General features: G+C 40.2%; 1 protein-coding gene and 1 long non-coding RNA gene across 2 annotated transcripts; one reads left to right on the top strand and one right to left on the bottom strand.

Annotated features, from left to right (window-relative positions):
• Positions 1-49,047: 49,047 nt before the first annotated feature.
• Positions 49,048-49,849, bottom strand: bhlha9 (basic helix-loop-helix family, member a9). Its single transcript, XM_077505966.1, is given in 2 exon segments — positions 49,048-49,080; positions 49,082-49,849. Coding segments are annotated over 2 exon segments (801 nt in total).
• Positions 49,850-64,256: 14,407 nt separating this feature from the next.
• LOC144006491 (uncharacterized) lies at positions 64,257-66,288 on the top strand. The gene is made up of 3 exons (XR_013279842.1): positions 64,257-64,383; positions 64,728-64,892; positions 65,960-66,288. It is a non-coding gene; the product is annotated as an uncharacterized LOC144006491 (long non-coding RNA).
• Positions 66,289-72,089: the final 5,801 nt, after the last annotated feature.

The raw sequence follows: 72,089 nt of genomic DNA, 5'->3' as shown, positions 1-72,089 counted from the left end.
CCAGTGCCGCTGTTTGAACAGCATTGAAATAAAATATTCTGGCTTAATGTTCCATTAATATAACATTCTTCCATGCTTGAAGTGTGAACCCTAACCCTAAGTAAGATGTTTTGTTGAATATTTCCATCAAAAATGGATGTTTAAACATCGATTCGGCCCATATTGAATCGATACGAGAATTGTGCATTGTAATATTGCGATATATTGCCGAATCGATTTTATTTAACATCCAAATAGCACTGGTGCTACCAACTTTTTCAGTTGGTTGCACTGCACAGGATTTGGTCTGACCCTTTTAGGGGAGGGACAGCATGTCCATATTTGCTGATGTAATAGTTGTCTCAATTTGCGTATCGTAGTTTCATATCACTAAGAATTGACAGTGACTCAAGATATATTTGCAAAATATTTTAATGTAACAAGAACTGTCTGCAACAAGCAGCAGCTGGCAAAACAGCTCAATTATTTTATGTAACTTTAGAAGAGGACATTGAACAAAAAGGATTTTCTTTTATGAGATTACTATTTTGTTCAACACAGAGGGTCCAGCTCTTATAGTGTGGCCTCCAAACCCTCTTCCCCTTTGGAAAAGCAAAGCTTCACAGCCTGTCTAGCATCATAACCAATGAAATCAGGAAAAAGGTTGGTTGAAATCCTGACACAGAGTTACAAATTCTGACATTTTTTGTTGTGCGTCAGTAGTTGTATCACATCGTATGCTGTTAATCAGACCAGCTTTATGTCCTCACTTAATTTCACCAACCTCGAACCTCCACGCAGCGTCCGCATTGCCGACAACGCCCACCCTGAGAGCGGGCTACCAGTGGGCGGGGGCTCCCCCGGGGGTTCGCTGTGGCAAGCCCGAATAGGCGCTTCTGTTCCTGGCCGGTGCACGCCTCTCTGAGTCTGGCGGTTCTTCCCCGCTCCTAGGTGGCTTGTTCTAAAAATATTAGTTTGGGCGTAATTGTGAACAGCCCTATTACTGAAACAGTTGGTCTTGTAAATTAGCTTGATTGTATAGCTATTAAATGAAGGTGAAAGACATGATCGGGTATTTTGTACACGGTAGCTCAAAGAGCTGTGTGTTACTTGAGATTTTGGTATCGATCGATACAAAGTAACTTCTATATACGATGGCCGGCGCAGCATGGTGGCTGACTGATTAGTACGTCCGCCTCCCAGTGCAGAAGTTGTGAATTTGAATCCACGCTCCGGCCTCATTGCAAGTAATGGGACAGATGCCACAAGTTCCAACTTCCGGTTTTCCACACATCAGCGCCGTTTCCGGCCACTGCTGGCCGCGTTCCAACACTTGCACCCACACCCCTGCGCGCCCCAAACTCGTGCCCCCGCCGATGGGCGGGGCACGCGGAAGTCGGAAGTCCGTGCCTCCTTTGCGGTATATACCCTATAGCAAGGTTGTCCAAACTTTTTAATCTGAGGGCCACATACAGAAAATCAGAAGGACGCAAGGGCCACATGAAGAGAAATTGTGTTTAGTCCTAAAAATAGTACACATAATTTATTTGTGCTTTTGCATATTTAGAAAATTCTACAGTATATAAACCAATTTATTTGTAATATGGAGGTAGGGTTATTATAGTTTTGGAATTTTTCATTTTAGTTTTTATTAAAACACCATGGGTGCAACGTCATCTTTTGGTGCTTTTCTATTGGCTGCTGCTAGATGACGTCACTTCTGTGTGACATACTTTCAAGCGTCATTATTCCGCTTTATATCAAAATAAATCTACTAAAAATCACATTTAAAATCATCCCCAAAGGCTCATGCATTAAATTAATTACCAAAGACTGAAACAAAGGACATGTTTGCTATAATTATAGTTAGTTTCAGTTAGTTTTGTAAACATAAAATGTGGTTTCAGTTAGTTTTTGTTTTTTAAAAAGCATTCTCGTTTCTATTTTAGGTCGGTAACGATATTAGTTTTTTTCATTAGTTTTAGTTAACTAAAATAACCTTTAATGGCACCAGTTTTTCGATAGACTCCCTTCTTACTTTGACCATCTCCAAACATTTTTCGTTTGTTTATTTTGTTTATTTTATTTAAACTGAGTCAAATGCCATTTTTAGCATATGTCGCGGGCCACTGAAAAATGGACGGCGGGCCGCAAATAGCCCCCGGGCCGTAGTTTGGACACCCCTGCCCTATAGGCTTTACTGCTAGAGGGGGGCGTGTTGGGGGAATAGTCACGTCACATCCAGATCTCTATCGACTAATGCACTGGCGGCTGCTCAATAGGCCTGAAAATTTCCTTCCAAACCTCTCAGTTTTTTTTTGTTTTGTTTTTTGTAGCACTCTATTTTTGTTGTTGTTGTGATTGTTTAAATTGTAAAGTTCACCTCGCTATTTCATTGCCTTATGGAGAAGAGTTGATGCTGAACGATACAGTACTAATTTCCCATTTGAGCGGGACGCCTCAGTGACGTGTTTTTCTTTCCTGTGTGCATTCATTCGAGCTATATCGATGATCAGCCAATCAGATGACTGTTGGGGTGGAACCTAAAAGAACGAGAGGGAAAGGAAAGTACGAGGGACGAAAATGAGAATTGCGAGAGTGACACGGAGAAAGGACGAGAGATAGAGTTTGCACTTACAGTTAAGTGTTACTGGTTCAACGAAGGTAATTGTCGTGCTTTTGACCATTGATTTTACTTATCAAGAGACTCTGTTGTGTGAAAGTAATGTCCGGTAATTGTGCTGCGTCATTAGCTCAAACGAAGTTCCGCTATTAGCAGTTAGCTGCTCCTTAGCTCAACGTGGGAACAAGATGAAGTGCGTGTGCGGGAAAGAGTGTTTTCCAACAAGCTTCTGAGTGAGTATAAAACCAGGAGAAGTGAATTCATGGACGTTTGAAAGACAGTGACTTTATGACGGCTTGTGAATCTTGTTGATAGTGTGCTTCGGGATAAAGTGCCTTGTGACGCTGCTAGAAGTGCTCAGGACTTGTCGTGACCGGGAGGTCTACTTTTCCGCTTGTGGACCACTCAAAGATTTCCGTGGCTAAGCTAACACGCTGCTCTGCAGAGGGTTTGAATATCGTTGCTTGGATCTGAAGGAATCTGTGAGTACTAGTGCTTTTTCCTCTTGGATTACAAATGAGCTCCAATAAGCGCACCTACGAAGGGTACTCAACGAACTGAACTATTAAACCGGGTCTTTGTTTTTTTTTTCTTCCTTTTCCCTTTTCCTCTCATATTTTGTGTGTGCTCTGTAAATAAATGTTCTATAATTTCATAAGAGACTGTGTTTTTGCCATGTTTCATGCCGCTGTGATCCAAATTATTTAACATGTCATATGTCAAGCTAGGGTGCTAGAAATGTTGCATGAAAATGATTGCATGGAAGTTTAAGCTCACAGCGCATAGTCATACAGCTACCTTGGCCTTTCTGTAACCTAGGCAGTCATATACCCTAGTTGGAAAGTATTTTAGTAGCCATCACCAGTTCGTCTCCCATGCAAATTTGTCCAACAAGTTGTAAAGGTGAGTGTCACAGCAACTTGTACAGAACCGAATTGAGTGAGGGGCTACATTTCTTTAGTAGTTCGGCTAGGCCATTGGAATATGACTTCCGGACGGCATTGAGGAAATTCTAGCCTATCATCTGGCTTCTCAGTTTGAGGGAAGCAGTGCACCTTTGACACTATATAGTGGAGATGAGGCACTGCTGTCCTTGACTCAAGACGTTATGAGTCAGTGGGGAGAATCTCAGAGTCTGGGAACTCTGAGGTGGGCTCACCAATCTCTGGGTTTGCTGGTGGTTAAAAGGCTCCTTGGTGGCTAAGTCCCAGGGGGTGGCTGAAATCCGCCCAGAGTTCCTTAAGGCTCTGGATGACGTTGTGGGGCTGTTCTGGTTGATATGCCTTGAAATGATATGGGATATGATAGGTTGATATGTTGCATGGACATTGGGGACAGTGTCTCTGGATTGGCAGACCAGGATGGTGGTTCCCCTGTTTAAGAAAGGGGACCGGCAATGACAGAGGAATCACACACCTCAGCCTCCATGGTAAGGTCTATTCAGAGTTGCTGGAGAGGAGGGTCCGTCAGCAGATTGAATCTCAGATTCAGAAAGGTGCAGTGTGGTTTTTGTCCCGACGCCCAGCCGGAGAACAGTGGACCAGCTCCACACCCTTGGCAGGCCAATCAGTCTGCATATGTTTTCTGCACTTGAAGGTGTTCAACCGTGTTTCTTGTGTGTGAGTCATAAAGGGGTGTGCTTCGAGAGTACGGTGTACTGAAAAAAAAAATGCATGGATGGTAAGGGACAGTTCCAGAAAGTCCTACAGGTTCATAATGACATTGCTGGCTGGCCTTAAAGTCAGGCCATCATGATACCATCTAAAATGGCAGTGACACACTGTTGGCTAGAAGAGTTAAATGTAATTCATTTGTGATCATTTTGGTTGGCTCTTGAGCAAAAGAAAAAGCCCGAACAGCTGGGGATTACAGTGTTTTACTCAGCTTGTACAATCTCTTATGCAGCAATGCAGGCCCATGACCAGAGTACTTAAACATCTAGGATAAGTGCAAGGGCCGGTGTGCCTTAAAAGATGAATAGAATATCCTGAAGGCTGTCATAAATAGAGGGTGCTCCAAGCGCGATTATTTCTACTTAACATGCAGTCAGAAAAGCTGTAGTTCACACAAGGGTAATGAGGCACATGGTAATGGCCAGGAAGAGCACAGAAGTCTTTCGGTTAATGGGGCACTCAAGGGGAGGATCAGAAGCCACTATGGTCCTTATTGTAGAATAACTGCCTCTTTTTTTTAAGCTGCTCCTTTTAAAAAGTCTGCTAGAATTTTAAAGCTGAGGGACACTGGGCTCCATTGTCCTCTTCAGAATACAAATGTTATTCACCCAGTGCGCAAATAAATAATGGAACTAAAGTAACCCTTTACGAGGCAAGGAACCATATTTGTGAGAATTAACCCAGCACACCTGATTAGAAAATAAGTTAACCTTTATTAGTCTCACAATTGAGAGCTTTGCAATCACCACAACGGCATATGAATTAAATGAAACATAAAACATTGCAAACTCATATCAGTAAATTCATCAAAAAGTAAAAGGTATCAAAAAACAAAACAATCCATCCATCCATCCATCCATCCATCCATCCATCCATCCATCCATCCATCCATCCATCCATCCTCACAAGGGCATGCAAGGTACACCCTGCACTGGTTACCATCCAATTGCAGGGCACACGTAGATGAACACGCATTCACACACACAATCACACCTAGTGAGTGGTCAGTTGGCCTACCATGCATGTTTTTGGAATGTGGGAGGAAACCGGAAAACTTGGAGTAAACCCACACAGAACATACAAACTCCACACACGGAGGCCGGAGCCGGAATCGAATCCTGCACCTCAGAACAGTGTGGCGGACGTGCTTACGTGCTTCACCGTGCCGCCACAATGTATACAATTCAATTAACAAAAAAAAAATACAACAATAGTTTGTCTTTTTAGGAATTGCCCTTTTCAGACATAGTGCTGTAGTCAAGACCACACCAACTGAGATCAATACATTATCGAGACTAGAGTGGATCCAAACCGAGAAACCGTAGCCAGAGAGTATCAGTGAATTCTGGGTGGGATGTTTATAGAAGATGCCACCGATTCACGTGAAATCGAATTGTGCTACTTTTCGGCTCCGAAGCGCGTCATTCTAAGTTGTGACTGTAAATGTGTTTGCTATTTTCCATGACACACTTGAACGCAGCAGTTGACGCACATCCGCGTACTGGTCTCACCCATTCAAGAGGGTCAGGGTTATTTATTTATTTTTTTAAACAAATAACTATTTTGCAATTACATTTTCATTTTAATATGTATCCATAAATTCAGTTAAATTACTGGAATTTCCGCACTATAAGCTGTGACTTTTGTCACACGCTTTGAACCCTGCGGCTTATACAATGATGCGGCATGCATTTTTTCTAACGGCCGCCAGGGGGCGCTCGGTTTTCAAATACTTGAATTTGAGCCAAAAGTTTTAAAATGCAGGAGGTGTATTTCAAATGGAAAGGTATGTGCCTGTTAATGCCACAGATCTACAAAGATGTTCAATAACAAACAACAGGTGTTGTGAACTGGAAGAAGCTTTCTGTGGAGTACAGAAGGATGTACTTCTTCAGCACCTGTCAACACCTATGCACCAACCTGATCTAGTGGCTTTACTTTACTGTTCAATGTTCAATCAACAGTAATAATTTAGCAGCAATGTACATGACTGTAAAATTAAGTGAACAACACAGACCACATCACTGTACATATTCAGACTTCAAAATTTACGTAGCGTTTTTGTAATTTAATATTGCTATCACTACAGAAATTTCAGATTTCACTCAGAAATATTAAAATTTTGCACAAAAACAGCATGTGCGATATAGCTTACTACCTGGCTTATATTTCTTTACAATTAAGTAAGATTTTATGTTTGGGAAAAAAAATGTAGAATAATTGTAAATAATAAGTTATCATACATTTGCTGCAATGAATAACTGTTTATGCTTGCAATGAAGAATGCTTTGCTTTGCTTTGCACTCACATTCACATAGCCTAGCCATATTTGTTATCTTATCATACATTTGCTGCAATGAAGAACTGCTTCTGCTTGCAATGAAGAATTGCTTTGCTCAAGAAGCTGAAGAACCAAAACATCCAATGCAGCAAAATGGGTCGAGCCAGTCTGCTGAGGTCACCTGCTGAGGTTTTCTGTGAAGAAATGATTGCAAGCTTGAACACACATGTACTCAGCAATCTTCCACTCACATGCATAGACAAACAAGTACACTGTGTTCCAACTATGCCTTGCATTTGCATTTTAGCATTGGAACAACCTTGGAAAACCAAATAAATAGAGAGGGTGAGGAGAGGAATCTTTAGAGAGTGCAGGAGTGAATTGTGTCAGTCAGTTCCTCTCCTCGCAAGCCCTGAACTGAGTGTCTCCTTTCCTCTTTTGTCGTGTTTAATAGATGTCAAACTGGTAACCCTGACAAAAATGGACTAAAAAAAAAAAATCTACATTTCAACTTAATATTGACATCTTCTTAAAATAATAGTCTTTTTCCACCAGATTTTTCAGGAAACAAAATATTGAACCTTTGCATTATAAGGAGATGATTTAGGCAATTATTTTAAAAGGGTAACGATATGTATTATTTTGACTATTATTGAGCCATTTCATACAAGTTTGAAAGCACAAGATTAACACTCAAACCTAGAAGAAAGCACTACACAGAATTCCAAAAAGATATGGAAAAACCCTTCCCCCTTCGATCCAATTAAAGAAGTCTGCCAACTGGCAAAATTTTGCCACCTCAACAAGTATACTTCAGGCTCCAGGTTAATTTGAGTTGGAAAATGAATATTTCTATTTGACAGTGATGGAACACTGACCATTTGTTCTTTGGTGTTCAATAATAATAAAAAGGTAATTGATCGTATTACCGGTCCTATTGTTAGTAAAGCTTGTAACAAAATAACTGTGTGGCATGAGTGTGAAAGGAGCCCTTATGAGTACAATCAGGAACACCACAATCAGCCCAGTGGGCCACAGGTGGGTTTTAGCTATAGAGCCCATATGCCTGACCCCATCTGCAATTTGGTTAAAAGTAGAGGATGATTCACAAAAATACACCAAAATCATAACGCGATATTTCAAAAATGAAAAACAGTAGAAAACGTATACACACGTGTTGTACATTCGGTACCTTCAAGTTTTTATTTCATGTTTTACAAGTGCTCAATGTGGCCACCACCAACATCACAGACATCAAGCCGATGTGAGAATTCCTCCCAAACCTCAGGATGTCGCTGTCGACCGTGTTTTTGATTGCAGCTGTTATGTGATCTTTCATGCCATCGATATTTGCTGGAAGTGTTGGAACATCAACCCTTTCAGAAACCTATTTCTTATTTGTCTTATTTGCAACAGAACAATGAATTATGAAATGTTATGTGTTTGCCTTTTTTGAAATCCTGCCTCCTTGAAATGTCATGAAAATGTTCCATTGCAGTGGCAGATTCTCCACTTGGGTGCACGTCTTGATTAGGTAACATTTTGTTTGACGTATTCAACTGTATGTGTTGCATTGATTGAATTTTGACCTTCGAATCTCGGTAAACATGGGATCCAGATTCAATCTGATTATTCTTACCATAATTCACACCAAACTGGTAAGTTTCCATTCTCGCTGTGTAATCCGAGAACGGGCCCCTGCTGTGGAGCTTCCTGCTTGCCTCGCTCTCTTTTGCTGATCTTTTCTCCTTTGGATGCTTTCCTGGCGGTAACCCCTTTTGGCCACTATCTGTCGAGCGCGGCCGCTAGCCGGTGACTGGCACAAGGCTGGCAAACACCAGCACATAAAACCCTCACGGTTCCATCGGTCTGCGACAGGTGTAGTGAAACACACTGCTTGGGTCCCTGCCAAGGCTAAAACCGGATCTCAGCGCTCCCAATGGCGCTCGGAGGCCCCAGCTAAAAGGGTCCTTCTACCCCCACCGTGAAGCTCAGCTGCCAGGTTGGACTCTGACTCTCTCTCGCTCGCTCTCCCTTCATCTCTTTTTCAAAGAACAGGCTTGGTGAATCTCCAATCCAGTGTCCTGCGCTTCTCGGACCAACATAAGGCCATTCTTAAGTGCAATTTTGCATGCATTGTCCAGATTGTACAAATTGGTGCAAGCAATTCTGTTAAATGTGAGTCCCATGTTGGTTTGATTCGGAAATCCATCACCTTGATTACGACCGTATCTCTTTTCTGGTTTTTCTTTGGTTATTTTATCATTTTAGTCCTTGTTTTATTTCCCATCACAGTAGTTAGTTTTGCTTCTTTAAGTTCCAAGTAGATAGGTTAGAAAATAAATGTGCACAAAAGTCAAAACCTGTTTTTTACTGTGTGTGTTTCATCAATTTATAGTAACCTCTAAGCTGAACAAAGAACTCACAAACTTGTAGAAAGGGTAAATCCTTCATTTTAATGACTGATTCAATGAGGTTCTCATTTTGTTATCCTGATAAAATTATCAAATAAAGATGTGGTGCTCTGCAGGCGGGCTCAAAATTAATTTAAATATTAAGTTTGAGTCTCCTTCAATTAATGAGCCAATTGATTATTAATTTAATAATTAGTAATTATTGATTTAATAATTAATTGGACCGATTTCCCTTACATAAAGTTTTCTATTGTTTTTAATTTTTGAAATATTGCGTGATGATTTTGGCATATTCTTTTTTAATCACCCTGTAAGTTAAAATTTCAGGATAAAATTTTTGGGAACATTTTTCAACTCCTGAAGTGTAATTTTAATATTTTCAGAGTTAAATGGTGCCCAAACTAGGTGTCATTTTACTATTTTAGAGACAAGTTGGCGGCATTTTCCTTTTCCTCGCTTGTCACAGGAAACACTGACATTCGAACAAAAGGAATTTGGGTACTGGAAGTAATTTTCACTAACAGCAGAGACTTCCCCAAAAACTGGACTGTTAAAATTGGGATCTTATGTGATAGGCCGATGTCACGTTAAATGTATTGAAAACGTCATTTTTGTCATGTGGCTGTATAGCTCAGTCTGGGTGTCTAACTTTGGTTACATGGTACTCTGGTTCAAATCCCTGTCTTGGCAGTCATTTTTTTTAGGAGTCAACTTTTAACTGGGACTCAGCTGGGCAGCCCAGATAGGGCCCATTCATTAGCTATTCCAAACCCATGTGGGTTTCAGCTAGGGCCAATATGAGGCTCACCTTGAGCCCATCTGGGCTTGCCCACATGGTGGCCACCATGAAATCCCTGGCCAAAATTAACTGGGACCCAGCTGGGCAGCCCAGATGGGATCCATTCGCTGACCCATATCCAACCCACATGGGTGTGTTGACAGGGGCGTTGGATGCAAGACTGTGAAAAGTAACCTGTCTTTTACGGAAACCAATCCCTCAAGAAATGCCAGGTTCCCCCAAACCTGGTTGATTGGCAACTCATTTGATTACCGAGCATCGAGCCGTAACGACGGGTCTCCCTAAACCCCTTCTGGGAGGGGGCTGCTTGATATCACGGATGTGACAGTGGCCCCTGCTACACTACACCCTCCAATCCAAACAACCTCATCCGAACTTCTACCTAAACTGTCAACCTGGAACACTGTCGCTGTCAACCATTTGGGGTCTGTTACTCTGCTTTCACTGTGTTGTGTGCTGAAGGGTTGGATCCCAAAGCGCAGACACAAAAAAGATTTATCTATTTATTCACATTGAGAGGCAGAAACTAAGAGAGCTGTACACAGGAACAGTGAACAATATATAAATCAAAAACATCGCATGAGACAACAACATCACTCAAACATAAAACAAAAACATTGCATGCATGAGACAAAAGCATCACTCAAACATCACTCCTTCATGACTCACGAGACTCACTAGTCATGACACACTGTAACTTTCTCGCCTCAAGATTTCTATTGCTGGCCTGCAGGAGATTCAGATAAGCATTGGCCATGTGTCAATGCATCCCCCCCCCCACCCCCCCCCCCCACCCCCCCACCCCCCCACACACACACACACACACCCCACACAGACAGGAAGGTGAATGAACTGCTGTGTCCACAGTTTGTGCTTTTATTTTCTTTAACTCATTCACTGCCAGCCCAGTTAAAAATTGATCTTTGACGTGTATAGTCGTCAATGGCACTGAATGAGTTAAGGGCACTCAACTTTTTACATATTGTATCTCTGAGTAGAAGCGCGCAGCCAGCCGCTACATAGTAGCATGGCATAGAGTGGTCATTTCTGAGAAGAGCCGCAGTTGGTGTACATATCTGTTAAGTGGTTTTCCCTTCCAAATCAAATACTGGCTCCTAGTCTCTTCCTACCGTCTGTGATGTCCGAGAAGACAAAAACACTGACTGCACTGTAGTGTCTGTTCCCCAAAACAACGCAAGATAAGAAAACAGCATCTTCATCCTTTAAAGGGCTTTGCTGCTTCACACATAACACCTTTTGGCAAGCTATTTTTTTACACTCCCCCAGTTGCTCCTTGTTTAATGTCTTGTTTCATTCCAGCATCAATCACTCAGCTTGCTGCTTTCCTCAGGCACAAGCTTCAGACTGATTACCTTTAAAGAGTTCAATGTAATGACAGGAGGCCAAGCTAATATCTGAAGTGATAAATGTGTGCAAAGTGACGACAACCAATTGGGAGGTCTTGGTGCAATATCTAATAATGTTAGACAATAGAAAAAATGAGTGTCGCTTACATCCCAAAAATAAAGAGAGGAAATCTCTTGGGGTATGACTTTCAAACCTCAATTTGCAATGGCACAGGAGTGAGTACGAATGAACCAGCACGATAGGAAGTATTATTTGAAGCTTCACAAGAGCGTTCCCACAGCTAATTTACTGTGCTTCATCATCACACTGGCCTCACCTCTGCAATGTTTTTTACTCGGCAGTTTATACTCCTTTCATTTCCCTTAAAAAAAATAAAATGAAAAAAATCATTGCAAACAAATCATGAACATTTAACTCCGAAAAACACCTACAGCCTCCTTGAGAGGGTGACAATAGAAACCTGCAAATGCCAGTGCACTTGTGAGTTATATGTACTTTGAATCACATCGTCAACTTGCATGACCCGAGGACAGCTGTGTGACATTTATCAGAAACCATTTTATGATAGCAGAGTCCAGCGATTGGAACCAGTTAGACGTAGGTTTAAATGGAATCATTGAAAATAAATAATTAATCTTTGGTAAAACTTTCATTTTTATAGTAGCTATCCGTCCTAATTAGTCTATCTACTCTTCAGGAAAGTAAATCTAAAGGAGGTTTAGAGGCACCAAACTTTATGTACTATTATATAGCTAATCAACTACAATATCTTGTGCTATGGACACAACCCAACAGAGATACTAACTGTTGGTTGGAATTGGAGCAGAAGGATTGTAATAATCTTAGACTGTTAGATTTACTCTTTATTACAAAATCAATAAAACGACATAATTGTTTTAAAAACCCAATGATAGCCGCCACCCTGACTGCCTGGTGGAAGGCATTAGAAATTACAAACTCCCAATTGGCGCCCTCTGGGCTCTCTCCCATTTGGCATAACCCCGACTTTCAACTTAATAATCAGTCGTTCCATTTAAGCTTATGGGAGCAGAAAGGAATTACACACCTTCATCATCTTTTCTCAGTTAATAAGTTTATATCGTATACAAACTTGGTCCAGAAATATGAAATAAAAAACGGAAATTTCTTACATTATCTGCAAGTTAAAAATATGGTTAAGAAACAAATCCCAACACTTCAGGATACGCTCCAACTGCCTGTCTTAGCTAAAGATATTATAAAGCTTTCTCCAACAACAATAAAGAAAATATAAAAAATATATGTTATTTTTATACACAAATAAAACGTATTTACCGACTTTAAAATTGGAAAAAGACTTGTCTTATAGTTCCGGAACCAGACTTTTGGACCCAAATCTGTGAAAATGTATTTAAAATGACCAAACAGACAAATTTGCAACTTATCCAATATAAGATACTTCATAGAACATATATTACACAATATATGATGAAAAAAATGGGACTCTCTGACTCCGACATTTGTCTCCAGTGCTCACAAAACACTGTGAAAACACACGATAAACACATGATACTTATCTTCATGCTTTATGGTCATGTACTCCAGTGCTGCATTTCTGGACTAAAATCTTGGAAAAGCTCGCTGATATATTAAACTGTAGGCTTCCTTTATCTCCAAGATTGTGTTTACTAGGTGACTTAACAATAACTGAGCTACCATGTAAACAATCTCAATCTATATTTATAGCCCTTACTATTGCTAAAAAAAATAATCCTTGTCAATTGGAAAAATAAACAATCTCTAAATATCGACCACTGGTTAAACTTACTAATAAATTATATCTCAATGGAAAAAATCTCTGCCTTAAATAAAAATCAAGTATCAAGATTTAAACAAATATGGTCTATGTACATAGAATATTTTAATCTTAATTTGGCAACTTAATCCTGCCTAGATTCTGCCTGTTAACGAGAGCCACCACATCGTTACAACTTCTGTTTTCGCTGCTTCTGTATTTGGTATTTTGTATCTGATTGTTTTTATTTTTATATAGTCAGGAACCTAGTTGCTGCTAGTGGGCTCGAGCATACCACACTATACGACACTATACTCACTAACTCCTTAAGATTTATTTCTAGTGGGCACTAAGCATCAACACTTGGTGTTACTGCATGCTAATTAGTCAATTTTCTTGACGCCGTCCCCCGTGGTCGGGCGGGGGTGGCTCTGCCCCCCCGTTGTCTGCTCGGTAGCGGTTGCGTCTTGGCCGCTCCCTGGGCCCCCTGTGGGGTGCGGTGTTGGGGTGCTTTCCCTGGTGCCCGGGGCGGTGCCGTCCCGGCGCGGTCCGCTGCTCCGTGCCCGGCGGCGCGGTTCGGGGCGGGTGGGCCTCTGGTGTGCCCCGTGGTTCCCTCTCCCCTCCCCCTTCCTCCCCCTCGTCGCCTCTCCCTCCTCGCCTCCCCCCGCCCATCCTCCTCTGCCTCCCGGTCCCTTTTCCCTTGTCGCCCCCCCCCCCCCCCCCCCCCCCCCTCCTGCCCTGCAGCCGCCCTTTCGCCTTCTTGTCGTCTCCTCCCCGCTTCCCCCTCCCCCCTTCCCTGTCTGCCCCCCGCCCCCTCCCCCTCCCTCTCCCTGGGCCTGGGGCTCCCTCCCCGGCCTGGGCGTCGGGGGGATCGTGGGGGGATGGGGGCTGGGGACCGGTGGGGCGCTGTGGGGGCCCGCCGGGCCTCATTCTGCGGCCTTGGGCTCGGGGGTGTGGGCCGGGGCTGGGGCGGGAGTGTTCCGGGCGTCTGGGTCGGCTCGCCGACCGGTGTCCGCTCAGGTGGCTTGGGGGTGGCCTTGGTGCTGCCGCGGCCTGGGGATTCCGGGGGGGGCGGTGCTCGCTTTGCTGGACCGCGGTTGACGGCTTCTTTCTTTGGTGGTGGTCCTTATGCATGCCAGATCCATCGCACCAGCATCTACTGAAACTCAAACAGAATTTGCCTCTCCCTCCCACAGCCCCTTGAATCAGTGGGTGCTGGTGTCTGTGGATCTCACTTTGCTTTATCTATCCTTCCCTCCTTCCTCTCTTTTGTTTTTCCTCTGGTCACTTGAGATCTCAATTTATTGGAAGTTTGAGGTTTCTGGGGTTGGCATAAGACTCTGGTTTTGTAACCACGCAGGAGGGGTTTGGTTGGTGCTGGATTTCACTTTGATGGATTGGATGTACTGGCTTCTATGGATCTCATTCTGCCTCATCGATCCTTCCCTCCTTCCTCTCTTTAGTTTTTCCTCTGATCTCTTGAGATCTCGCTAATTTGTTGGAATTTAGAGGCTTCCGGGGTTGGCGTAAGACTTTGATTTTGTAACCATGGGGAAGGCAGGAAGTGTTTGGTCGGTGCTGGATTTCACTTTGATTTATCTTTCTTTTCTCTTTATTTTTTCTGACCTTTTCTCTGGTCTCCTGACCATTTGAACCTCACGACTCTGGCAAGATTCTGAAGTACCTGGTTAAGGCGAAGGGTAATGGGATATTTACAAGGTTTTAGGTGAATTAATGAGTATAAATTTATACATATTTGCACGCACACGCACGCGCACGCAAACGCACACACGCAAACGCACACACACAAAAAAAAAAATAAAAAAAAAAATAAAAAAAATAAATAAATAAATAAATAAAACAAAATAAAAAAGTACACATGTTTGGATCGGTCTGATACCAGTGAACATCTTGAGTAGTGGAAAATAAAAGAATATTCATAAATGATTTAGTAATAATACTGACAATAAGTTCACAAATTTTGTACAAAATACCGTAAGTGTTTTTTTGTTTTTTTATGCCTCAAGGACTAGGTGGCGCTGTATTTATAACAGAATTTTGTCATAGAGATACCTTCAGGCCTTGATTATAAGCATACATGTCAAGTGTGGGATTTTTTTTGGAGCATGTACCGTGGAGTTATTAAGCATATCCTTCATTCACGATACTGCTTTTAACGTCCATAGAGGCTATCAAAAATAAATAAAAATAAAGTGGGGTATTTTTTTTCATGCCTCAAGGGCTTGGTGGCGCTGCATATATAACTGAATGTTGTCAAAGAGATATCTTCAGGCCTTGATGATAAACATACATGTCAAGTTTGGGATTTTTTGGAGCATGTATCGGGGAGTTATTAAGCATATCCTTTTTCAGTGTCAAACACAAATTTTGATGCCCCGCCCTCATTATATAGTATTTCCAAAAGTCAAGATTTTTCCGTCTGTTGCTGGCTCAGGTCTTGGCATGGTCCAGGTCAAGTCTTAAGTCAGTCGGATAAAACGTGTAGGAGAAGTGGGCAAAAGTATGCCCCTTGAAAATGTGCAAAAATCGTCAAAAATGGGACATTCAAAAATTCGTAGCTCACTTCCTGTTCATTTTAGCATATGGGTCCAAGAGACTTTTTTGTAGGTCTTTGGCTCCCTCATACACCTAAAAATCTTCGAAGATCTTGCTTAAACGTACAACCGGGGCTGCTTCGTTAAAAATTTCTAGGGGGCGCTATTGAGTCATTTTTGTAAAAATAGCACAATCAACAATAAAAAAATTGCTCATTTTACCAGGCCAGATGTGTGTGCCAAGTTTCATGAGTTTCTGTGCATGTTTGGACCCTCAAAACTGGCGTTGTTTTCTTGGCGAACAGTGCTTAGCCACGCCCACAGCGATTCACGAAAACTCACAAACTTCGTGTTGTGACATCATGAAGGCGGAAACCCTCATCTGAGCAAATATGAGGTAGGTCCAGTTAACGTGTTTGGAGAAAAACGTAGAAGAAAATTCGTAAGAAACAAATATGCCACGAGGTGGCGCTATCAGTAAGATGAAATATAAGTTCGTAGATGTCTTTAGGGCTGGACTCTCATCAAATGTGTGAAATTTTGAGAAGATAGGATCATCTCGGTCAAGTTAATGCAGCTTTTATTGTCACGAAAAATCTTCAGAATTTGCGTCACCGTAGCGGCCACGCCCTTTGGCGAAAAGTTACAATATTCGGTGTGGGGCATGATCAACATCTTAAGGCTTTTCTGACCAATTTTCAACTGGATCCCTTCAACGAGCTCGGCACAGTAGCTAAAAACGTAAAGTATGACATTTATTGTTACCACTAGGTGGCGCTATATGTATAACTGAATATTATCATATAGATGTTTTCAGGCCGTGACTATTACGTTGCCTGAGAAGTTTGAGATTTTTTGGAGCTTGAACATGGGAGTTATTAAGCATTTGCTCTTTCTGGACAAATGAAATTTTAAAGGCAATATTTGATGCCCCGCCCCCGTCATATAGTATTTCGAAAAGGCAAGACCTTTTGCCCAGTTGTTCTCTCAGGTCTTGAGATGATAAATGCCAAGGTTGAAGTCAATTGGATGAAAAATGTTTGCAAAGGGGGAAAAAGCATGACCACAGTGAATGTGCCAAAATAGGCCAAAATTGGACATAAAAAAATTCATAGCTCACTTCCTGTACATTTTAGCTACATGGTCCCAATAGACTTTTTTGTGCGTCTCGGGGTGCTACACGTGCCTGCCAATTTTCGTTGCTCTAGCTTAAACGTGCCGGGCTTGGTTTTTATTTTTCTACGCTAGGGGGCGCTATAGAGTCGCGTTGTTATGACGATTTCATAATATCAAATTTTTCGCCGGGCCTGAGGAGTGTGCAAAGTTTGGTGAGTTTTCGTGAATGTTTAGGTACCCAAAATCGTGATCGTTTGCGGAGAATAAAGAAGAAGAAGAAGAAGAAGAAGAAGAAGAACTAGAGCTGCGAGCAGCTATAAAGGGCCCTCGCAGCCCGGGCCACGTTGGGGTCCTTGCACGTTGGGGTACTGGCACATTGGGGTACTGGCATATTGGAAGCAAAATTTCTTTGAAAATGGCATAATAAACGTTTACATGTAGAATATTTTTTTGCCAGTGTGTGTGTCAAGCTCAACGGGTTTTGGTGATTGTTAAGACCTGCAAAAATCAGCGTCCTTTTTTATTTTTAGCCAATGAGTTGCCCTGATTGGTATTTTTTTGTAAAAGTGTATATACACATCATCGCTCGTTGTACTCATTGCACAATGTTACTTTTATTGTCCAAAGGGGCAATCAAAAATGAATCAAACAAAATGGAAACGTACATACGTTTGGATCGGTGTGAAGCCAGTGAACAATTTGAGTGGTGGAAACTAAAAGAATATTCATAAATGACTTAGTTATCACACTTAGAATGAGTGTACATTTTTTGTACAAAATACCGTATGTGGGGTATTTTTATTTTTTTTTATATAAGCCTCAAGGGCTAGGTGGCGCTGTATTTATAACTGAATGTTGTCATAGAGATACCTTCAGGCCTTGATTATAAGCATACATGTCAAGTGTGGGATTTTTTTTGGAGCATGTACCGTGGAGTTATTAAGCATATCCTTCATTCACGATATTGCTTTTAATGTCCATAGAGGCTATCAAAAATAAATAAAAATATATATATGTTTGGATAAGTCTGATGCCAGTGAACATTTTGAGTGGTGGAAACTAAAAGAATATTCATAAATGACTTCGTTATCACACTTAGAATAAGTTTACATTTTTTGTACAAAATACCGTATGTGGGGTATTTTTTTATCATGCCTCAAGGGCTAGGTGGCGCTGCATATATAACTGAATGTTGTCATAGAGATAACTTCAGGCCTTGACGATAAACATACATGTCAAGTTTGGGATTTTTTGGAGCATGTCCCGGGGAGTTATCAAGCATATCCTTTTACATTGCGAAACACAAATTTTGATGCCCTGCCCTCATCATATAGTATTTCGAAAAGTCAAAATTTTTCCCCCTGTCGTTGGCTCAGGTCTTGACATGGTCCAGGCCAAGTCTTAACTCAGTCGGATGAAACGTGTAGGAGAAGTGGGCAAAAGTCTGCCCCCTGTGAATGTGCAAAAATCGTCAAAAATGGGACATTCAAAAATTCGTAGCTCACTTCCTGTTCATTTTAGCATATGGGTACAAGAGACTTTTTTGTAGGTCTTGGGCTCCCTCATACACCTAAAAATATTCGGCGTTCTTGCTTAAACGTACAACCGGGGCTGCTTCGTTAAAAATTTCGAGGGGGCGCTATTGAGTCATTTTTGTAAAAATAGCACAATCAACAATAAAATATTGCTCATTTTACCAGGCCAGATGTGTGTGCCAAGTTTCAGGAGTTTTTGTGCCAGTTTAGGCCCTCAAAATTGGTGTTGTTTTCTTGGCGAACAGCGCTTAGCCACGCCCACAGCGATTCGCGAAAACTCACAAACTTCGTATTGTGACATCATGAAGACCGAAACCCTCATCTGAGCAAATATGAGGTAGGCGCAGTTAATGGGGTTGGAGAAAAACATTGAAGAAAAATCGTAAGAAAAAAAATTGCCAGTAGGTGGCGCTATCAGTAAGATGAAATATAAGTTCATAGATGTCTTTAGGGCTGGACTCTCATCAAATGTGTGAAATTTTGAGAAGATAGGATCATCTGGGTCAAGTTAAAGCAGCTTTTATTGCCACGAAAAATTACCAGACTTTGCGGCACCGTAGCGGCCATGCCCTTTGGCGAAAAGTTACAATATTCGGTGTGGGGCATGATCAACATCTTAAGGCTTGTCTGACCAATTTTCAACTGGATCCCTTCAAAGAGCTTGGCACAGTAGCTAAAAACGTAAAGTATGACATTTATTGTCACCACTAGGTGGCGCTATATATATAACAGAATTGTATCATATAGATGTTTTCAGGCCGTGACTATTAAGTTGCATGAGAAGTTTGAGATTTTTTGGAGCTTGTTCATGGGAGTTATTCAGCATTTTGTCTTTCTGGACAAATTAAATTTTAAAGGCAATATTTGATGCCCCGCCCCCGTCATATAGTATTCCAAAAAGTTAAGATATTTTGCCCAGTTGTTGTCTTGGGCCTTGAGATGATACATGGCAAGTTTGAAGTCAACTGGCTGAAAAATATTTACAAAGGCGGAAAAAGTATGACCACATTGAATGTGCCAAAATGGGCCAAAATTGGACATTCAAAAATTCATAGCTCACTTCCTGTACATTTTAGGAAATGGCTTCCAATGACTTTTTTGTGCGTCTCGGGGTGCTATACGTGCCTTGCAATTTTCGTAGCTCTAGGTCAAACGGGCCGGGATTGGTTTTTATTTTTCTACGCTAGGGGGCGCTATAGAGTCGCATTGTTATGGCAACTACATAATATCAAATTTTTCGCCGGGCCCGAAGAGACTGCAAAGTTTGGTGAGTTTTCGTAAATGTTTAGGCCCTCAAAAATGCAATCGTTTACGGAGAAGAAGAAGAAGAAGAAGAAGAAGAAGAACTAGAGCTGCGAGCAGCTATAAAGGGCCCTCGCAGCCCGGGCCACGTTGGGGTACTTGCATGTTGGGGTACTGGCACGTTGGGTTACTGGCATATTGGAAGCAAAATTTCTTTGAAAATGGCATAATAAACGTTTACATGTAGAATATTTTTTTACCAGTGTGTGTGTCAAGCTCAACGGGTTTTGGTGATTGTTAAGACCTGCAAAAATCAGCGTCCTTTTTTATTTTTAGGCAATGAGTTGCCCTGATTGGTATTTTTTGTAAAAGTGTATATATACATCATCGCTCGTTGTACTCATTGCACAATGTTACTTTTATTGTCCAAAGGGGCAATCAAAAATGAATAAAACAAAATGGAAACGTACATACGTTGGATCGGTGTGAAGCCAGTGAACAATTTGAGTGGTGGAAACTAAAAGAATATTCATAAATGACTTAGTTATCACACTTAGAATGAGTGTACATTTTTTGTACAAAATACCGTATGTGGGGTATTTTTTTATATATATATAATATGCCTCAAGGGCTAGGTGGCGCTGTATTTATAACTGAATGTTGTCATAGAGATACCTTCAGGCCTTGATTATAAGCATACATGTCAAGTGTGGGATTTTTTTTGGAGCATGTACCGTGGAGTTATTAAGCATATCCTTCATTCACGATATTGCTTTTAATGTCCTTAGAGGCTATCAAAAATAAATAAATATATATATATGTTTGGATAAGTCTGATGCCAGTGAACATTTTGAGTGGTGGAAACTAAAAGAATATTCCTAAATGACTTAGTTATCACACTTAGAATGAGTTTACATTTTTTGTACAAAATACCGTATGTGGGGTATTTTTTTTTATGCCTCAAGGACTAGGTGGCGCTGCATATATAACTGAATGTTGTCATAGAGATAACTTCAGGCCTTGACGATAAACATACATGTCAAGTTTGGGATTTTTTGGAGTATGTACCGGGGAGTTATCAAGCATATCCTTTTTCATTGCGAAACACAAATTTTGATGCCCCACCCTCATCATATAGTATTTCGAAAAGTCAAAATTTTTCCCCCTGTCGTTGGCTCAGGTCTTGACATGGTCCAGGCCAAGTCTTAACTCAGTCGGATGAAACGTGTAGGAGAAGTGGGAAAAAGTCTGCCCCCTGTGAATGTGCAAAAATCGTCAAAAATCGGACATTCAAAAATTCGTAGCTCACTTCCTGTTCATTTTAGCATATGGGTACAAGAGACTTTTTTGTAGGTCTTGGGCTCCCTCATACACCTAAAAATATTCGTCGTTCTTGCTTAAACGTACAACCGGGGCTGCTTCGTTAAAAATGTCTAGGGGGCGCTATTGAGTCATTTTTGTAAAAATAGCACAATCAATAATAAAATATTGCTCATTTTACCTGGCCAGATGTGTGTGCCAAGTTTCATGAGTTTCTGTGCATGTTTAGACCCTCAAAACGGGCGTTGTTTTCTTGGCGAACAGCGCTTAGCCACGCCCACAGCAATTTGCGAAAACTCACAAACTTCGTGTTGTGACATCATGAAGGCCGAAACCCTCATCTGAGCAAATATGAGGTAGGTCCAGTTAACGTGTTTGGAGAAAAACGTAGAAGAAAATTCGAAAGAAAAAAAATTGCCACTAGGTGGCGCTATCAGTTAGATGAAATGTAAGTTAGTAGATGTCTTTAGAGCTGGACTCTCATCAAATGTGTGAAATTTTGAGAAGATAGGATCATCTCGGTCAAGTTAATGCAGCTTTTATTGTCACGAAAAATCTTCAGACTTTGCGTCACCGTAGCGGCCACGCCCTTTGGCGAAAAGTTACAATATTGGGTGTGCGGCATCATCAATATCTTAAGGCTTTTCTGACCAATTTTCAACTGGATCCCTTCAACGAGCTCAGCACAGTAGCTAAAAACGTAAAGTATGACATTTATTGTCACCACTAGGTGGCGCTATATGTATAACTGAATTTTATCATATAGATGTTTTCAGGCCGTGACTATTACATTGCCTGAGAAGTTTGAGATTTTTTGGAGCTTGTACATGGGAGTTATTCAGCATTTGCTCTTTCTGGACAAATGAAATTTTAAAGGCAATATTTGATGCCCCGCCCCCGTCATATAGTATTTCGAAAAGGCAAGATTTTTTGCCTAGTTGTTCTCTGAGGTCTTGAGATGATAAATGCCAAGTTTAAAGTCAATGGGATGAAAAATGTTTGCATAGGGGGAAAAAGCATGACCACAGTGAATATGCCAAAATAGGCCAAAATTGGACATTAAAAAATTCATAGCTCACTTCCTGTACATTTTAGCTACATGGTCCCAATAGACTTTTTTGTGCGTCTCGGGGTGCTACACGTGCCTGCCAATTTTCGTTGCTCTAGCTCAAACGTGCCGGGCTTGGTTTTTATTTTTCTACGCTAGGTGGCGCTATAGAGTCGCGTTGTTATAACGACTTCATAATATCAAATTTTTCGCCGGACCTGAGGAGTGTGCAAAGTTCGGTGAGTTTTCGTGAATATTTAGGTACCCAAAATCGCGATTGTTTGCGGAGAATAAAGAAGAAGAAGAAGAAGAAGAAGAAGAAGAAGAAGAAGAAGAAGAAGAAGAAGAAGAAGAAGAAGAAGAATTTTTACAAAAACAATAGGGACCTCGCAGCGGTCGCTGCTCGGGCCCTAACTAGAGCTGCGAGCAGCTATAAAGGGCCCTCGCAGCCCGGGCCACGTTGGAGTCCTTGCACGTTGGGGTACTTGCACGTTAGGGTACTGGCACGTTGGGGTACTGGCACGTTGGGGTACTGGCATATTGGAAGCAAAATTTCTTTGAAAATGGCATAATAAACGTTTACATGTAGAATATTTTTTTTGCCAGTGTGTGTCAAGCTCAACGGGTTTTGGTGATTGTTAAGACCTGCAAAAATCAGCGTCCTTTTTTATTTTTAGGCAATGAGTTGCCCTGATTGGTATTTTTTGTAAAAGTGTATATATACATCATCGCTCGTTGTACTCATTGCACAATGTTACTTTTATTGTCCAAAGGGGCAATCAAAAATGAATAAAACAAAATGGAAACGTACATACGTTTGGATCGGTGTGAAGCCAGTGAACAATTTGAGTGGTGGAAACTAAAAGAATATTCATAAATGACTTTGTCATCACACTTAGAATGAGTTTACATTTTTTTGTACAAAATACCGTATGTCGTTTTTTTTTTTTATATAAGCCTCAAGGGCAACGTGGCGCTGTATTTATAACTGAATGTTGTCATCGAGATACCTTCAGGCCTTGATTATAAGCATACATGTCAAGTGTGGGATTTTTTTTGGAGCATGTACCGTGGAGTTATTAAGCATATCCTTCATTCACGATATTGCTTTTAATGTCCACAGAGGCTATCAAAAATAAATAAAAATATATATATGTTTGGATAAGTCTGATGCCAGTGAACATTTTGAGTGGTGGAAACTAAAAGAATATTCATAAATGACTTAGTTATCACACTTAGAATGAGTTTACATTTTTTGTACAAAATACCGTATGTGGGGTATTTTTTTTTATGCCTCAAGGACTAGGTGGCGCTGCATATATAACTGAATGTTGTCATAGAGATAACTTCAGGCCTTGACGATAAACATACATGTCAAGTTTGGGATTTTTTGGAGTATGTACCGGGGAGTTATCAAGCATATCCTTTTTCATTGCGAAACACAAATTTTGATGCCCCACCCTCATCATATAGTATTTCGAAAAGTCAAAATTTTTCCCCCTGTCGTTGGCTCAGGTCTTGACATGGTCCAGGCCAAGTCTTAACTCAGTCGGATGAAACGTGTAGGAGAAGTGGGAAAAAGTCTGCCCCCTGTGAATGTGCAAAAATCGTCAAAAATCGGACATTCAAAAATTCGTAGCTCACTTCCTGTTCATTTTAGCATATGGGTACAAGAGACTTTTTTGTAGGTCTTGGGCTCCCTCATACACCTAAAAATATTCGTCGTTCTTGCTTAAACGTACAACCGGGGCTGCTTCGTTAAAAATGTCTAGGGGGCGCTATTGAGTCATTTTTGTAAAAATAGCACAATCAATAATAAAATATTGCTCATTTTACCTGGCCAGATGTGTGTGCCAAGTTTCATGAGTTTCTGTGCATGTTTAGACCCTCAAAACGGGCGTTGTTTTCTTGGCGAACAGCGCTTAGCCACGCCCACAGCAATTTGCGAAAACTCACAAACTTCGTGTTGTGACATCATGAAGGCCGAAACCCTCATCTGAGCAAATATGAGGTAGGTCCAGTTAACGTGTTTGGAGAAAAACGTAGAAGAAAATTCGAAAGAAAAAAAATTGCCACTAGGTGGCGCTATCAGTTAGATGAAATGTAAGTTAGTAGATGTCTTTAGAGCTGGACTCTCATCAAATGTGTGAAATTTTGAGAAGATAGTATCATCTCGGTCAAGTTAATGCAGCTTTTATTGTCACGAAAAATCTTCAGACTTTGCGTCACCGTAGCGGCCACGCCCTTTGGCGAAAAGTTACAATATTGGGTGTGCGGCATCATCAATATCTTAAGGCTTTTCTGACCAATTTTCAACTGGATCCCTTCAACGAGATCAGCACAGTAGCTAAAAACGTAAAGTATGACATTTATTGTCACCACTAGGTGGCGCTATATGTATAACTGAATTTTATCATATAGATGTTTTCAGGCCGTGACTATTACATTGCCTGAGAAGTTTGAGATTTTTTGGAGCTTGTACATGGGAGTTATTCAGCATTTGCTCTTTCTGGACAAATGAAATTTTAAAGGCAATATTTGATGCCCCGCCCCCGTCATATAGTATTTCGAAAAGGCAAGATTTTTTGCCTAGTTGTTCTCTGAGGTCTTGAGATGATAAATGCCAAGTTTAAAGTCAATGGGATGAAAAATGTTTGCATAGGGGGAAAAAGCATGACCACAGTGAATATGCCAAAATAGGCCAAAATTGGACATTAAAAAATTCATAGCTCACTTCCTGTACATTTTAGCTACATGGTCCCAACAGACTTTTTTGTGCGTCTCGGGGTGCTACACGTGCCTGCCAATTTTCGTTGCTCTAGCTCAAACGTGCCGGGCTTGGTTTTTATTTTTCTACGCTAGGTGGCGCTATAGAGTCGCGTTGTTAAAACGACTTCATAATATCAAATTTTTCGCCGGACCTGAGGAGTGTGCAAAGTTCGGTGAGTTTTCGTGAATATTTAGGTACCCAAAATCGCGATTGTTTGCGGAGAATAAAGAAGAAGAAGAAGAAGAAGAAGAAGAAGAAGAAGAAGAAGAAGAAGAAGAAGAAGAATTTTTACAAAAACAATAGGGACCTCGCAGCGGTCGCTGCTCGGGCCCTAACTAGAGCTGCGAGCAGCTATAAAGGGCCCTCGCAGCCCGGGCCACGTTGGAGTCCTTGCACGTTGGGGTACTTGCACGTTAGGGTACTGGCACGTTGGGGTACTGGCACGTTGGGGTACTGGCATATTGGAAGCAAAATTTCTTTGAAAATGGCATAATAAACGTTTACATGTAGAATATTTTTTTTGCCAGTGTGTGTCAAGCTCAACGGGTTTTGGTGATTGTTAAGACCTGCAAAAATCAGCGTCCTTTTTTATTTTTAGGCAATGAGTTGCCCTGATTGGTATTTTTTGTAAAAGTGTATATATACATCATCGCTCGTTGTACTCATTGCACAATGTTACTTTTATTGTCCAAAGGGGCAATCAAAAATGAATAAAACAAAATGGAAACGTACATACGTTTGGATCGGTGTGAAGCCAGTGAACAATTTGAGTGGTGGAAACTAAAAGAATATTCATAAATGACTTTGTCATCACACTTAGAATGAGTTTACATTTTTTTGTACAAAATACCGTATGACGTTTTTTTTTTTATATAAGCCTCAAGGGCAACGTGGCGCTGTATTTATAACTGAATGTTGTCATCGAGATACCTTCAGGCCTTGATTATAAGCATACATGTCAAGTGTGGGATTTTTTTTGGAGCATGTACCGTGGAGTTATTAAGCATATCCTTCATTCACGATATTGCTTTTAATGTCCACAGAGGCTATCAAAAATAAATAAAAATATATATATGTTTGGATAAGTCTGATGCCAGTGAACATTTTGAGTGGTGGAAACTAAAAGAATATACATAAATGACTTAGTTATCACACTTAGAATGAGTTTACATTTTTTGTACAAAATACCGTATGTGGGGTATTTTTTTTTTATGCCTCAAGGGCTAGGTGGCGCTGCATATATAACTGAATGTTGTCATAGAGATAGCTTCAGGCCTTGACGATAAACATACATGTCAAGTTTGGGATTTTTTGGAGCATGTACCGGGGAGTTATTATGCATATCCTTTTTCAGTGCGAAACACAAATTTTGATGCCCCGCCTTCATCATATAGTATTTCGAAAGGTCAAGATTTTTCCCCCTGTCGTTGGCTCAGGTCTTGACATGGTCCAGGTCAAGTCTTAACTCAGTCAGATGAAACGTGTAGGAGAAGTGGGCAAAAGTCTGCCCCCTGTGAATGTGCAAAAATCGTCAAAAATGGGACATTCAAAAATTCGTAGCTCACTTCCTGTTCATTTTAGCATATGGGTCCAAGAGACTTTTCTGGAGGTCTTGGGCTCCCTCATACACCTAAAAATATTCGTCGTTCTTGCTTAAACGTACAACCGGGGCTGCTTCGTTAAAAATTCTAGGGGGCGCTATTGAGTCATTTTTGTAAAAATAGCACAATCAACAATAAAATATTGCTCATTTTACCAGGCCAGATGTGTGTGCCAAGTTTCATGAGTTTCTGTGCATGTTTAGACCCTCAAAACTGGCGTTGTTTTCTTGGCGAACAGCGCTTAGCCACACCCACAGCAATTCGCGAAAACTCACAAACTTCGTGTTGTGACATCATGAAGGCCGAAACCCTCATCTGAGCAAATATGAGGTAGGTCCAGTTAACGTGTTTGGAGAAAAATGTAGAAGAAAATTCGTAAGAAAAAAAATTGCCACTATGTGGCGCTATCAGTTAGATGAAATATAAGTCAGTAGATGTCTTTAGGGCTGGACTCTCATCAAATGTGTGAAATTTTGAGAAGATAGGATCATCTCGGTCAAGTTAATGCAGCTTTTATTTTCACGAAAAATCTTCAGACTTTGCGTCACCGTAGCGGCCACGCCCTTTGGCGAAAAGTTACAATATTCGATGTGGGGCATGATCAACATCTTAAGGCTTTTCTGACCAATTTTCAAATGGATCCCTTCAACAAGCTCAGCACAGTAGCTAAAAACGTAAAGTATGACATTTATTGTAACCACGAGGTGGCGCTATATGTATAACTGAATTTTATCATATAGATGTTTTCAGGCCGTGACTATTACGTTGCCTGAGAAGTTTGAGATTTTTTGGAGCTTGAACATGGGAGTTATTAAGCATTTCCTCTTTCTGGACAAATGAAATTTTAAAGGCAATATTTGATGCCCCGCCCCCGTCATATAGTATTTCAAAAAGGCAAGATGTTTTGCCCAGTTGTTCTCTCAGGTCTTGAGATGATAAATGCCAAGTTTGAAGTCAATTGGATGAAAAATGTTTGCAAAGGGGGAAAAAGCATGACCACAGTGAATGTTCCAAAATAGGCCAAAATTGGACATAAAAAAATTCATAGCTCACTTCCTGTACATTTTAGCTACATGGTCCCAATAGACTTTTTTGTGCGTCTCGGGGTGCTACACGTGCCTGCCAATTTTTGTTGCTCTAGCTCAAACGTGCCGGGCTTGGTTTTTATTTTTTCTACGCTAGGGGGCGCTATCGAGTCGCATTGTTATGACGACTTAATAATCTAAAATTTTTCGCCGGGCCTGAGGAGTGTGCAAAGTTCGGTGAGTTTTCGTGAATGTTTAGGTACCCAAAATCGCGATCGTTTGCGGAGAATAAAGAAGAAGAAGAAGAAGAAGAAGAAGAAGAAGAAGAAGAAGAAGAAGAAGAACTAGAGCTGCGAGCAGCTATAAAGGGCCCTCGCAGCCCGGGCCACGTTGGGGTCCTTGCACGTTGGGATACTTGCACGTTAGGGTACTGGCACGTTGGGGTACTGGCATATTGGAAGCAAAATTTCTTTGAAAATGGCATAATAAACGTTTACATGTAGAATATTTTTTTTGCCAGTGTGTGTCAAGCTCAACGGGTTTTGGTGATTGTTAAGACCTGCAAAAATCAGCGTCCTTATTTATTTTTAGGCAACGAGTTGCCCTGACTGGTATTTTTTGTAAAAGTGTATATATACATCATCGCTCGTTGTACTCATTGCACAATGTTACTTTTATTGTCCAAAGGGGCAATCAAAAATGAATCAAACAAAATGGAAACGTACATACGTTTGGATCGGTGTGAAGCCAGTGAACAATTTGAGTGGTGGAAACTAAAAGAATATTCATAAATGACTTAGTTATCACACTTAGAATGAGTTTACATTTTTTGTACAAAATACCGTATGTGTTTTTGTTTTTTTTAATTATATTATGCCTCAAGGGCTAGGTGGCGCTGTATTTATAACTGAATGTTGTCATAGAGATACCTTCAGGCCTTGATTATAAGCATACATGTCAAGTGTGGGATTTTTTTTGGAGCATGTACCGTGGAGTTATTATGCATATCCTTCATTCACGATATTGCTTTTAATGTCCACAGAGGCTATCAAAAATAAATAAAAATATATATATGTTTGGATAAGTCTGATGCCAGTGAACATTTTGAGTGGTGGAAACTAAAAGAATATTCATAAATGACTTAGTTATCACACTTAGAATGAGTTTACATTTTTTGTACAAAATACCGTATGTGGGGTATTTTTTTTTTATGCCTCAAGGGCTAGGTGACGCTGCATATATAACTGAATGTTGTCATAGAGATAGCTTCAGGCCTTGACGATAAACATACATGTCAAGTTTGGGATTTTTTGGAGCATGTACCGGGGAGTTATTAAGCATATCCTTTTTCAGTGCGAAACACAAATTTTGATGCCCCGCCTTCATCATATAGTATTTCAAGATAGATAGATAGATAGATAGATAGATAGATAGATAGATAGTAGTCAAGATTTTTCCCCCTGTCGTTGGCTCAGGTCTTGACATGGTCCAGGTCAAGTCTTAACTCAGTCAGATGAAACGTGTAGGAGAAGTGGGCAAAAGTCTGCCTCCTGTGAATGTGCAAAAATCGTCAAAAATGGGACATTCAAAAATTCGTAGCTCACTTCCTGTTCATTTTAGCATATGGGTCCAAGAGACTTTTTTGTAGGTCTTGGGCTCCCTCATACACCTAAAACTTTTCGTAGATCTTGCTTAAACGTACAACCGGGGCTGCTTCATTAAAAATTCCTAGGGGGCGCTATTGAGTCATTTTTGTAAAAATAGCACAATCAATAATAAAATATTGTTCATTTTACCAGGCCAGATGTGTGTGCCAAGTTTCATGAGTTTCTGCGCATGTTTAGACCCTCAAAACTGGCGTTGTTTTCTTGGCGAACAGCGCTTAGCCACACCCACAGCAATTCGCGAAAACTCACAAACTTCGTGTTGTGACATCATGAAGGCCGAAACCCTCATCTGAGCAAATATGAGGTAGGTCCAGTTAACGTGTTTGGAGAAAAATGTAGAAGAAAATTCGTAAGAAAAAAAATTGCCACTATGTGGCGCTATCAGTTAGATGAAATATAAGTCAGTAGATGTCTTTAGGGCTGGACTCTCATCAAATGTGTGAAATTTTGAGAAGATAGGATCATCTCGGTCAAGTTAATGCAGCTTTTATTTTCACGAAAAATCTAAAAGTGTATATATACATCATCGCTCGTTGTACTCATTGCACAATGTTACTTTTATTGTCCAAAGGGGCAATCAAAAATGAATCAAACAAAATGGAAACGTACATACGTTTGGATCGGTGTGAAGCCAGTGAACAATTTGAGTGGTGGAAACTAAAAGAATATTCATAAATGACTTAGTTATCACACTTAGAATGAGTTTACATTTTTTGTACAAAATACCGTATGTGTTTTTGTTTTTTTTAATTATATTATGCCTCAAGGGCTAGGTGGCGCTGTATTTATAACTGAATGTTGTCATAGAGATACCTTCAGGCCTTGATTATAAGCATACATGTCAAGTGTGGGATTTTTTTTGGAGCATGTACCGTGGAGTTATTATGCATATCCTTCATTCACGATATTGCTTTTAATGTCCACAGAGGCTATCAAAAATAAATAAAAATATATATATGTTTGGATAAGTCTGATGCCAGTGAACATTTTGAGTGGTGGAAACTAAAAGAATATTCATAAATGACTTAGTTATCACACTTAGAATGAGTTTACATTTTTTGTACAAAATACCGTATGTGGGGTATTTTTTTTTTATAAGCCTCAAGGGCTAGGTGACGCTGCATATATAACTGAATGTTGTCATAGAGATAGCTTCAGGCCTTGACGATAAACATACATGTCAAGTTTGGGATTTTTTGGAGCATGTACCGGGGAGTTATTAAGCATATCCTTTTTCAGTGCGAAACACAAATTTTGATGCCCCGCCTTCATCATATAGTATTTCAAGATAGATAGATAGATAGATAGATAGATAGATAGATAGATAGTAGTCAAGATTTTTCCCCCTGTCGTTGGCTCAGGTCTTGACATGGTCCAGGTCAAGTCTTAACTCAGTCAGATGAAACGTGTAGGAGAAGTGGGCAAAAGTCTGCCTCCTGTGAATGTGCAAAAATCGTCAAAAATGGGACATTCAAAAATTCGTAGCTCACTTCCTGTTCATTTTAGCATATGGGTCCAAGAGACTTTTTTGTAGGTCTTGGGCTCCCTCATACACCTAAAACTTTTCGTAGATCTTGCTTAAACGTACAACCGGGGCTGCTTCATTAAAAATTCCTAGGGGGCGCTATTGAGTCATTTTTGTAAAAATAGCACAATCAATAATAAAATATTGTTCATTTTACCAGGCCAGATGTGTGTGCCAAGTTTCATGAGTTTCTGCGCATGTTTAGACCCTCAAAACTGGCGTTGTTTTCTTGGCGAACAGCGCTTAGCCACACCCACAGCAATTCGCGAAAACTCACAAACTTCGTGTTGTGACATCATGAAGGCCGAAACCCTCATCTGAGCAAATATGAGGTAGGTCCAGTTAACGTGTTTGGAGAAAAATGTAGAAGAAAATTCGTAAGAAAAAAAATTGCCACTATGTGGCGCTATCAGTTAGATGAAATATAAGTCAGTAGATGTCTTTAGGGCTGGACTCTCATCAAATGTGTGAAATTTTGAGAAGATAGGATCATCTCGGTCAAGTTAATGCAGCTTTTATTTTCACGAAAAATCTTCAGACTTTGCGTCACCGTAGCGGCCACGCCCTTTGGCGAAAAGTTACAATATTCGGTGTGGGGCATGATCAACATCTTAAGGCTTTTCTGACCAATTTTCAAATGGATCCCTTCAACAAGCTCAGCACAGTAGCTAAAAACGTAAAGTATGACATTTATTGTAACCACGAGGTGGCGCTATATGTATAACTGAATTTTATCATATAGATGTTTTCAGGCCGTGACTATTACGTTGCCTGAGAAGTTTGAGATTTTTTGGAGCTTGAACATGGGAGTTATTAAGCATTTCCTCTTTCTGGACAAATGAAATTTTAAAGGCAATATTTGATGCCCCGCCCCCGTCATATAGTATTTCAAAAAGGCAAGATGTTTTGCCCAGTTGTTCTCTCAGGTCTTGAGATGATAAATGCCAAGTTTGAAGTCAATTGGATGAAAAATGTTTGCAAAGGGGGAAAAAGCATGACCACAGTGAATGTTCCAAAATAGGCCAAAATTGGACATAAAAAAATTCATAGCTCACTTCCTGTACATTTTAGCTACATGGTCCCAATAGACTTTTTTGTGCGTCTCGGGGTGCTACACGTGCCTGCCAATTTTTGTTGCTCTAGCTCAAACGTGCCGGGCTTGGTTTTTATTTTTCTACGCTAGGGGGCGCTATCGAGTCGCATTGTTATGACGACTTAATAATCTAAAATTTTTCGCCGGGCCTGAGGAGTGTGCAAAGTTCGGTGAGTTTTCGTGAATGTTTAGGTACCCAAAATCGCGATCGTTTGCGGAGAATAAAGAAGAAGAAGAAGAAGAAGAAGAAGAAGAAGAAGAAGAAGAATAACTAGAGCTGCGAGCAGCTATAAAGGGCCCTCGCAGCCCGGGCCACGTTGGGGTCCTTGCACGTTGGGATACTTGCACGTTAGGGTACTGGCACGTTGGGGTACTGGCATATTGGAAGCAAAATTTCTTTGAAAATGGCATAATAAACGTTTACATGTAGAATATTTTTTTTGCCAGTGTGTGTCAAGCTCAACGGGTTTTGGTGATTGTTAAGACCTGCAAAAATCAGCGTCCTTATTTATTTTTAGGCAACGAGTTGCCCTGACTGGTATTTTTTGTAAAAGTGTATATATACATCATCGCTCGTTGTACTCATTGCACAATGTTACTTTTATTGTCCAAAGGGGCAATCAAAAATGAATCAAACAAAATGGAAACGTACATACGTTTGGATCGGTGTGAAGCCAGTGAACAATTTGAGTGGTGGAAACTAAAAGAATATTCATAAATGACTTAGTTATCACACTTAGAATGAGTTTACATTTTTTGTACAAAATACCGTATGTGTTTTTGTTTTTTTTAATTATATTATGCCTCAAGGGCTAGGTGGCGCTGTATTTATAACTGAATGTTGTCATAGAGATACCTTCAGGCCTTGATTATAAGCATACATGTCAAGTGTGGGATTTTTTTTGGAGCATGTACCGTGGAGTTAATATGCATATCCTTCATTCACGATATTGCTTTTAATGTCCACAGAGGCTATCAAAAATAAATAAAAATATATATATGTTTGGATAAGTCTGATGCCAGTGAACATTTTGAGTGGTGGAAACTAAAAGAATATTCATAAATGACTTAGTTATCACACTTAGAATGAGTTTACATTTTTTGTACAAAATACCGTATGTGGGGTATTTTTTTTTTATGCCTCAAGGGCTAGGTGACGCTGCATATATAACTGAATGTTGTCATAGAGATAGCTTCAGGCCTTGACGATAAACATACATGTCAAGTTTGGGATTTTTTGGAGCATGTACCGGGGAGTTATTAAGCATATCCTTTTTCAGTGCGAAACACAAATTTTGATGCCCCGCCTTCATCATATAGTATTTCAAGATAGATAGATAGATAGATAGATAGATAGATAGATAGATAGATAGTAGTCAAGATTTTTCCCCCTGTCGTTGGCTCAGGTCTTGACATGGTCCAGGTCAAGTCTTAACTCAGTCAGATGAAACGTGTAGGAGAAGTGGGCAAAAGTCTGCCTCCTGTGAATGTGCAAAAATCGTCAAAAATGGGACATTCAAAAATTCGTAGCTCACTTCCTGTTCATTTTAGCATATGGGTCCAAGAGACTTTTTTGTAGGTCTTGGGCTCCCTCATACACCTAAAAATTTTCGTAGATCTTGCTTAAACGTACAACCGGGGCTGCTTCATTAAAAATTCCTAGGGGGCGCTATTGAGTCATTTTTGTAAAAATAGCACAATCAATAATAAAATATTGTTCATTTTACCAGGCCAGATGTGTGTGCCAAGTTTCATGAGTTTCTGCGCATGTTTAGACCCTCAAAACTGGCGTTGTTTTCTTGGCGAACAGTGCTTAGCCACGCCCACAGCGATTCGCGAAAACTCACAAACTTCGTGTTGTGACATCATGAAGGCCGAATCCCTCATCTGAGCAAATATGAGGTAGGTCCAGTTAACGTGTTTGGAGAAAAACGTAGAAGAAAATTCGTAAGAAAAAAAAATTGCCACTAGGTGGCGCTATCAGTAAGATGAAATATAAGTTCATAGATGTCTTTAGGGCTGGACTCTCATCAAATGTGTGAAATTTTGAGAAGATAGGATCATCTCGGTCAAGTTAATGCAGCTTTTATTGTCACGAAAAATCTTTAGACTTTGCGGCACCGTAGCGGCCACGCCCTTTGGCGAAAAGTTACAATATTCGGTGTGGGGCATGATCAACATCTTAAGGCTTTTCTGACCAATTTTCAACTGGATCCCTTCAACGAGCTCAGCGCAGTAGCTAAAAACGTAAAGTATGACATTTATTGTTACCACTAGGTGGCGCTATATGTATAACTGAATTTTATCATATAGATGTTTTCAGGCCGTGACTATTACATTGCCTGAGAAGTTTGAGATTTTTTGGAGCTTGAACATGGGAGTTATTAAGCATTTGCTCTTTCTGGACAAATGAAATTTTAAAGGCAATATTTGATGCCCCGCCCCCATCATATAGTATTTCAAAAAGGCAAGACTTTTTGCCCAGTTGTTCTCTCACGTCTTGAGATGATAAATGCCAAGTTTGAAGTTAATTGGCTGAAAAATATTTGCAAAGGGGGAAAAAGTATGACCACAATGAATGTGCCAAAATAGGCCAAAATTGGACATTAAAAAATTCATAGCTCACTTCCTGTACATTTTAGGAAATGACTTCCACTGACTTTTTTGTGCGTCTCGGGGTGCTACACGTGCCTGGCAATTTTCGTAGCTCTAGGTCAAACAGGCCGGGATTGGTTTTTATTTTTCTACGCTAGGGGGCGCTATAGAGTCGCATTGTTATGGCAACTACATAATATCAAATTTTTCGCCGGGCCCGAAGAGACTGCAAAGTTTGGTGAGTTTTCGTAAATGTTTAGGCCCTCAAAAAGGGGTCGCTGCTCGGGCCCTAACTAGAGCTGCGAGCAGCTATAAAGGGTCCTCGCAACCCGTGCCACGTTGGGGTATTTGCACGTCGGGTTACTGGCACGTTAGGGTACTGTTTCATAAGAAACCGTCTAAATTGTAAATGTTTTTGCCATGCTTTTTGTGTTTGTTCACATTGCTATGGAATACTTTGTCTAGGTATTCGGCTGATAGGTATGCCTCCCAATATTCACACATCTAGCTGAATCATATAAAAAAAAAAATTCTTTGCAAACAATGCATCGCTACAGCAAAGGCGTGCGACAAAATAACAAATTTCAATAACTTTTCATCTTAAATATCTAAGATGAAACGCGCCAAAGAATATATGATGCCTATAAAAGGCCCCAAAAATGGCAACAAATACCAAAGTTAATCAAAATGGCAGACTTCCTGTTTTGTTTAGCATATGGCTTTAGAAACTATTTTGTAAGTCTTAGGCTGATAGGTATCCAAATTTTTTCACATCTAGCTGAATCATACATTTCCAAAAGCTTCATAAAAATGTCGAGATGGCGCTATTGAGCCATTTATTGAAAATTGCAGAAAAACTCTCTAAAATGTTAATTTTTATGGCAAGTTTGTGTGTGCAAAGTTTCACGAGTTTTCGCATGTTTAGACAAAAAAAAAGCAGCATTTTACTTGGCAAACAATGCACCGCTATGGCAACGGCGTGCGACAAAATAAAACACATTCGATAACTTTGCATCTTAAACATCTTAAGATGAAGCACACTAAGTTTGAAGACAGTTGGATAAATTTTGTAGGAGGAGTTCGTTAAAGTATGACCCCTAAAAAAGGCCACAAAAAATGGCTACAAATCCCAACGTAAATCAAAATGGCGGACTTCCTGTTTGGTTTAGCAGATGGTTCCAAGAGACTTTTTTGTACATCGTGGGCTCTTATGTATGCCTCTAAATTATCATAGCGCTAGGTGAAACGTACAACCGGGAATGCTTCGTTAAAGAGGAGTTTTTAAGCTCAAAATGTGATGCCCGGCCCCTACGGGACTTCCTGTTGGGTTTAGCACATGGCACCAAGAGACTTTTTTGTACAACGTGGGCTGTTACATTTGTCTCCAAATTTTCGTAGCTCTAGCTGCTTCGTACAACTGGGAATGCTTCATTAAAGGAAGGCACCTTTAATTTTACATGTATGGCTTGATTGGCAGTAAATAGTTAGTTTAGCTACGAAACATGCATAAGAGCTGAAGAATACACCCCAATAAAGATTTATTTAACTTTTTTCAACATAGAAGTACTTCCGTGTTGGAACGCCCTCAAGTGGTGACGTAACAAGTGTGTATACTCGCTTGGCGAACAGTAGTTCACGCAGACAGAACGACGAGGAAGACACAAACGTCACTTATGCCTTACTGTATTGCAAAATTTTGCAAGGTGTCGTCAAGGAAAAACCCGCGAGGTGCACACTGGTATGTTATCCCCAAAAAAAAGGCTATTTGCGTAGACAATGGCTTGCTAAGTGCTGTCGACCTCCCGGCAAGGACAAGCAGGCGCGGACATTATGTTTTATTAGCTCGTAAGTTGTTTATACTTCACAAATTGACCATGTTCATAATCTTATTTTAACAAAAAATGTATAGAATGTGGATTAGTGTCATTATCATCGGCATGTGCGACGTACTACATTTGTGTTCTGTCCCGCTGTTCTTCCTGTGGTGCATTCCAGTTTCATTTGCATTTCTATTAATTTCGTTCGGATCCAAACCATTGATAACCAGCCTAGGTAACGGTGTCTCGCATTTCCTTACTTCATTCTGTCTATAAATAAACACGGTTAATACACAACCTTCTTGCAAGCTTTCGTTTACATCATCGGGACGCTACGCAAAAAAAGAAAAGAAAAAAAACAGCTAGGGGAGGTTGGGCGCTGTAACGACGATACATATAATTTTACTATTTTTTCTTTTTCCTGAAATAGTTCGTCAGTTCCACACGTTTTGCATTGCTCGTGCTGTGTGTCACTTTACCTGTTGGATATTGGCTCCTCCAGACTTTTCTTCTTCACATCTTTCATTGCAACCAAAGCTATCCTGAGAATGTCTATTTAGTATTGCCATGTTGAATGTCTGATGTTCCAGGATGCAGTTGAGATTGTCCGCAAGGAACCGATCCTCGAGTTCTTTCATTTCCAGACAGCACACATTCATTAGCGGATTGTCCATTCCTGTGCAGCTCCCGCACGAGCACCACTCACCCACCGCCTGATTCACTCGTTCGTTAAAGTTTATTTTGTGCCCGAAAAGACCATCTGGTGCCACAACTTTCACATCCAAGGCAGACTTTCCTTCGGTAGGGTTATTTTGTCGTGTTGGCTCGAAGCGATAAGGTTTAATCCTTCCGGGTTTGACGCTAGATGCACGGCTGCGTTTCATAGTGTAGCGTCGTTTACACACTAGTGACGTAAACATCCGGGTTATTTAGTCACGTGTAACAAACATGCCGGCGTTAGATTCATTTCAACATCGGTTTAAAAGTTATTAAATGTACATAAAAAAATAATCACGTTACCAAATTAATTATTGAAAAAGTAGCAACTTTTTGCTGCTAAAAATGGATGAATAAGTAAAGTGTCCCTTTAAGAAGGAAATTTTTCCTTTGCAAACTGTGCATGCCACGGCAACAGCGTGCGACGAAATAAAAAGATTTCAACAACTTTTCATCTTTAACATCTTAAGATGAATCACACAAAGTTTGGAGATGATTGGATAAACTCTGTAGGAGGAGTTCGTTAAAATAAGACCCCTATGAAATGGTCCAAAAAATGGCAACACGTTCCAAAGTAAATCAAAATGGCAGACTTCCTGTTCGGTTTAGCATATGGTTCAAAAAGAGTTTTTTGTACCTTGAGGGCTGTTACATATGTCTTCAAATTGTGGTAAATCTAGGTGAAATGTACAGCCGGGAATGCTTCATTAAGTTTTTTGAATTTTGAGAGCCATTTTTCTGTTATTATGTATGGCGACTTTAAAATATCAAATTTTTCGCCAGACCTGATGTGCGTGTAAAGTTTGGTGAGTTTTCGTTCACGTTTAGTGTCTCAAAAATGCGATTGTTTGCGGAGAAGAAGAAGAATAATAATAAGAAGAATTCCTACAAAAACAATAGGGCCTCGCAGCGGCACCGCCGCCGGTGCCGCCGCTGCCGCCGCTGCTCGGGCCCTAATAATAATAATAAGAATTCCTACAAAAACAATAGGGCCTCGCAGCGGCACCGCCGCCGCCGCTGCTCGGGCCCTAATAAGAAGAATTCCTACAAAAACAATAGGGCCTCGCAGCGGCACCGCCGCCGCCGCTGCTCGGGCCCTAATAATAATAATAAGAAGAATTCCTTCAAAAACAATAGGGCCTCGCAGCGGCACCGCCGCCGGTGCCGCCGCTGCTCGGGCCCTAATAATTTTTACAAAAACAATAGGGACCTTGCAGCGGTCGCTTCTCTGGCCCTAATAATAATAATAATAATAATAATAATTCGAACGAAAAACAATAGGGACCTCGCAGCGGTCGCTGCTCGGGCCCTAAATATGCCTTACAAATTGGTATCTTCCTCTTTTCGATGTCGTGTTTCAGGTGCTCCCGAGCATTTTTGCAAGCTTTCCGTTTACCTTTCGAGTTCAACAGTGCTGATTCGAAAACAAAAAAGAATGTGCGAAGATTTATGATGATTTGGTTCTAAAACAGTGACCTTTGAAAAACTTACCAACTACGAATACAGTATTTCCCTTTCTTCCGGTTGGTCCCCAAGCACCGCAAAAAGGGTTGCCTGAAACAAACAGAAGACCCTGTTCAACATTTTTTTTTCACAATGTGATTATTGAGTTCTTTGGTAATCATAGTAGTTATTACTACTCACAAGTTAAATTAACGATGGGTCTGGGTGCGCTGTTGTAGAGCTGTAATTGTGTTTGTAGTCTTGAAAAAGTGAGTTGTGCACCTAAACAATATCAACAACCGCATGTAAGTTTTAAACTTACTGTACAAGTCAGCAATGTGTGTTACCGCAATAACATCATCACAATCATGTAGTTTAGTGTACAGAATCATTTACCTGTCTTGTTTTCCTCCTCAGAATGGATTTTGTGGACAGAACATTTTGAAGAAACGTTCAGAGTCTGAAACCTGAGCACAACCGATATTCTATTAATTGGTATGTTTGGATGTGGTGGACGGTAGTTCACCTCAGCTTTCTTCAGATTCTTAGAAATGAATTACTTTGAGTGTTTGTTCACCTGTTTCCAAGGAGGTCCACCAAGCTCTGGTCAAGGCACACCATGCCTTCTAAGTTTGAATAAGTAGAATAAGTTTGAATAAATAATTTCTAATTTGCCATCTGGTTTCAAAGACGCTGGCACCACCTGTACGCCATGTGACTCGTCAAAACAGCACAAGTAACCTGTACATCAACAGACAACAAATGAGATTAAAAGCAAGCAACAAAGTACAACATTTACACCTTTGTTTTATTAGTGTGAAAAAATGTGAAGTTCATTATAGGCTCAATAATTAGTAATTACTAAAAAAAATACTTTTACTTGCCTCACCAAATAAATATCATACAGCATGACTCGACTTGATTTTGTGATGAAATAAGTTATATACAGAAGTTAAACAAATTACAGATAAACCTTACATTACTATACAAGTGGACTTAATTTACTTTAAAAACTAAACCTAAAAGAAAACGCTATTCAATGTTCTATCTTCAACTGTTAAAACGGCCTGTTAAAAACGCCTGAAATAAGATACATTCTTCATGTAAACGCTCCTGTACCGTTTCAGTGCAGTTCATTAGCTTACTAGCATATTAGCAACATAGCACAGATAGGCTTACAGTAACTCATTGCTAATAGGCCGTCAGAATTAGCTTAGCTTAGCTTATTTTACCTTAGTTTAGCGTCAACGTTTAGGATGATTCGAAACAAATTCTTCAATAAAACCACCTCTAAAGACCACATATGCTTAGCAACCCAACTGACAATGGACATGGTGATACATATTTGTTTTATTTAATGTAACTTTTACCGACCTGAAAAACAGAACGCCGACATGTTTGGATTCCCGCTCACAGCACGGCTGTCGGCAATTTGAAATTCTTCTTCTTCTACGCTGTGTATGTCAGTCTGGTTAGTAGCATGTTCAGCCATCTAGTGGCGTACTGTGGAACAGCGATCCAATAACGTTCGAAAGTACAGTATATATTTAAATCAACTAGATGAAATTCAAATTGTATGAGATATATAACATATTTTTAAAACATAACCTGGGAAATGTGTGTAACGCATAAGTCATTCCTCTTTTGTATTTTTTTAATATAATATTATGCACACAATGTACACACAGCACTATAAAAAAAATACATAATTCAAGCTCTCAAGCTTTCACAATACAAGCTGAATATTATCCCAGAATAATGTAATATTTGGTGCTAGTGATAATTTGGTACCTTTTTATATGATTATACTCACAGAGTTGCGTCTCAATAAAATAGCTTCAATACAATAATGCCCCCTAAAAGTTTTACCTCTGAATCAGATTTCCACTAAATGTATATAATTATCTCTTTCATATGAATATTCATAGTTGTTTTTATTTTAGAATTGTTAGACTTAAAGTTTATGCGTTGCAGGTTGAAACAAAACTGGTCAGATGTAATGAGATTTTCTCTGATCAGCCAGTGAGTGCACCCAACTAAATATTACGGCATTAAAACTACCGTAATAAAGGGAAAATTTAGATAACCACACGCACACACACACACCAATGTCTGTGAAGTCAAGTCAGCAGTGCGTCAATATGAAGCCATAAAATGTCAAATGTAAAACATAGGAAAATTAAATACTTACCCTTGAATCGCCACAAAGAAATGGTGAAAGCACGTTCGAAGAACTTCTCTCTGGAAGCTTCATGAAAGTTCATTCACAGAATTCACACACAAACTTTGGTTGTTTGACCAGAAACATATTGAAATGTGTGTGTGATGATGTATTACATTTCTTCTTAACAATGTGTGTAGAAAAAAACAAAACAAAACTGAAGCTGCATTTTAAGACTGGCTATACATATGTGGCCCAGAGTTGTAAATTGATATCTGGGCCTGATGCGTCACAGAGAAACTGGCCCACATCCTGTTGCCAGAGTCAAGCCAGTGCCACCTTTGCCGCTCCTGGGACATGTTCGGCCCACATACCTTATACCAGTGCCGACTGAATGCCACCTGTGCCGGACTTATGCCAAATGTGGGCCACATGTCTTTGCTGACTGGGTTACTTCTTGTAAGCCACACATGGGACTCTCCCAGGCAGAGGATCGAACCCACGCCAACCGGCACCAAAGGCAAGTGACGGCTCCACTCCTCCACCTGGAGCCCTGGACTGGTTGCACTTTGACAAATATTTTTTGATTTAGTGACGCTCTGTGAATTTGAAAACAAGAAGTAAATTCTTGTTGTCCAATATCTCCATCTAGTGTTTATTATTGGTACTGCCTACTGCTCTGTGAATTCCGTCACCCCCGATTTTTTTTTCTTTTGTTCTTTCTTTTCACACACATCCACTCATACCCAAACACGCACACGCGAACATGGTCTTACTCTTCCGGCTGGTAAGCTAACCCGCGTTTCCTGCACCGACGGCAAACGACGGCACCACCTCACCACCCAGATCCCTGCTGTGTGAAGTCTGACAGATCAATAAAACAAGCTACATCTTGTTTAATTGAAAAATGGCAGGATGTGCAGCCATAATATTTAAACATTCACAGGGGTGAGGATTTTCCATAATAAAGAGTATGCAAACATGGAAAATAATTTAATGAAAATGAATATGTAACTAGAGAGAGAGAGAGAGAGAGAGAGAGAGAGAGAGAGAGAGAGAGAGAGAGAGAGAGAGAGAGAGAGAGAGAGAGAGGGAAAAATGTCACATTACTGAGACTGCAAGGACAAAAAAAAAAACATTACCTGTACATCCTTACCTGTATAATATGTAGATACTCTGGGGCATTTACAGTAACTGGTGATGTCATAGTGGATGTGTGTATTATTTATGAGCATGTATAGAGGGCATGGAGTCTGTACAATATCATGCGTCTTCACTCTGTAGCCTGACACATTCCCATTATCTCGCAAGCACACACTTGTCTGTATCATTTCTCTCATGTTAGCTTGTTTTCTTTTCCATCATTTTGTCAGCCAGAGGTGTCGAGGAGGCGGATCTGTCTGAGAACAAGATGCATCACTGACACACTCCATTCATTTTCTGGAGAGATGAGGTAACTTCACAGGTGACTCACTTGCATGATTAGATGAACCTGCAAGAATATGTTCAACAAACTCACTGGTGGGTAGAGCAGACAAAAAAACCTTTCTCAATTGATTTCTACTTGAGAATAAGGTAAATGGATACCTCGGTAAATGGACAAAGTAATGCTCCAAATATGTTGGATGGATATGGAACGTCGACTGGTGGGTTTCAACATAATGCTGGCATATGTTTCAGTGCTCAAAATAAGTTTCATCTTCATCTTCAATGCTGTACATATATTGAGGATCATTTGTTATTACCCTTTCTACAGTGCAGAACTGTCAAATACAGCTCATTCCTGCCTGCCCTTTTATTTTGGTGACCCACTTCCTGTGAGTCATTTCTTGTGTCTCAGCTTGACGCACCTCAAGGGTCGCTTTAGGGCAGGCTTCCCCAATCCTGGTCTTCGTAGGACGGAGTCCTGTAGGTTTTAGATGTTTCGGTAAGCCAACACACCTGATTCCTATGGATGAGCTGCAATGGCCACGGCTGATTGGTCAAATTTGGGGGCGTTGTTTTTACATCAGCTGGGCCTAATCAAACTAATTTGAATTAATTACCGAGAACTCTAACCCCGGGTTTTCACCGGTTGCGGTTGCGGTGCGGTTGCGGTGCGGTCCGGCGACGCAAGCAATTAGATTCCATTCATTCGAATGGTGCAGTTTACACCGCTTGCGGGTGCGTTGCGTGTCGACTGCGGAAGGCCTGCGGCGTGCCGCAAGCCTTCCGCAAGGATAGACCTATTTTCTATTTTTGCCGGACGCCGCAGCGGTCGGCCTGCGGCAAATGGCAAGCTAGAACAAAACACATCGAGCGGGACAGGAAGACCGAGGCAGTTTCAAAATAAATTTCCGGTTACCTTTCAGAATAAAACACTCGCCAGCTCCTATTTTGCAAGCTTTCAGCAAAACGTGATGTGGGCGTCGCCGGGCCATGTGCTCATTCACGGTTTAGACACCAGCGAACATGGACGAGGAGAGGTTTATATTGGAGGTGGAAAACCACAAAATAATATATGACACGGCACATCCTTTTTATAAGGACTGTAATGTATTGTGAGTTTGATGTTCGCGATTGCTTGTTGTGCCCGTCTCGCTTGCCGTACTGAGCGGCAGCCGGACGCGGAAGACAGAAATAAAGAGTGGACCCGCACTGACCCGACTCTCGTTATTAATATACTTTACAAGGACAACCAAAAAAAGGATGCTGCATGGAATCTCATAGCAGAAGAAGAAGAAAATGTTAAATCAAAAGAAGTCCACCTCTCGTTGTGAAATGCCACATGATCGTGCGCGCGGTCCCGCGAGACACGTTGGGAAGTGGGCGGCGACGGAGCTGCCGGACCGCAGCTGTGCGGAGCCGGTGTGGATTGACAAAAACATTGACCCGTCCGGAGCACGCAGTCAAGACGCACCGCACCGCAACCGCACCGCAACCGCATCCAGTGAAAACCCGGGGTAAGACGCTGTGGAAACACAAATCTAAATTCCCTACTGAGCTTTTACAACCAAGAACTCCCTTTACCCAGAACTCAAAGTTCCTGGGCTTGTTGATGGAAAAACAAATTTATGTTAATGCTTTTATTTAAAATAGCTTTGTTTTATTGTATTGGCTTGAATATATGCACATTTTCCTTTCTGTAAGGGGATTGTAAATTATTTTTTAATTTAATTTTGATTGTACCTAGCAGTGTGCCTTTTCTGACTTAAGCACACAGGAGAATATGCCACAATTTGAAATTCAGAAATAAAAATAGTCGGTGGTGTCAAAAATAAAAACAATTGTTCATTTGTTTTAGTGTCATATTTTGAGTGTTTCGTAAAAGCTTTGATTCATATCCCTGGAATTTACCTGCAAAAAAAACAAACAAAAACATAAAACAAACAAATAAAAAAGCTTCTCAAAATTAGAAAGTAGCTCCTCAAATGATGTCATAAATAAGCAAAATTGCTCTCTCTCTCTAGAGTGTAGGCGACATAAAGCTGTGACGAAACCAGGAAGTGCCCCCCCCCCCCCCCTCTCTCTCTCTCTCTCTCTCTCCACACGCACACACACACACACACACACACACACCCACACCCACACCCACACACACACACACATATATATATATATATATATATATATATATATATATATATATATATATATATATATATATATATATATATATATATATATATGTCAGGTACTAGATTTGCGTTTGGTACTCTTTACACAGTGTTTTGCTTTTTTCTTATACCTTTGATTAGGGACTTTTAAACAGCTTTAATTAAGTGTTTTTTTAATTATTATTTTTATTTTTATTTTTATCATTATCATTTTAAACTTCCTTATGTTAAATTTTTTTAAAGTTTGTTGAATAATGTTTTAAGATTGTTAGTTTGTAACCTATTTTCATTTATTTTTCTTCCTCTGAATGTTAACTACTGTTTCTTGATGCTTATGTGTTGTCTTTCCTCGTGTAAAGCACATTGAGTTGCCTTGTGTATGAAATGTGCTATACAAATAAACTTGCCTTGCCTTGCCTTGCCTTGCCTTTTCCAGGCTCTCTACAAAAGGTCACAATATGAATGTCTGAACTGTCACAGTCACAATGAACTGTCTGTTCTTGGTGGAGGTGAAAATTGCAATCAACATTTTAAAAAAAACAACACAAGTGGTTCATTGTATTACAAACCCCAATTTCGATGAAGTTGGACCTTTCCTGAACATTCCGAGGGCCCGGCCGATGCACGTCGCCAGCAGGGTACTTGTCTGAACATGTTATAGATCATTTGAAAGCTGAGCATCTGGAGATTTGAATGATGCCTAACATTTTAACATACAATCATATTTGCATGCTCGGTGAGCATTTAAAACAGACAATCTGGTGTCCTACATTCCCAACATGTGCAAATCCATCCAAACAGGTCCTTAACCATTAAAAAGGGTCCAGTCAAAGTATTCCGGAAATTGTTTTTCTTCCACATTGAATCTTTAATCCATAAAGCTAGGTTATTGGCTGGTGCAAGGTGTGTCCAAGTTCCAAAATACGCACAACATCGACCCAGGTTGACTTGTAGCTCCAGCTTGGCTACTCGGATTAGCCTGGCAACACTCATGAACACTCACTTGTGGCCTTGTTTAGTCCAATAGATGCTTTGTAGGTCACAAGAGCCACACAACCCAATGACCGTCATTGTGCGTCAAATGATCTTCTTTCCAAACCTCCATCGTCGCTTGAGCCAGTCATAGCGTGTCAAAATGATGTCTAAATGTGGATATAGTCGCTCAACTATGGCTAGAATAAGAATAGTGACAAATTAAAGTGAATTTTTTAATCAGACTTGAGCTGGGTTTTTAAGGGTTACCCAAATGGCATACTTTTGCTCACCTAGACCCCTGTTTTGGAAAAATTCTGTGTAAAATGCTCATTTTCTGTAGTATTATTGTCAAACTTGAACTGGAATTAGGGAAGACCTCAAGCCTCAAGCTTTGATCGTGTAGTGTTTAACTTTATCATTCCTTCCATTTTTGCCGAAAACGCCTGGGGAAAAAAAAAAGTGTGTTCACAGTCATCAAGTCAAGTCAAGTTTATTTATATAGCCCTTAAAGGGGCATAATGCAAGATTCAGAGTTTTTGCACATTTGCGACCCCTCTGGCGAAACGTGGAATGGACCCCAGCGACGTGCACACGGCCAGGAGCGTGCGCGACTTTTCGGGCACGAGCAAACCTCCAAGTTAATCGAACAAACGTAAACACGGAGCACAACGCCTTTTTCATAGGCTTAATAATGTCTACAGAGGTAAGAAAGGTATTCATCTTCAAGTTACTTTGTATGTGAAAGTCAATTTGAGTGACAAAAGCTTACGTAATTACAACCTTCCAAACGTAAATAGTGCATCCCGTGAAGCCGATGACATTGAGAATAGCAGTGCGTTGCTAATATGCCCAAGTGCTAACATTAGTTAGCAACCGTGTGGTAGTTTTATTCTGCACTGCGAAACATAAATAGACCCTATCGTATTTTCGTTACGAAGTCTTACCTTTTTAGCAAAAAGTCCGCAAGCTGTGGGCCCCTTTTCATCCCCAGGATAGCTCTTAGCTCTCTCCACCTGACGAACACTGTTCCTATATTTATCCGTGTCCTCCCGTGACGCTGGTCTGAAAGTTTTTTACTTCTCTTTGTCTTCCGTGGAGTCTCCATAAGGGATTGATACGTATCAGGTGCAGGTCTTTTCAAGTCCATCTTGAATTAGCAGTCCTGTCCGTGAAAATGCGTGAACAATTGCGAGAGCTAACAGGGACAATAGCGTGCACGCGCATGACGTCATGCTCAGAGCCACAGTTAAAGATTCCGGCCCGAACGCTCCAACATTTTTTCCTTTTACAGAAAAACAGGGGCAACAGTCATTGTGCCACAGTCGTGCCTCCTGTCCATTATACAATTCTTAAAACATGTGCAGGTGAAAAATATGGTTATTTTAACACTCAAATTTGAGTCTAATCTTGCATCGTGCACCTTTAAAATCACACAAAAGTCTCAAAAGGCTTCACATGCCCACAGTTGACAAATAGCAAAGACATCCCCTGATCAAACCAAAAAAGGGCAAGGAAAAACTAAAGGATGACCAGGCTGCAATGGATGCAGAATTGGCAACAATTTACATAGTTTAAGTAAATTTGAAGCTGTTCTTGAACCATATTAGCATAGTTTTGGTCTCTTTTTGAAGATACTTTGAATTTTTCTCCCAAAACAATCAGAATAAGTTTAAGTGCTACTGGCACTGAGTAATGAAAGTTTGAATACAAAAAAAGGATGAAATTTATGTTTGTCTAATTATTTTTTCACAAAATCTGCCTTGAAAATGAATATAGAATGGTGATTAGGACGTAAAACGTAAATAAAAACAATATACAATGATGGATGCAATACTTTTCAACCTATATTTAACGGAATTTGTTTTATTCCCACCTCTAATATATAACACAGGCAGTGCAGCGAGTGGAGTTCTGTGTGCCAAAAAAGGACTGGAACAAGACATGCTGTCATTGAGGGCTGTCACTCCCCATCGTCTCGCACTGGTGAGTCAAGGCTTTCCATTGATTCACGTCTGCTGAACGATTGACAAAAACTGAAGTCACTCACCATCCTCTTCTTATTCTGTCCTCTCTGTTTATCTCATCCAAAATTCCCTTTCCTTTCAGCCTGTTGGCACCACCAAGCTTGCTGGAGCCCGAGACCACCTTGTTTCACTGATGTCTCTGGGCCCTTTTTGGGAGTGCTTTAGGTTGTTTAAAAAAAAAGAAAATCACATTCCTTTGTACCTTCGGGCCAGTGCAGCTCCGACAGGGGATTTCACCGCACTGATGATGGGGCAGTGTTCCTTCCTGAACCCACATAAATCTGTCGGTGAACTTCCTCCAAGAGTATGATATTAACACTGTTTTTCATGGCATGCTACTTGGCAGGGGAGGGAAAGTTATTGTTGACTAACATGCGCAAGTAGAGATGGGAGGAGAAAATGTAATTTGTTTCTTTTGATTTGCAATACCAGGTGATCACAGCAAGAGTTGATTTAACTTAAATTGGCACACTTTCAGACACATAACAAAAATTGTGTGTTCACCCATGCATTAATTCTGCCATGTGTTGATAGTTATTTGACTTTTGCCAAGAGAAATGACAAGAATGGACTTGCAAGGACATTTTTCAAATGCGTGAAGGACCTCTGCCATTGCAGTTAAAATAGTAGAGGCTGTTGACCTTAGGCTATAATCTAACAAGTACACACCTACACACAAACTCACACCCATTGCTGGCAAACATGGAAGTGCATGAGAACTAGTGTTGTTCCGATACCAATACTGATATCGGCAGAGGCGCCGATACTGCATTAAAACAGTGGTATCGGTGACTACTCACAAGTAACATGCCGATACCATTAATTCCAAAGCTAATATAGGATTTTGGATGCAGCATCTTGTGTCTTGCTCGTGCACGACATTCACTGATATGTGACATGCTCACTGCATGCCGATCTAAGATACCCTATTGCCCCTTGAATGCTCTGAACCAATGGCAGGACAGCTTTTTCATGTTGAGGAAAAAAACCTTAGGTATTGGTATGGTATCGGTATCGGCCGATACTGCAAAGCTGGGTATCGGAATCGGTATCGGGGGCCAAAAGACGGTATCGGAACAACACTAGAGAACCAAATAATAGTAATTGTGACAAGAATCATATCATTTGAACATTTAATTTGGAATATTATAAAAACAAATGGACAAACAATATATTGACAGTCATTGCTTTTATGCCAAAAGAGTAAATATATATATATATATATATATATATATATATATATATATATATATATATATATATATATATATATATATCTTTTTTAAAGTCGATCGTGTAAAGATTGTCTTGTCATATAAGATTAGTACTTGTGCAGCTCTTTAATGCATAATGAGAAATGCAATAGTTATTTGAGAAATTCAGATTTTTGTATTGTGACGTAATAAACAATGACACTATTTTGTGTGACTGAGTGAAGCATTCTTTTAGATTCTAAAAAACTGTCAAACTCGTTTTTTACGAGCCATTTTGCAGTTAGTTTCCCTCACAGGACCATTCTGACGGACATATACACAACAAATTGATAGATCACAAGTTTGAAATCGGACGGCCCTCGCAGTACAGAGGTCGTGAGTTCGATTCCAGGCTCCGGCCTCCCTGGGAGGAGTGTGCATGTTCTCACCGTGCCTGTGTGAGTTTTCCCCGGGCACTCCGGTTTCCTTCCACATTCCACAAAAAAACATTCTTGGTAGGTTAATTGATGAGTCTGTGTTTGTAAGTGTGACTGGTTGTTTGTCTGTGTACCCTGCAATTGGCTGGGAACCAGTTCAGGGTGTACCCCGCCTACTGCCTGAAGAAGGATTATATACGATGGGATAGTTTGAAATTAGAATTCAAGGACTAATTTGTTCAATTATTGTTCAAGTTACTGTAAAATGGGTAACTTTTTTATTAGAATTTTTTTTCAATCTCAGTGTTAGTATGTATTACACATGAGAATTTGAAACTTTGGTACAGATTTTAGCAAGGATCATGGAAGTTGACACACATGATTTGCTTTCACGGGCCATGTAAAATGATGCAGCGGGCCAGATCTCACCCCCGGGCTTTGAGTTTGACACCTGTGCTTTGAAATATGCATCCTGCAGATGATCATTGTGCATAATGATAATTGCCTAGAGTAAATTGTAAGAATGAGTTGATTTAATCAGCAGAAGCAAACAAATGACCAAACTCTTTCCCTGAAATCACTCAAATGTCCAGTGGTGTTCACAGCAGTCAGAGTTCCAAGTTTCCTGTTACAGTACATCTGAGCCCGTAGAAAGGTCGTGCTCATGTTCCTGTAAATAGTTCACCTGCCAGGGATGTCCTAATGCTGCAGACGGCTCCACAAAAGTGTCTATGTACCCTTGAGTGCAGGAACCCCACATTCCGGGCTGATACCCCAACCCCTCACCCACCTGAGAGTATTGCAGTGGGCTCGGCGCATGCTCATGAGGGCTGCCACAGTGGCCATGCCCGGCGTAAAACTTTGCCTCTGTAGGGTAGCAAGGGTAGTGTGGTGAAGGGGGACATGACGACACTCCGTTATCCATGTAGACGTGTGGCTCCACAGCCAGTCTGTGCATGTGAGGCCCCTCTTGCGACTGCATCTTGTGGGAGATGGACGAATGCCATGGAACGTAACTCTGATGCTCCAGACGAGGGATCGTAACCCTGGTCGGCTCAAGTCCAGATGCTGCCAGCCCCAACAATGACCCCTTGCACTCCCGATGGGTGCAAGGCTTGCTTGTGCTCAGGAAGACAGAGAGAGCAGAGATGCGATTGATGGCTCTTTGCAGTGTGGCGATCTTTGAGAGTCGTTTGCCACTAAGGTCGTGATTCAAAGCAACTCGCAGGGCATTGAAGGCCTGGTTGTAGTCCATGATGCGTTTTCTCTCACGGACGTTGGCTGCCACCCGTCGAGCTTTGGAGCGAACTGGTCTATTCCGCTTTTGGGTTTGGCCCTCCTCTGGGTCGCTTGGGCTGCTCGTTAAGCTCTCGCTGTCTTGAAATGAGGTCTTAGGACTTCCTTCGTCCTTGGATTGACCAAGCGCACCAAGATCCATCTCTTCTTCTGAAAACTCTGACTCTGCAATGCTGCTGCAACTCATTGTGTCAGTGAAGAGGACACTAGTTGATAGGATGAAAATATGATTTGTAGTGAAAATCTGGACGCCGCGCTACATCCACAGATCGCGGGGCTGTCGGTGTATGCTGATGTGCCGACAGCCCTTGTACGCTCTTCCCTGACTTCTCTGGTGCCTTGTGATTAGTTGTACTTCAACAGGACTGGTTGGCTTGCTTTTTAAAGCTCTAAAAGTCACATGGTACAGTCACCTGTAAGGAATGGTGCACTCTCTCCCTCTCTGGGTTTATGAGTACCCTCCAGCCAAATGGCACTGTCACCTCCTCCTTCTCTGACTCTCCCTCACATCCCTTACAAGTTTCAACACTTGTGTCTCAGCATACAAAACAAACATACACATAAATTTGGAAATCACTCCAGGTTTCAGTTTGCATCATTGTCGAGGTGTGACTGCCCTTGTACTTTCTAATGAGTTGGACTTCATTGATTCAAACGTCTTCCTTTTTGTCAGCAATATCATCATCATCATCATCATCATCATCATCATCATCATCATCATCATTCATTCCGCAACATGATATCCAACTGTGTGGGTACCTTTTAAACACGTTTCCTCTTTTCTCTCTTGGAACCTTCTTATCTACCACAGGTTAGAATTGTCTTGCAATTAGACATGTGACCCTTTCCCTGTTTCTCTCTCTGCTCAGGTTTAAGGGGGCTTGTAACTTTGTAGCTTCCCTGGAAATCAACCTCATAAATCAGGCTTGGGCAGCACCTCAGGACAAGAGCAGAGTAAAGCCTCAACTTCAAAGTGAGGGGAAAAAGCAAGGCCACTTTACAATTAGAACCAGCAATTGCTGCTGGCTGAAGTGATCGTTCTTCTCAAAACTGTTACTCATAGATATAACGTGGTTCCATCCATCCAGGGGCGGACTGACCCACGGGGGTACCGGGGAAATCCCCAGTGGGCCGCCGGTCCTGAGGGCCGGTGAGCCGGGCCACAAAAACAAAAAACAAAAAACAAAAAAAAACCTAGGATTTTTTTTTATTTTTTTTTTGCACCCCTCGTGTTTTACAATACACATCGTTTAAGAGAATATATGTACTGCCAGCCCACTATTTTATAAATACAGGCCGACTCGACACAAAGCCACAACAGCCGTGCAGCCGTGCTCAACGTCCGCCACTCAACGTCCGCCCCTTGTGAGGAGGACATCGCACTGCTGGCACCTGGCGGAGTGACTCGCCCAAGTCATTGCAAACACAAACTTAGAACAATGCTGGCCAACTGAACTGTATGCTCCGTCGGATTGTCGCTTTGTGATCAATAATAAGCAGCAAATGAGCGCGCGAGCCCGTCAGCCCACAGGAGCGCACCAGCCCCCCGCCCCCTAAGTTGTAAGAGCTTGTGACTATAGAGCAAGATATAGCGAGGGAGAAAAGAGAGACAAATGCCAAAGAAAAAATGCGGTTGAGAAGGAAATGAGTGCTGCCTAAAAAATAAGATGGAAGAAAATAACAATGAAAGTGCAGCCAAATGCTTTTTAGGAAAGGGGCCCAAAGACGCTGAGGCAGGTTCCAACAGCACGTCGACAGGTAGGCCCGGTGGAAAGTACATTTAAAGTGGCTCAATATTAGATCAAGCAGTCCATACATTTAATGCAAATGATTTGGTAATGGAGCATCATTGAAAACTGATGGCATGAAAGTTAAGAGGATACACAGCTAAGAGACGCGAGGAGGAACACAAAGAAACAGTCGTGTTTTTCGGCGTAAAAGTGAGAAAATGTTCATTGCTATAGGCTCTCTTGATTAGACGGACTCCTCATGGGGGGAAAAACAGATGGTGGTTGGATAATACTGAAGAGGTCGTGTATTTTATTTATTTTTTGCCTCTACAACCAGAAGTAAATATCGTCGGTGCAGCCGGTGCGTTGCATCAAGGCCCAGGGAGAGAGAGAGAGAGAGAGAGAGAGAGAGAGAGAGAGAGAGAGAGAGAGAGAGAGAGAGAGAGAGAGAGAGAGAGAGAGGAATCAAACATGACCTGATGTTTACTGGAGTCAACCTGCTCATTAATGGGACTGTGTGGTTGGAAATGAACTTGGTCTTGTCTAAGTTGTCTTAGAGCTCACTTTACATTATTAATGTATTAGTATAATACATTAATACAATAATAATTCATTCAGTAATATTACATTAATATTACTATAAAATATATAAATATATATAAAATATATAAATATAATAGTCCCTTTAAAACAACAGAAAACATATTGAATAGCTTCAAATCATTACATAGAAAAATCAATATGATCCTGTTAGCCATCAAAGTCTCGCTGTGTAATATAATTTACAATTTGTTTTTAAATTTAGTTGTTGTTTAGCGTTCAACCAGTGATGCATACCACACTGAGTTGTAAAGTTGTCACATACACCTCTTGACGTAGCACACCTTTCAAATAACCTTGCTGATCTTTCTGCATACCTTTCATCTCACAATGTTCATTCCATGCAACCAAGGAAAGCACAGCCATTATCACATGCAATGGATTTATGGCTCTACAAACATTTCAGATTTACTGCAGTGTTGTAAAGACCAAGCAGACTACCGACTCAGACTCTCCCTGCCCGTTCATTTTTGACAGGTGACAACACACCAGTAATTACCATCCGGCAGAAATAAATCTGGAGATTTTATCACGCAGCTCACCTCACCAGTGACGGAATAACCATTTTCAAGCAAGAGGTACCTGTCCAATGCCACTGAAACTAAGATTTGTCAATCTCCTGCTCAAGCCCCAATAATGACTGGTTGTTAGCAGTTTGTTATTAGAGGTCTGTGTGCCAAACGCAGATATATATTACCAAAGGGGTCGTTCGGGCTAATAAGCGAGTAAGCTCTAGGTTCGCTAACCTTGGCTTTGGAGTGGTATGTTAATGCATGTTTTTGGCCATTGCAAGGAATTTTCTCACCTCAATAAAAAGGTGTTTACCTCAGCTGCTTAACCAATTGTCACACCATAATCCTTTGAATTTGTAGTGTTAATGTTGATATCCATTAGGGTGGTTGTAATTTGAAGACAGCTTGGAAGAGAAAAATGTTTGCAAAGCGACACTGTCACCTAGTGGCATTTATTGGCACTTGTACCTCGCAGCACATCGTCATTAAAGCTAAGACAATAGGGCTATAGTGATTTTTATTTGAATTTTTTATATATATATATATATATATATATATATATATATATATATATATATATATATATATATATATATATATATATATATATATATATATATATATATATACATATATATATATATATATATATATATATATATTGCTGTATGATAGTATGATTTATTAAAAAAAATTGCCTGTAGTTACAAAATGTTTGCATATGTGACAGTGACTGGAGCAGATGACTTCCAGTTTTTCCCTTCCTTTTTTTTTTTTAATCTGACCAAACTGGAGTCAAGTCAAGTAAAGTCAAGTCTTACTGCTTACTGCTGTAAGGTTGCTCTGTTATTCGTTCGCTTTGAGGTGCAAGTTCTTTCATGTATTCAATAAATCTAAACACAGATATTAGATATTGGCTATTTAAACTATAGTGAAAATAGATTATGCATGTTAATGCACAGCAAACTACAAGACAAGAAAGTATAATAATGTACTTTTGATAGTATTGATATTATGATATTGATGGGTTTTAGGTCTCTGTTTAAATAAATTGATGAGTAATTAATGAGACATTTTGTTTGGTCTTAAATGTGACTGGTTGCCATGTATTAAAAAAAAAAAAAAAAAGAAGAAGAAAAAAAACTGCACTCACTAATATTTGGGTCAGTGACAGTCCTTCACCCTCTAATTTAGCCGTAAGTCCGGCTATTAATGTAAACCTCTCTTGTTGATTTATGTCATCCAGATCTTCCAGCACTGATGTCATGACATGTCTAACAGTTTCCTCTGCAAAGGAATGTTGGCACGCTTCCTCTTCTGCCCTTAATCATGTTATGAATCATTCAGTTTAAGATGTCTGTATTTACTGGAGGATCAGTAAATGCAAATGGGACATCAATTGTCAAAAAAATTTACATTTGTTGCACAGGGAAATGGACAGGGAATCGGTTTCTTTTTGTTTTTGCAGTTTGGACCCTTTGAAGTGAGCTGAAAAAAAGTTCATAAAGGCAGAGGTGTATGTTCATTGGGCATTCTTTCCACAGAGAAGTCAGTCATTACACTGGGTTATCATTAAGGGGTCCAGTCGCAGTGTTGCAACATGTGGTCAAAGTTAACTGTCTGTAGGCTAATTCCCACACAACCCACAATATATAAGTGGTGCCCCCTGACTGCAGAAGGCGTAACAAAGCACCCCAGCTGTACTCTATGCCAACAAAGAGTAGCTTTATCATTTGTCATATATATATATATCAGTGGCGTGCGGTCATAATAAACTATTAATGCGGTGCATGCCCAAGCCCTTCAAAATAAAATCATTAAAAATATTTCTGTCAGTGTCCTCTAAAATACCGCAGTTCTACTGTTTAGGTCTTAAATTCCTGTATATTTTGGCCTGTTTTCCTCGCGGGGTTTCGAAGCCGACATCTTGTTTCGTGCATGCACAATGAGAAATCAAGTTGTTACTTCCGAGAACGTTGTTTCTGTACTTTTAATGGCAAAACAAGCTGTCAGTCACGCGTATCTGACAGTGTGCATGCATGTAATTGGCTTCCTTGGTTTGGCTCTGGGTGGCACAGTGAAAGAGTGGTTAGCACGTCTGCCTCCCAGTACTGAGGACTCAGGTTTGAGTCCAGGCTCCGGCCTTCTTGGCTGAGGTTTGCATGTTCTCCCTGTGCCTGCGTGGGTCTTCTCTGGGTCCTCTGGTCTCCTCCCACATTCCAAAGACATGTATGGCAGGTTAATTGGGTGCTCTGAATTGTCCCTAGGTGCACTTGTGTGCATGGATGCTTTTATGTTAAGATCATGAAACTTAGAAAAAAAAATGTATTTTACATTTTACTGTACATTTATAATAATAATAGGATGTTGTACAAGAGGCATCACTGTGGGAAAAAAAATTCTCGCTCTTATTTGCATTTGACCAAAAAGTGTGACGTCCAAAATTATTCATATCCGTTGCAATCTGTCAAAGTCTATGGGAAAATCCAAAGTTTTAAACTATTTCGAATAGTCCAAATTTTTCGAAAGCATTCTAATTATCCTGATTGATTAGGAAAAGCTGTTTAAGTCGACTCAAACTCAACAGGTGAAAAACAGCAGCTCCCTGCAGCAGGGTTGACTGTGGACAGTCATGGTCCAGGCCACAGTAGCACACTGAGGGTCTGCAATTGCGCACTGTGGCTGCTAACAAGTGTGGAAAGATGCCATGTCAAAATGTTTTCAAGTTCCAGAACTTCCAGTAGCTACTGTGCAAAGTATCAACTGCAAGAAATTCTGCACAGTGGAAAATTTCAAATTTCACTTAAGCCAAAAGTGACACCAGTGCTTGCCACGAGGATTGTGAGAGAGGTGAAAAAGAATTCAAAGATCGCCACCGTGGCCATATTCGTGAATGTGGCCTCTGCTGATGCCAATGTCTCAAGGCAGACCAGTATGGGGAGAGATTTGTCTCAAAAATATTCACACAAATACATTTTTTTGACTCAAGATTTCCCAAAACAACATTGGGCAGTCTGTGGTGAAATTCGGTCTTGGGCACCAGTGGACATTAAGAAATGGTTCTCGGACGGAAATATTAGCGTTTTGCATTGGCGTTGTGCAGTATGTTCAAACGTATTTGCAAGTATGTTCAAACGTACTCGCCAGCAAAAAATGTTTACTCCACATTGGCAGCTCCACGCTTCCGTACCAGACAGTCCAGACATGAATTCAGTTGAGAATCTGTGGATGGAACTTTTAAAGATCAGGGTGATGACAAGAAAACCATCCAACTTGAAAGAGATGGAACTCAACGCTAAAGGTGAATGGGCAAAAATATCAACCAAGGCATACAAAAAGCTGATCAGCAACTCTATAGGATGTGTTTTATTTTGAATTAATAGCCAATAATGCCTTTTCTATTGAGTTTTGAGAAGTGTATGAATAATTTTGGACGTGCCATTTCTAATTCAAAAATGTATTATCTTCTTGGAGCCACCTGTGTTATGCAATCCAGGAAAAATTTGCTGGTTGAATACAAGTTAAGCAATAGTAAAATGAAGCCACTGTGTTAAAATAATAACACACTCTTTAAAAACTGTTAAGGTTAGTGAAGAATAAAGATACTAGTCCCATCACAGACACAAACAGTGAATTTCCAAGTTCATGTCAAAACAGTGAAAGTAACTTAAAATTAAAATGACTTAGCATTATTTGATAAAGCATTAACAAATACAAAGCATCATCATTTACAAACTAATACAACTACTGATACTGATTTAGAAAAGAATATGATGCTAAACAAGTGGTGTCCAAACTCGGCCCTCGAGGGCCGGTTTTGAATGTTTCTTCTCCAACACAGCTGAAGCTCATTAGCAAACTCTGCCAATGTCAAGCTTGATAACGATCCTGTTCATTGGAGCAGGAGAACATCTAAAACTTGCAGAACTGGACACCACCCTGCTAGACCCTTGTGAGGAGAAGCGGTTCAGATAATGGTTGGATGGAAAATGCTGTTTGACCAGTTGATGTAAAAGGCACATTTCCCCCTCTAGATGGTGGTAGTTGACTATAGAAAGTGTTCCATATTTGCAATCTGAAAAGACCTGAATTTCTACTTTTTTTTTTTTCTTATAATAAATGACATTTATTAAAGTTGTTTTTTTAACTGTTAGGTATTTGGGGTACTTTTAAAGGTATTTGCATAAAAGAACAAAAAGGGTTTCACAGAAACAAAACATTTACATTACAACCACTACAAACACATGTAAATTAGAATGTCGCAACTGTAAAAAGCTAGGGCATTTTGCTGTGGTGTGTCGGTCCTGTGTGGTGGAGGTTAATAATACACCCAATGAATGAATGTATGACAGCTAAGCAGACATTTTCTTGAAATTATTATCATCAGAAACATCATCATCATCTTTATTTGGAAGACACAAGGTCCATATAAAAAAAAACAAAAAACATACTGTAATATAAAATGAATATTGCATCAACTGTGACAATAAATCTACAAGAGAAAAGTATAGACTTTAGGACTGACACAGGAGCAGAAACAAGGGTCATCTTGGAAAAGACTTTAACTTAGGTGTCAGCCAAAATTGAAGACTCGATTGGCTAAGAATTGTGTGTGACCCTTCATAGCCACAATACCACATGGTAAGAAAACAAATCTGGTTTAAAGCGAGTGAATCTGATAAAAGGGTGACGCTGTGAACCAACAAAATTGTGTGCTCCAATGGTTGCTGTGCCCAAAAAGAACAAACATCAGCCAAGAATCAGCATGGACCTCAAGACGTATCAGAGAGAGAGAGAGAGAGAGAGAGAGAGAGAGAGAGAGAGAGAGAGAGAGAGAGAGAGAGAGAGAGAGAGAGAGAGAGAGAGAGAGAGAGAGAGAGAGAGAGAGAGAGAGAGAGAGAGAGAGAGAGAGAGAGAGAGAGAGAATTTTTCTAAGTACACCTCTGCAGAAGAACTCTTTCACAATGAGTTGAGTGCCATTGCCATCTATTGTAGTGGATATGCAATTATGCTTTTTTTCAAGTGGGGCAAAAAAATCTCACGCAGCTCCCCACCCAAAGGACTGGGTCTGCCAGGTCGGACCGGCATCTTCCCCCACCATCGGAGCCAACATACCACGAGGTGGTCAGTTGATAGCAGCCCCGCCGCTCTCTTCACGCGAACTGCGGCCCAGGGTGTCCTAGTGCCAAGTGCACATATATGGCGCTTTTCCACTGGGCCAGTTCCACACCGAAGCGGCATTTTTTGTCCCTGGATGTAGTTCTCCATCAGACTCTTTCGGGGCCGAGCGGTTACGTTTGAACCTCTTTTTAGAACCATTTCGGCAGTGGTTCTGCAACGCCGGACGTCTGGGGACCAGCGGGGCCGTGTGGTCACTGTCATTTGATTGGTCGACAGCAACGCAGCAAGCCGTGGCACACGCTCATTTCCTTGTTTTACAAGAGAGAGGCAGAGGCGCCCGCCAAAGTCTTCGCCAAAGTCCTAAAAATACAGTACAATAAATATAATAATGTGTTCCAACAACGCTGAACTGTATTTACAATTTAAAAGGTATTTGTGAATTGATTTGTAATGTTTGTGGTTTATAAAAAATCACGAGTGTACATTGCTTGCCTGGTCGTGTGTTCCCATTCACTTGAATGAGAACTCAAGCCGCCCTTCCAGATCTTACGTTCACTGTCATTGCCCATGTGAGCGTTTAAGTCCCCCAGCAGAACAAGGGAATCCCCAGGGGGCAGACCCGTCACCAGAAAGAAATTGTAGGGGGGGCATTACCTTTTTTTGGGGGGGGGGCACACTTTATCAACCTAAATCTAATGTTCATCAGGTTGAACGGCGGCATTGTGACAACTGCAAAAGTGTTCAGAAATATTTTCTGTCACTTAAAAGCGGCAGTTCATTCTGAAATCTCAAAGACAAACTGAAAAAAAAATGTGTAGTTCATTTTGCATTTATTCAACTCACAAGTTCATTTGAAACAAATCCACTCTTCACTTCTGTAAACAACTATGTCCGAATGAATGACTCTGTGACCCAGCCGCTTCTATCTGGAATTGGCTAGCAGTTGCCTTCATTTGCGTGTTGGATTAGGGCTGTACGATATGGACAAAATTTCCTTTCATTTTTGCCAGACATCTCTATTCTTTGATCTTTGACTCAGCATGAGACTTCACATCATTTTACTTTTTTTTTATGGTGCCTTCTGTATTTTGTGTTATTTTATTTATATACTTATAAAGATTTTTATTTTTTTTTATTTTATTTGCGTGTATACTTATCTACTTATATTTACTCAAATTAATTTTATTTTGTGTTATTTTTAGGGCTGTCAAAGTTAAAGCGTTAATAGATTAATTAATCACAGAAAAATGTCGCATTAATCACGTATTAACGCAGATTAATCGCACTATTTTTTTTTTACCGCACTTGAGCCTTGAACGTAACCGCGGATTGTTACATTGAAGGCTGCGCAGGTCCGTGATTAGGTCAATGCACAGCATTTCCTACGCCTGTTGTTCCAAAATGAGCGGAGTAACTCCAGTTGGTATGCTCGGTGGTAAATTTCGCTTTAAAAAACACCCCAGCGGGACTTTAGATAAAACAAAAGTAATTTCCGTTTAATTAATAATTGCTTAATTGCACCCAATTGATATGATGCTGTTACGTTTTGAACAATACACGCATGCATGCAATTGCGTACATGCATTTAATCAATGTTTGCAAATGACATTCAGATAATAAAATGCGTCAATGTCAAAATATTACGGTATTTTGTATTTATTTTATATTAAGCAAATAATTTAGCTGATTAATCGTGATTAATCAAAATTAAAAAGTGTGATTAATCAGATTACAAATTTGAATCGTTTGACAGCACTAGTTATTTTATTTCACTTGTGTCTACTAAAAGACTAATTTCTATTCCATGCACAGCACTTTGTATGCAGCAATGGCTGTTTTAAAGTGATTTAGAAATAAGGTTGAGTTATGTCGATGATATACAGAAACAACATATGGGTTCAGTGAAAAACTAAGCAGAATATCAATCCAAAAGGATGTGTAAAAGTGCTGTTTTTTTAATTAGAACTTAGTGACAGTCATCAACTTGAACAAACTTGGCAATAAAAAAAGAATTCAACTCACATTGTACTGCAACTGCTTTAGTGATAAATAATTTTATGCTCCATAGTTGCTGTTGAGGGCGGCACGGGAGTCGAGTGGTTAGCACGTCCGCTTCCCAGTTCTGAAGTCTCCGGTTCGAGTCCAGGCTCGGACCTTCCTGGGTGGAGTTTGCATGTTCTCCCCGTGCCCGCGTGGGTCTTCTCCGGGTACTCCGGTCTCCTCCCACATTCCAAAGACATGCATGGCAGGTTAATTGGGCGCTCTGAATTGTCCCTGGTGGTCCCTGGTGTGCGTGTGAGTGTGGATGGTTGTTCGTCTCTGTGTGCCCTGCGATTGGCTGGCAACCAGTCCAGGGTGTCCCCCGCCTACTGCCCAGAGCCAGCTGAGATAGGCGCCAGCAGCCCCCGCGACCCTTGTGAGGAATAAGCGGTCAAAAAAATGGATGGATGGATAGTTGTTGTTGTGTATGTGTGACTGCTTGGGTCTGTTAACAGCATACTGTGTATTGCTACAATTCATCCGTGCTGTGTGGCTTGACTAATGAAAATAAAAGTTTGACACTCACTTGTAAACGTAACCAGTGGACTCAGGATTCCCATTGATACCAACTGTGTCATCCTGGATCGAGGTTTGGCGTTTGGTGGCTCCCATTAAAGCGGCACGACGTGCTCACTGCTCAGTCTTTGTCCCAGCGCCAGCCGGCAAATGCGCACTATCTACCCGGAAGTAGATTTGGCTAAAAGGCACGTCTGCAGAGCGCGTGTCTCCCCCCCGCCCCACCCCATCCCTCCTGATCCTGATTGTCATTGGCTTGCTTAGTTGTCAATCACAGCCAAACTTGAAAGGAGGTATGTGGTTGGCTGGCACGCCATGCTTGACTTAAAACAGAAGGCGCAAGTTTACGTGACTGATAGGACGAATACTTGGTGAGTCATCTTGCTAGGGCGGGCACGGCTGACTGACAGGGCGGGCACGGACCCCCAAGGCCCACCCATGGCGACGGGTCCGCCAGGGGGAGTGCTTTCCAGCACACCCTCCAAGGCAGTAATATCAAACACCGGATCAGGCCCGCAAATGGGTTTAATCCGGCCCGTGAGATGATTTTGTAAAGTAAAAAAAATAAAAATAAAAAATTGTAATGTCAGGCTAATTAATCAACCGGACACAATCAAAATATATACATTTGTAATTTCACAAGCAGTCCTCAGATGAGCAATGCAACTTGTACGGGGAATCGTCATCCTGGATGTCATTATTTTACATACAACTTAAACTATGGTTTGTTTATTTAATTATTTATTTATTTATTTTGTAATCATACACCGACATAAACGTGTTAAATACGACACAAAGTCAATTACTGGTAAAACAAATAGATATGACAAGGATTAACGTACTTATAACATCATTAACTGTGCCACGCAATGCATTCTGGGAACAATATATACAGGACTGTCTCAGAAAATTAGAATATTGTGATGAAGTCCATTAGTTTCTGTAATGCAATTAAATAAGCAAAAATGCCATACATTCTGGATTCATTACAAATCAAGTGAAATATTGCAAACCTTTTATTGTGTTAATATTGCTGATTATCGCACTTTTTGTACTTTGTCTGAGGAAATATTCCAATATTTTGAGATAGGATATTTGAGTTTTGTTTAAGCTGTAAGCCATAATCAGAAATATTAAAACAATAAAAGTTTGGCAATATTTCAGTTGACATTAATGAATCCAGAATGTATGGTATTATGCTGTCCTCGCTCCGAAGCTTCCAAATTTCACCAGCTAGACAGCGAGTTAACGATGTTCCAAACAATCAGACTCTGTTTTCTTTTTGGGCTTTTTATTTGGACAATGGCCTCAACCATTACCCTCTTTAGGTCATCGTAAAATTAGAACAATAAAAAAAAACAATGTGAAATTACCTAACAATACACAACACTCATACTAGTAGCTAGTTACACCGCACATTTTAACAGTCCCCAAATTATCCCAATTAACTAAAATAAATCTTCAGTGTTGTTATCTAAACATCACATATACTTATGGACAATTCTTGTCCAAAGCAACAACAAAATAGGTTTCAACCGTCTTCGTAAGAGTCAACGTGTTGACATTGCGTGCTGCCACATCGAAGTGGCGTCTTTCTACTCATCAAAAAACAATAAACCCAGCAACCACAGGAGGGCGCCCCAAGACTGCGCAAATTCAAATTAAACTACTGAAGGGCAGAATAGGTATTTTTGCTTATTTAATTGCATTACAGAAAATAATGGACTATCACAATATTCAAATTTACTGTACTGTCTTTGCCAAACAGGTCGATTTAACACGTCTGGAACGTATACCGGCAAAGTGCATTTGCATTCGTGTTATTTTTCGGAACAGTATTGTCACGCCGCCACCAGAGTGGCGGGTCATGCTTTTATTTTCACAGTCAGGTTCCCGGTTTATTTTGAAAGTACTAACTCTCTTCTCACCCCAGGTCACTTACCCTTCCTGCAGCCTCACTGATTACCGGTCCACGCCCATGATCACTACCACCTGTTCCTAATCAACCCGGACATAAAAGCCACCTGAATTCTCTCCTCGTTGCCGAAGTGTCACACCTCAGTGCATGGAAGCGTCCTCACAGTCCTCGTACCATAGTCCTAGTTTGATGTCTTGCCTTGCCTTGCCTTGTCTTGCGCCCTTAGTTTGCCCCTTGTTTTCCTCCCTAGTGGAGCGCCTTTTGTTGTTCCTGTTTTTGAGTGCCCTTTTTGTATCTCCAGTTTGGAGCTCCTTTTGTTCAGCCTTTTTTCCCTCTTTAAGAGGTGTTTTGAGTTCATTGGATTAAAGCTGCAGCCTTGTTGGCCAACTTACACTCTGCGTCTGAGTCCTACCTCCTCGCTTCGTGTCAGTACACTTCGGCCAGCATGGACCCAGCGGAGAAGTTGGAGATCTGGCTGCAGACCCAAGAGACTCGCATGTCGCACCTGGAGGAGATCCAGCAAGCCATGGCCACCCGGATAGGTGAACTCGCTGGACAGGTGCAGGAGCTGGTGAGCCACCTGCAACACTCCACACCAACCGGCACGAAACCGGAAGCAGCTGAACCACCGATCCCGACTCCAGCCTTGGCCGGGGCTGGACTGAGACTGGCTTCCCCGGAGCGATACTCGGGAGAACCAGGACATTGTCAGGCATTCCTGACCGAATGTGACATACATTTCGAACTCTCACCACAGGCATTTCCCACAGACCGTTCCCGCGTGGCCTTCATGATTTCCCACCTGACGGGACGAGCCAGAGACTGGGCCACCGCGGAATGGGCACGGCACTCCCCGACTTGCTCAACTGCAGCCGGGTTTAGCAGGGCACTTCGTCTTGTTTTCGATCCCACCAACATGATATATAGGTATACTACGGCAAACGTCAAAAAGTGATTTATGACCCCAATAAAACAATGATTTATTGCACCCCCCAATAAAACTTTATTGCCCCCCCCAATAAAACCCCTTTGAAGTAAGCCCCGCCCCCTTCCGCTTTCTTAGCCAATCAGAAGCCGTTATTTTGAATTAAGCCCTACCCACTGGCCACCTTCTCATCCAATCAGAGGCCGGAAGATGGCTTCTGTCAAATTTGATTGATGACATTCCACCCACCCCTCCCCACCCCCTCATCGGCTTAGCCAATCAGAGATCGGAAACCACCCCTCTCATCGTCTTAACCAATCAGAACCCGGAAGACGGCTTCTGTCAAAAATGATTGATGACATTCTGTTTCCCACAACATCAATCACATGTTTTCCGGTTCCCCCACTCTTCAACAAACAAACAAATGATTCCTTTGAACCCTACATACAATAGCTTTTGTTGTTTTCCGGTCCCCCCACCCTTCAACAAACAAATGATTCCGGTTCCCCCCAGTACTTCCTTTGAACCCCCCAAACAGTAGCTTTTGTTGTCCAACATCATTACTCGTGTTAATAAACTTTTTTTCATCTTACAGGAAGGATCCTACCACCAGCTTTTGAAGTAGCAATGGGGGAAGCGCCCCCCTGTAATTCGAATTACTGATAAAGCTACCTACTTTGAAGTAGAACGGGTCCCAACCGTAGGAACCCCCGACCCCCCTTATCACCATGTTGGGCGGCAGGAAGCCCCCACCACCGCCCCCCCCCCCCCCCCCCCCCCTCTATCGGGTATGTGCGTGCGTGAATGTAAATTAGTACGAGGCTCACTTATTCGAGTTAAAGTGAATATTAAAAAAATGTTATCCATTTGTTTTATGTTTTTTAAATAAATAAAAGAGACTTACCGATGTTTCGGAATACGAGGGTTTTTTTCTTTTTTTAAAAATAAAATAAAAAAAAATAAAGTTTCTGTTTCTACCAATTTCTAACCGATGGAGAGGGGGGGAAATATAGACGAAAAAATAGATTATTCGTGCGTAAAGGGCGGTTATTTAACCCATTTCAGAACCGCGTCCTTCTTTTTCCTCAGACTAAAAACTTGTGTGTTTGTAAAAAAAAAAGTCAAAGAAGGCCGGCTAGGGAGGTGTGACTCCCTCACGCCGTGGAAAGGAGAAAAAAAGTTAGAAAGAAAGTGGTGAAAAAACTTCGTTCCCGTTCAGGTTTGCCCATCGCTTCAGCTGGCCCCGTTATTCCAGCCATCTGCATCATTTGTAAAAATAAATTTCAAAGTATACTCGTCTGGGATTGGAAGGCACACGGAAGAGGGATCATCTCGCCAAAGCAGAAACATTGTCAGCAGGTATGTGCTACACACACGCGTGCCCATATCTGTTATTAATGTGACTGATATTTTGTATAGGGCTGAAAATAATTTGTTGCTAGGTTAAGTTTTAAGGCTATAGTTTATTAAAAAAGGCGAGCTGCTGAATGATTTATCGAGTGAATCCAACAGTTGTTACCAAACTCGAGTTACCTGTGCCCATCAGAGTCATAATATAGTCACAGCTACACAATCCCTTTTCCCCAAACTCTCTTTCATCAACCTCAACAAACACTTTACTTTACTTAAATCTGTGATGTGCATATACTGTAAAGAGGTGATGTGACAATAACACTTATAATGTAATTGTTTTTTGTCTAAAGGCGGGTTGGTTGCTGCAGGCCGCTGAGATGAAGAAAGACTGTTCCATTCTTCTGCATATTCAAGACAAAAGACTGTGTCACAATGGAGGTGCAGTTTTGTTTCAGAGATTACACAAGGGTCTTAAAGTCAACAGCAACAGAAACAGCAACCAGGGACGAACAAATGTGAGTTGTTACATTGCACTATTTCATTGTCACTTTGCTAAAATTACACATTTCAAAAGTAAAGCATTGGTCAGCAATGTCACTTGTATTCTGTTTACATTTCGAGACAGCATTAATTAGAAAGCATGACTCTGCACATATTAAGTGAGTGTGTGTGTGTGTGTGTTTTAGACAACCCAATGCTGAGAGCTACAAATTCTTTTTGTGAACAAGTAATCCATCAAAGGATTATAGTTGACAAAGATGTGATGAGAATGGACAAGTTAAGGGGTTTGTGAACAGTGTTAAGAAACACGGGGATCTTGATGCTTCAGACTACAGGTAACATATAAATCTTCATATTGAAACACAATATCTGAAATCTATGGGGAGAGATTTGTCTAAAATCTCACTGTTTCAGAGAAAAATAGTTTGCTGACAAGCTCAATTTAAGTTAAAAATAAATAAATAAATAAAATCGATTCTCTAAAAATGAAAACCGGTTGGTTGTTAATTATTACATGCAAATGTGTTTTTTTGTCTTCTGTATTTATAATTGTTCTTTGACCAAGAAAGTATATAGGCCTATAGGTATATTTGTATTTCTTTCCAAATATACGATTATTCACTAGAATTTTGAGTAGGATATCCAAATACCAAAATATTCGATAGCTGCAGCACTAATAATACAAATTTTGAGTTGGGGCATGCCCACACGAGTTATTTTACCACACACCCATGTCAAAACTAGCTTACTGCACACACACTGCACCCCAACTTCAAATTTTTGCTAACGTAATAATAATAATAATAATAATAATAATAATAATAATAATAATATATTATAAATTTTGTTGGATCCAAAAGCAACTTACATAATTATAGTTTCATATGATTGTAATTGGCTTATTTTCAAATGTTTAAATATTTCCTTGATTTGAACAAAATATAATTGTTTAGAATATTCTTGATTTCAATTATTACCAAAATAATTGTGATGAGTATTTTTTTTTCATAATAGAGCAGCCCTAGTGTGATGTGAATATGTGCATCTTGTGCACAACTTTCCCTTTAATTTTCTATTTCAGGCAGGATATACTGAAACGAAGATTGAGGTGTGATTTCCCCCAGCTGGTTTTTCACACCCCTTTCCAGCAACAACTCTGAAATGGTTTTTGTAGAGACATTATCAACAACTGACAAACTTTTAGACAGGGTATCTCACTCATCAGATACATCAACTACTGAGTCTACTGATGTAAGCCAAGTTTTTGTTGTTGTTTAAGTTTATAAGGTTTGTATATACGAATGCGCTGTGTGGAAACGGGTTTTAACATCTATCGTTTTTGTAATATTTAAAAAACTAATAAATATACTGTTTTTTTTTTTGTTTTTCTTAAACTGATTTATGAATAGGACTTGTAATCGCAAACTCTTTTTTTTTAAAAGCAGTAACTGAATTAGGAGGTGGAGGGGCAATGTATTATGGGGATCATACTTTTTGAAATCTTTAAACTGTCGATTGTAAGAGTCTTCTATCTTGATGTTAGCCTTTTTATCTGAATATGTATGAATGAAATATCTTGTAATTATCAGCTCGGATTCTTTCAATGGATAGCCCTGTAACCCTTAGGTTAGTAGTTTTTTAGAAAGTATCTGGGTATGAAATATGTTATGTTAGGAATATGGCGCGTACGTGAAGAAGGTACGTCTGGCTATGTATTTTATGTTCTTGAGTTGTTGTATATAAGATTGCGTTGTACATAAGAATTTTACCCCCTCTTACGTTTTTAATGTGTTATAAAACTAATAAATGTACGGATTTTTTTTTTTTTTTTTTTAAAAAAGGATTAGGCTTAGAGAAGGTGTTGGTGGCACTCTCATGAGCAGAGTGCGCAAGTTGTTTTACCCCCTCTGCAGATGCGTACACGTATAAAATGCTATTTTTCTGTTTCTAGTTTTGTTTCCGCTTGTGCTATAATTTGTGTCTATACGATTTTATCGGATGTCTCTATGTATTTTTGTTGTAGTTTAAGTTTATGAGGTTTGTATATACGAAAGCGCTGCGCGGAAATGGGTTTTTTCCTCTTATCGTTTTTGTAATATTTAAAAAAACTAATAAATATACTGTTTGTTTTTTTTGTTTTACTTAAACTGATTTATGAAAAGGACTTGTATTCGTAAACTTTTTTTTTTTTTTTAAAGCAGTAACTGATTTAGGAGGTGGAGGGGGGAGGCTGGTACATGTGTGCATGCGTGTGTAGGGTGTCAGTGTTTACTCCGAAGGGGGGCAGTAAAACAGTCTTTGAAAGTGATTGTCATACGATGCTTCGATCTGAAGTATACTACTTTGTAGTCGCGTATAAATAATTTTATACATTCTTTTTAAAAAGAGAGAAATGTAGGTACGAATGTTCGAGCCCGTTAAAATGCAGCGAACTTTATACTTGATTTAGAAATTATTCTTTAATTTACTAGGGCATTGTATTGTGGGGGTCATACTTTTTGAAATCTCTAAGCTGGTGTTTGTAAGTCTTCTATCTTGATGTTAACCTTTTTATTTGATGATGTATGAATGAAATATCTTCTAATTATTACCATGGCTTCTATCAATGGATACCCTTGTAAGGCTTAGGATTGTAGTTTTTTTTAGAAAGTATTCGGGTATGAAATATGTTATGTTCGGGACATGGTGCGTACGCGAAGAAGGTTGATGTAGTTTTATTTTTGTTTTGTTTACGATTTACTTTTTTTTTAGGGGGATGTAGGCATCGTTTTAAGGTGCCAGGTGTATTTTGTGTAAATAATATATGGATACTTACTTTTTATTTTTGTTACCGATAGTGCTTTGTTTCGTGAAACCCTTATGTTTTGTTTTGTTTCTTGTTTTTTTTTAACTTACCCTTCGATGATAAATAAAACGTCTTTAGACTTATCGCTAGCGAAGATGTAGCACGTTTAACATTCTAAATAGTTTTATCGCTGCACGACGTATTCGAACTAAGAGATCCCAAGTCTTTGTGAGTTTTTTTTTCTTTTAAATACTTAGAAATACCCATTGTTAAATTAGCCTATAAGATATTATTGAATATGATAGGCTGTAAGATTAGCTATAATAAATTACCCCTGGATTTAAAACACAAAACTATGAGATTTAATCAGAGCGTAACAATCTACCGCGACGATCTTTTTTAATCTTAAAACCGCTCTTTGCAGCAATTTACCTAAATATATAGTGAACAAACGTGTATCTTGTATGACTTGTAAGAGACATTTAACTTTTGATTGAACGATTTATTTTTTCCTTACAAATCGCGCTTACTTTCCAATGATACGCGTAGGTAAACAATTTTTTACAAGCATGATTGTGAAATAACAGCTACTAAATTACTTAATTTGAATGAATAATATTATTTAAGACGTCTACCCATCTAACGCTTTAAAAATAGCGATATATTTCAGATAAAAATATTATTCGTACTATATTGTTTTTTTTTTTTTACAATAGTTTCCGAGTTCTCACAATAGATGTTCGATGATACTATTTTATGTTTTTCTTACCGGTATGATTAACTTGTATTACATTTATGACTTTTCTCTATTATCTTTGCATCGTTTTAAGGCGGCCGGTGTATTTTGTACAAATAATATATGGATACTTATTGATTTTTGATCAATTTTTACTCGTATATTTACCTACTTTTGCTTTTAGGCGTATGTTAGTTAGTTAGTTACTTGTATATGAGTGCGTATTCTAACTTTCCCATTCACTTCTTGGTTCCATTCCATCACCCCTGTGAGACCGGACTCGTCTACTTAATATCACTAAAGTCTGTTCAAAAATCATTGGACACCCTGTCAGAGCCTTATCTTCCTTTTGTGACCGAATCCTGCTCGATCCGTTTCACTCACTTCATCGAATGTTTGAGTGGCTTCCCATCATCTCAGCAGGCCGAGACGCCCCACTCTGACGAACACAGCGGCGGAGAAGGAGGAGGAGGTGGACTACATTTATCCCCAGATCACTAAAATCTCTTGAACAGTGACCCCCCTCACGGGCCAAATTGCGACAGACTGACTGACTGACACGTAGCACTTTAGTGTGAAGCACGGAGCACTTTCTTTTGTTTTTTTTTATTGTTATTTATTATTTTTCGTATTTGTTTTTTTTTAATGTTCATTGATTTCATGTTTTGTTTTTTTAACTTCCCCTCGAGGACAAATAAAAGCGTTTTTGAATTGAATATTTAATTACTTGTGGTATTTTATTCATTTTTAAGTTATCTGGTTTACTTGGTATCATTTTAAACTGTATGATGTATTTTATGTTAATAATATATGGATACTTATGTACACATCTACTTCTTATTCATTTCAGATCCGTTTTTATTCGTATATTTACCTACTTTTAGTTTACGATGGCTTAGTCTGTTTGAATGCGCTGTATAAAATAAACTCGAATTGAGTTAGTTAGGTACTGTTTTTTTTGTTTGTTTTTTATAAAGTCAAATTATTACCTTTATGAAACTTTTTAGTTCTCCTTACGCTTTACTATGAAATGTTTCAAAATACTCGGTCCCTCCAAAATAAAGTAAAACAAAACGTGTTTACACATTTTTACGGATTTTAAAAATTCTAGGCGTAACTTTGCCGAGTATTAATCACCCGCTTGTATTTTTATTGAATGCGTACGTATACCGTTAAAATTTGTAATTAATATTTAACTACTCGATTCCCGTATTGACTAATTATTTGTGAGGCTAACGTTTTATAATTTAAAGTTATTCCGAGAGTTTACTCTTTAGCGACGTCTTTACACGCTTTAAACGTCGGCTTAGACCCCTTGTGTCTTTACTGACGAATAATATCGTTAAATGTTTTATCCCGGATTAAAACAGGGGGACTTATTCAAAGATGTTTTATTTTACGGTAAATATTTTTATATTAGTCGTATATTGATTTTAATGTGCGAAGGAATCAAGGAGAGACTCTAACTTTCATTTTTTTTTAAATCTGTTGTTTTAGCGCCACCAACCTTTTTTTGGGTAAAAACCACGCCCCTGTGGGGGGTCTCGTGCTAATAAAGACCGCTCCCCCTTCGAGAAAAAAAACTAACATTGCGAACGTTTGATAATCTTTGAGGAGATTCACTTGTGTCACCACCTCCGGGGGATCGAGTTAGAACGATCTGGACATCCCCACGACTCTCCAGAAGTATGCAGATTTTCAGCGAGCCGCCAGATCTTACAGCATCTAGTCCTGAGCGTTCGGACGTCGAAGAGGATGAGGCAAACGTAACCTTTATCGACGGACCCTACCGGAGTTCCACCCCCATGACCGCTTGCAACTTATCCTCGACATCGTCTACTGACTTCGGGTCTACGGCATCCATCCCGGTAAACTACTTTTGACGAATCGATGTAGCCTAATAACATCAATAATAATTACAAAAAAAAGGAGGGTTACCCACGTTTATATTTACAGATGATAGACCCTATCGCTGAGGAAGAGGAGAATAACCCTCCGCCCGGGTCTCCTCAACCCGATGATCGCCCGACTGAGGACGGTACGGAAAGTAACGTTTCCTCTCTTGAGACCTCCGTGGACGACGACGACTCGCTAACCAGTCTACCGACGGCTTCTGCCGGGCCTAAGGAGAGGGAGGGTGAATTGGTTTGGAACTACGCACCGGACGTGTGGGTAATAAATGCAAGATATAATTGTATTAAGCAGACTGTTAGCTATATGTTGATGAGCGCTATCCATAAATATAGCAGAGAGAATTGCTCCGGATGTGATTTAAAATTACCGAGTCAATTAAGACATCCCTGCTTATTTTATGATCGGGAACCGTATTATCTTGCTCGGAATTTTGAAGGTATCATGAAACTACTGTGTAACGGACGTTTTCTGTCGACGATTCACCGTATCTTAACCATAACCCATCGTGAGACGACTACCGAGGAAGTCCAACGCATCGTAGAATTTGTGCTACACGACTACGTTCATGAGCGTATGGTGTTAGACAGAATTAAGATCGTTCTCGATAACTGTTGGGACGGAGGACTGAGCCATGAACAACTAGATCTGATCGCTGATTGGTACGTGTGAGATGGGGGAATCTTTTTTGAAAGCTTGCATAATTGTAGAGAAATTTCACATTTTACACACATCCATTGAGAACAAAACTGTTGAAGAACCGTGTAAACATGACTAACACGATGGAATATGTATTGAATAATTGGTATAACCATGATATTAAAGCGGGACATTTGGTGACCGTCATGACATTGTTTATTGACTGTGCTAAATATTATTACGACGACGACGAGTCTTTGAATCTAAAAAATGAAATGAAAAACTTCCAAACTGTTATTGAAAGCAAGATGCGTCCCTATGTTTTATTTGATGTGCTTTACAATGTATATCATGTCTTTTTGTTGACGTCCCGTGTAACTAAATAAAAAATATATCTGTATGGATTAAAATCATGTTTGTCGTTTGTTTTCTCATCGAGTTTTAGACCACCGGTGGAGCAAGGAAGTGGCGAGGGATGCGTGGCTAGGAATTAAAAAAACTATTAAACTTCTAGTGATAAAGACTTTAGTTTCTCTTTTTAAGACCAAAAAATAACTTAAAAATGAATAAAATACCACAAGTAATTAAATATTCAATTCAAAAACGCTTTTATTTGTCCTCGAGGGGAAGTTAAAAAAACAAAACATGAAATCAATGAACATTAAAAAAAAACAAATACGAAAAATAATAAATAACAATAAAAAAAAACAAAAGAAAGTGCTCCGTGCTTCACACTAAAGTGCTACGTGTCAGTCAGTCAGTCTGTCGCAATTTGGCCCGTGAGGGGGGTCACTGTTCAAGAGATTTTAGTGATCTGGGGATAAATGTAGTCCACCTCCTCCTCCTTCTCCGCCGCTGTGTTCGTCAGAGTGGGGCGTCTCGGCCTGCTGAGATGATGGGAAGCCACTCAAACATTCGATGAAGTGAGTGAAACGGATCGAGCAGGATTCGGTCACAAAAGGAAGATAAGGCTCTGACAGGGTGTCCAATGATTTTTGAACAGACTTTAGTGATATTAAGTAGACGAGTCCGGTCTCACAGGGGTGATGGAATGGAACCAAGAAGTGAATGGGAAAGTTAGAATACGCACTCATATACAAGTAACTAACTAACTAACATACGCCTAAAAGCAAAAGTAGG

This window comes from Festucalex cinctus, chromosome 18, assembly GCF_051991245.1.
Source record: "Festucalex cinctus isolate MCC-2025b chromosome 18, RoL_Fcin_1.0, whole genome shotgun sequence".
In the NCBI taxonomy this organism is placed as follows: Eukaryota; Metazoa; Chordata; class Actinopteri; order Syngnathiformes; family Syngnathidae; genus Festucalex; species Festucalex cinctus.
This window is presented reverse-complemented; position numbering and strand designations above follow the sequence as displayed.